General features: G+C 43.2%; 2 protein-coding genes and 1 long non-coding RNA gene across 4 annotated transcripts; 1 reads left to right on the plus strand and 2 right to left on the minus strand.

Annotated features, from left to right (window-relative positions):
• Positions 1 to 20,437: 20,437 nt before the first annotated feature.
• LOC119151138 (5-formyltetrahydrofolate cyclo-ligase-like) lies at positions 20,438 to 44,013 on the minus strand. 2 transcript variants are annotated; one of them, XM_037394659.1, is made up of 3 exons: positions 43,861 to 44,013; positions 40,256 to 40,520; positions 20,438 to 21,253 (listed from the first exon to the last, which is right to left on the minus strand). In XM_037394659.1, the coding sequence occupies exons 1-3, from the start codon at positions 43,996 to 43,998 to the stop codon at positions 21,030 to 21,032; spliced, it is 627 nt and encodes a 208-aa protein (XP_037250556.1). In that variant the 5' UTR covers positions 43,999 to 44,013; the 3' UTR covers positions 20,438 to 21,029. The 2 variants fall into 2 exon arrangements, with proteins under 2 accessions (XP_037250556.1, XP_037250557.1); XM_037394660.1 differs by lacking the exon at positions 43,861 to 44,013 and adding an exon at positions 41,303 to 41,489.
• Positions 26,529 to 42,720, plus strand: LOC119151139. Its single transcript, XR_005105318.1, has 2 exons — positions 26,529 to 39,432; positions 41,678 to 42,720. It is a non-coding gene; the product is annotated as an uncharacterized LOC119151139 (long non-coding RNA).
• Positions 44,014 to 46,413: 2,400 nt separating the features above from the next.
• BCL2A1 (BCL2 related protein A1) lies at positions 46,414 to 49,272 on the minus strand. The gene is made up of 2 exons (XM_037395240.1): positions 48,724 to 49,272; positions 46,414 to 47,248 (listed from the first exon to the last, which is right to left on the minus strand). The coding sequence occupies exons 1-2, from the start codon at positions 49,141 to 49,143 to the stop codon at positions 47,144 to 47,146; spliced, it is 525 nt and encodes a 174-aa protein (XP_037251137.1). The 5' UTR covers positions 49,144 to 49,272; the 3' UTR covers positions 46,414 to 47,143.
• Between the last annotated feature and the right edge of the window lie 11,676 nt (positions 49,273 to 60,948).

The raw sequence follows: 60,948 nt of genomic DNA on the forward strand, positions 1-60,948 counted from the left end.
AAGCACTCCACCTTAAACTTATTTTTCATTTCAAGAAATCAATACTATGGATCCTTTGACACAAGGCATGCAGCATTCTGCCACAATATGTATTTCATGATGGAAGAAGCTGGGATTTTTTTTCTGCTCAACTTCTTTCATCATGAAAATAAACTGAAAATCTTGTTTACTTAAAAAAATACAAATCTGGGCAAAACTTCCTGCCCTTGATTCTCTGCACTAGATCACTTGTGTTGCTCTCTGCCGTGGAGATTTTTTCCGCCCAAAGCCTAGCTGCTGGTGGAAGGCAGAGTTATGAATGTGCGATGAGGTTCATCTAACAGCTCTGGTAAGTGGAAATTTTTTTTATTTTTCATCTGTCTGTTTTCCTCTTTTTTTTTTTCCTCAATTCTGCTTTCCTGGGCACAGGTGGAAAATCTTATTTTGCAATTTCATCAATAAAACGAAAAAAACAGGTTTTGCATGGGCAGAGGCTCAGGGTTGGAGCTCTAGTTAATGTTGCTGCTGCAAAGGCAGTTGCACTCTGGGTCAGTGTACACAACGGGTAGAACACATGTGGGGTGATGAAGTACTAGCAGGGATAGGTCTCTGTGAAGCTGCCTGGTGAGATGGGTGAGACCAGGTGTGGGTGAGGGGCCTGGGCCCACTGGGGACACCAGGTTGTTGACTGTGGGGACCAGTCCACACCACTTCCCTCTCCAAACCCACACTTTCAAGCCCACATCCAGCGGCCCTGGGCTGGCTTTTCAACACGCACCCAGCCATGCCCTACTGTGGGCATGGACAGGTTGCATCATGTGAGCTCAGGTGACTCAGCACCAAAAAATCTGTGGTTTTGGATAGTCAGCAGCAGCAGCAGGTGCTGCCCTGCATCACCAGCCTTGAGAGGCTCTGATGGTCACCTTCACTCTTCCCGTGTGATGAATGAGAGACAGGCATCCAGTTCCTAACCTTCACATCATGTCTCCATGCTATATTTTTTCCCATATTTTACTTTTTAAAACCTAATCTGTGCTTGAATAATGCCTGCTGCTTTCCTCTGTCAGGAAAGCTCGTGGGAACAGAAAGATCAAGGTCAAATCCCTTCTTAACCCAAAGGAGATGACCCTTCTGGGGTCCTTATAAACACCCTGTACTGTGGATCCAACCATCTTTCTGACTGATAAATAATTTAGTTCTGGGTGTTACGAATCCCTGGCTTTTTATGAGTATAGATATTTATTACAAGTACAGAAAGTCTCACCTTTATAAATTATTAAATTTGGTTACACACAATGGCATTAGTGAATGATCTGAAATTTCTGTGAAAAAATAGAGTATTGTCCCTCTTTTTCAGGAAAAAAAAAAAAAGAGGCAAGGGAGTGATAACAATGTAAGAGCATATAGGAGGGGTGAGTGGATTGTATCTTTTTTTTAAGTATCTCTCTAACCCAACAGATTTGTGACTACAGCTCTGTAATTTTGAGGTAAATGAATTCAATTCTGAGAGAAGCAGGAGAGGCGGAGGGAAGCCTGCTGTCAGCATTCGTATAGGCGCAACAGGTATAAAAAGACAATATTCAGCATCCATATCTTATTACATCCACCACTAAACCAGAATGCTATTAGCAGTCATGGCACAACAGAGAACGGGAGGGGAGATAAAGAAAGAAAAGAAATCAGGATTGATGTTCTCTTCCTGTATTTGTTATCTTACAGAAAACAGCAGCAGAATACAAATCAACCCACCACATGTACAAGAGGGTGTGATCCTTTGAGATTTTTGTTTTATGGATGAAATAAATTCAGTCATTGGGGGATGAAAGGCTCTATAAGTGTAAAGAAAACCTAACCTTTTGCACATTTTTTCCTCCAGTCAAGAGCTTTCAGAACAGAGAGTGGTGTGAAGGGAAATGCCAACAGTGGCTTGGCTAAGGATGGTCACAATTTTCCTCTTATCAGAAGAAATGTTCTGATAGAGTTCTTCCACTCCTTTCATGGCAAATCCTTCCTGGAGATGACAGAGAAATGCACATAAGGAATTGTTACTCATTGGGGAGGGGGAGAAAAAAAAAGAAAAAAAGCTTTTAAAAGGGAAATGAGCTAGCTAGGGAAAAGTATGTGGGCAAAAGTGGAAACAAATACGTTCTCATTCTTCAAGTTTCAGCAGAGACTGACAGTCTGCTTCTTTCCAGTTCACAGTTTTTGACCTGAAAACACAAGTTTATATGCACTACAGACTAAATCAGCATCTGTTACACTTGTGAAGGAGTCCGTATCTTCCCAAGAATGCAGAAACACAGCAAGCACCAGGCTAGTGAAGCGATCTCACCTCTGCCACCACCACCTCCTGTTCTGCACTGGTGACATTGCAAAGGTTTTTCCCACATTACAGTACACCTTGAAAAGCAAGAGAGATTTCACAGCTCTCTATATACTGGACACAGTAACAAGAGCTGAAATTGGACTGAAAAGCTACCTAAAATATTCCCTTTTTCATATCCCTTATAGATTAACATATTATGTGTATAACTTTTCAGGCTTGTACCCTTTGATAGAATATAGTGGTTTACAAGGTGGAGCCAAGAAATTGGTAGTTATGATATCACTCATAAGCATACAGCCCTTAAATTTCCAGCATAGCAAGTATCCCAGAGCATCTTGGATTCTCGGGTTTCCAAATACATTGTGCCCAGAAGGTGATTTCTCTGTGAAATCAAACTACATTCTAAACCAAAGGGCACTTTTCAGATTGGAGATGGAATTCTTAATTATGCAGCATCAACCACAGCAGTACTAGGGAGAAGCAAATTCACTTACAAATTATGCACATACATCAAAACCACCCTCTGTTTCAGAGATAAATGCCCAATCAATCCCATCTATTTTGCCATCTACAGCAGACGCTGCATCAGGCTATTTTATAACTATAAATTTTAATATGTCTTTCCTCGCTATAGTCCGTCAACTTGTGATTATCCAGACTTGGGGAGGGAGCTGAATAAAGTAAAGCACAGTCTAAAACCAGTGTAAATCAGATTGTGAGAATAAATGTTTTATTTTCTATATTAATCTTAGCAAAAACTGGAGTGATGATGTAGAGAAAGGTCAACAATGGGAATGAAAGTGTTTTATTTTTGGTATAACACGGTTAATCCGCAACTGGATAATCTGCCCATACATAATTAAAAGTTGACAGTGTCTGTATTGAGAGCTAGGTGAGAGATTCAGGGAAAAAGCAAAGTTGATTTTGTTTCAGTCTTTGCTAGGACTTTGCTGCTTTGTCCAGGTGATGGATTAAGATGGAGCTGGGATGCAATTTACAGCTCTGTCCCCTGGGCAGCCTTTCCGGAGAAAGGATAGCAGTGATGGAACAAGCGTAATCCTGATCGCTTGGCAAAATGTAACGTGCTTCCAAAACACAAGGGGCAGGGCCACAGACAAGGGTTTAAATAAAATCAGTTTGTGGAGAAAGATCTATTGCTAAGTGTAAGTTGAAGCTGCGGCCAGCGTCCAGCTGGGTAGAGAGGATGGACCAAAGGCAACGGTTTCATCAGGAGAAATGGATCGAAGCTCTTCTGGTGCTATGATGTGCACATATAGGAGAGGCAGATAATGCTTAGAAGAAATTCTCTACATTCAATAATCATCCTTTTCTGTACATTCAATAATTGTCCTTACAGACATTTGATTCCCTATTACATCTTTCTGAATCATATTAGAGGTAGCACACAGAATAAAGATTGGGCTCCCTCATTCTTTTATGCCTCTAAACCCAGCTGGAATGCTAGAAAACTAAAGCTCCTTTTCTCTCTCTTTTTTTCTTCTTTTTCCCCCTTCCCTTTACTTAAAGGAAAAGGTGTTAATAGTAGTTTTAAGATTAAGAAGGAAATGGGTATTTAAGAAAGAAACATATTCCTCTTGGGTCACTATGAAAAGCTGTTTCATTATTGCCTAGAACCAATGGAAATAAAGCCAGCATGTCATCAAACCCTTAATACAGCATTAGATTTAATTGAATCTTTTGCATCTATTTTTAATGAGCAGCTCATTTGTTTAATATGATGGCTACATAATTATGAGTTTGTTCTCTACTTGGGACATATTGGTTCTAATGCGATGATATTTAATTTCTATCTTTCAAGGAATTATAAGAAACAAGCTGCCAAGCTTGAAAATACAGTGAATGGTCCACAGGACTGAAGAGGCTGCAGCCCATTCACCTGTGTGGTGTCCCTGAGGGGACCGAGCCTTTCATCTGAGGTTCCTTCATCAGCATCTAGCGCTGGATCTCTGTACGGAAACCAGCCCGATGCTGACACATGCAGATGTATTACTGGGGGAGACTTCCCATAAAAAGAATTCAAAGCCTCATATTAAATGTGTAGTAGCTCAGTGCAGCAATAGTGAGCGATAGGAACAAGGACACAATCCAGCTGTTGAGACAGAAACAACAGCATGCATCGGGAATGCACATCTGTTTTCATAGAAGCAGCATCATCTGTTTTCCTTGCAGCCATATGACCCTATTTCTGTCTACTCCAGCACCCAGAAATGGCTTTAAGAAGCCACCAAGACGCCTGCTGGGAGCTGCCTGCCCGGTTTCTGTCCCCCAGGCCTGTGACTTAACGTGCTGTCCCTGCCACATGTCACCGCTCAGCACCCTCTCCTCTGCTCTGCTCTGGCAGCTGGGTATTGCCGAGAGAGCTGACAGGAGTGAAGGTGAGGGAATTATTGCCGGTAATAACGTCTGCAGCAAATCTAGCCTTCTTGCCACACTTTGTTTTAGCCAAACCTGCTCCGTACAAAGGGATCGATCACCTGTAAATTCTCCCCAGTGCTCAGGTTGAAGAGTGGCTCCCCAGACCTGCGTGCCTTTCTCACAGCTGCGCTTCAACCCCAGGTGCCTGTTCGCCAGTAAAATTAATAAAACCCCTTAAAGCTGCACGTAACAAACCTCTACCCTCAGTCCACCCCCACCTCATAAGGAACAGCCTATGGCCCTTGATTTGCCCTTTTTAACTACTATTGGTATTTATATTTTCAATAAAAATGGCTTTTCCAGTATTTTTGCAGAAGGGCTGTGTGCTGTGCCTTACCCTGCCAGCGAGCCCTGAGCACGAAGGGGTTACCCAGCCATAAGTGCTCCACACAGCGGGGCTGAATGCAGGTAATTTCTCAGCCAGCCAATTTGCCATTCTCTCTCTTTATGCCATTACTCTTCCCTTCGGTATAAGCCTCCCTCACACACGACCCCATCAATAACACTGAGCCAAACACAGAGCTTTGTTTAAAAAAAAAAAAAAAAAAAAAAAGGCTGTGGATCCTCACAGCTAATGCTTAGCCAGCTCTTGCTTAACCAGAACGACTGTTTGGGGGCTGGGGGCTGGAAGGGAACCCCTTCAAAAATGCATAGTTTTCTTTGATGACGTATCCTACCCACTCCATTCCTGGGCTACGGCAGTGGCACAAGTTAATTGCAGAGCCATTGGGGAATAACACCACTCCATTGACATGAATAACTGCAGAATTGCCATTATTTCCAGCAGAGCTACAGTGCAGTCCCCACAAATAACTATACAATTGACTTATATAAACCCTATTATTGTCCTTCAAATGTTTCCTAGATAACAGGAGCCGTCATTGCGATGGATTTCATAGGTATGCATTAACAAAATTAAAGATTTATAGTTTAGCCAAAGTCAGAAATCTCATTGACATTACTGAATCAGAGTTGCTGCTTTATTCATGCAAGATAAGCCCCATGTGACTTATGCAACTTTTTGCCTAAATAAGGCAAGAAGGATTTAGCCGGTGAAACACCACTGGACAGGCACAGCTTCAGCTTTCCTATGGACCGTGCATGAATAGTAACCTAAGGGACACCCAGAGCAGTAGCTTCACATCTTTGGACAGGAGAACCAGTAGATCACTCCAAGTTAGGAAAAATCTATACGGACTAAGGATTCAAATGTCTAGAGGGAAGTAGGACTGACAAAAGCCATTTTTATTGTTTTCATCTTCTCCAGCTTAGAACAACACCGCAAGGGTTGTTTTTTTGTTTGGGTGTTTTTTGTGTATTTTGGTCTTCCAAGTGCAAGAAAGGCAGACAACAGAAGGAGGAGAAAGGACAGCACAGACTGAAACGCTGGCTTGGGCAGGCAGTGAAATATCACACTCAAGTGCCTGAATAACCCACAGTGAAGAGAAGATTAGAGAAATGAACAATAAAACTGACTTTTCCATCTTGTCCTCAATGGACGGGAAAGTAATGGAAATCTCATGAAAGATAAATGGTAAAGTTAGTTTAAAATGGATTTAATGAAAGTAAAAGAGGATGAGTGCTCATTCCAGGCTGCTGATTTATATTTTCTATATTTTAGTCCTCATAACCAAGTTCTGTCTCGTTAGCAATTAGAAGTTTAATACAGAGTTACACATTCAGTCAAAACCCAAGCAGCTTTTAATACTTTGAAGGAGCACTATGCTGCATTCTGAAAGATTAGGAAGGGCGTCCTTGGCTGGATCTGTGCATATTAAAAAAGTGATCTTCAAACTCAAGTTTTTCTTGGGGGATGGGGAATAATTCAAACCATCACTTCCTTTTTTTCTTCCATTGAACTTGGTAGAATGTAAAATTATACCAAACTTATAACAAAAGGAATAAAAGTTTACAAAGAATCAGCTACAAAATGAGTGGCTCTTGTGAAGATGAAACATACTCTAAAATTAGCTGAGGGTTTGTTTTTTGGGTTTTGTTTTGGGTTTTTTTTTTTTTAATAAAAATCTACATTCTTTGTCTTTCAGCTGCTCACAGATTCTAGAAAGAATGAGCTAATTTTTCCCACTTCTTCCTCTCAATATTTTTCCACAGTATAAATAATACATAAAAATATTGGCTTTATTTGGAAAAAGTGGAATCTGTCTTGGTATCAGAGCCAAGCCGGCGGCAGCCCCAGTGAGAATGAGGGTTATGCACCGTGATGAAACCTTCATGTTACACAGTAAGGACCATGAACCAGCAAACCCATCCTTGGCTAGATGTGCTGGAGAAACATGCACAAAGGGATGTATAGGGATGCATGACCTTTTAGGTGGGCAAAAATAAGCAAAAGTCCTTTTTAAAGCAGGAGGCACAATACAAACACAGCCCCAGGCTGCCCACACCACCTTGCCAGTGACTCAGCACCGAAACTGAGCCTCCCCTAGACCCAACCAGATAGCGCAGTCTCCTGTGACTCATCCCCAAAACAACAGCGAGGCTGCCAAAATGCGAGCAGGGTGTTGTGACAAAGATACTACGCACCAGCATTCTGGGTGAGACCAACCCACCCACTTCTTATAGGAAAGGACAGCAATTTTAGGTTGCTACTACTGACCTGGGCTGAGCACAGACCTGGGAGTGAGCTGGTCTCCATCTCTGCAGGGCATAGGCAAGATGGGGCTGCTGCAACGGCCAGCCAGGAGCTAATTAGCTAATAGTAATAGGCTAATAAGTAATAGAAATTGGCTAATTAGCTAATAAGTAATTTAGAGCATTGGAGCCCTGGTCAGCTCCCTGGCTGCAGCTGGAGGATATGGATCCAGATCTCTGTAGATTGACAGCAATGTCCTTGATCTTTTTAGCTGTATAAATAAATAAACAAATAAATTACATTTACGCATTTTCCTTCAGAAATGAATGCGAATTTTCCACACACAGTCAAGGAGCAACCCTCTACTCAAGGTTTCCTCCCGTGCATGTCCCCAGGACACCTACGTAACACAGGATCCTGCTCCAGGCTCTGCTCGCATCTCTGAATCTCTTCTGCCTGGCTCTGCTGCCATAAAGCAGCTGCTAGTGCCAAGTGACTTTCTGCACCAGTGGTCTTCTCATGAGCAACACTGATTTTTCTTTCCTTAGCAACTGAAGATGCAGGGTCTGACTTCAGTCAATTGATTTTGATGGGGATTGCATCCACTTGCACAGGGAGGAATTGGATGCACCACAAGTGTCTCAGTCCCTGACTGAACAATTGTACTAACAGCAAGGACGCAAACGCAACAGATTTCAGGCTGTCGCAGGTAGCAGTAACAGTCAATCACCTGCATGAAATGACTGTGTTATAGGAAATCCTCCTGCGCCATGAAGTGAAACCATCCTGTTCCTGGCCTCTTCAGAGTCCAAGAAGCAACTCACTTCTTGATGAAAATCAGCTGGCCTTTAGTTTCCCATGGGAACACGTTGCACAGTAACTTCATGATCAAAATGAAGGAACGCAACCTTGGCAAAGCGAGTGCTTTTAGATGTAAATTCCCCCAGTGCCTGCTCGCTGGTCTGCACTCTTACTCTGATGCATTAGTATTTATAAACTACAAACTGCTTTTGCTGGGTGTATATTTCTGTAGTGGCCTGACCTCTCAGCCAAGACCTCAGTCGCACTGCAGAGCTGCGGCAGAGAAGCTCCCAGAAAACAGCCCCACCGTAGCATCCCATGCAGTGAAGGTGACCCCTGTCCTGTGATAGTCATGCCGTGCTGTGAAGGGGTTGCCTGGGCACAGCCACATCCCAGCTGATCAACTGATGTGGAGAACTTGGCCATGAGTATCCTACTGCCATGTGATAGATTTCTGGACACTTTTAACCCTAAAAACACAGTGGGTGCAACCAGGAGGCTCTCACAAGTCACAAGCAGGGCAGCTGGTTGGGCTCCCTCTTCTCCATGCCCTACCAGCACTGCGGATTTCCCTCCCTAGTGCAGGAGGAGCAAATAGATTAACCACCACGGCAAATGCCAGACAAATAAACACAGTCGCTTTTCAGGCCGTGATGAGTAGGGCACATCTCTCCCCAGAGAATAATCTCCCAGAAATCGACACATAACATTGAAAGACAAATGAGAATGAAAAGGCCTCTCAGATTTAATAGCCTCCATGAATTACACTGCCTTTCCCCTACATGAACTGTCACTCTTTCCATTAAAGAGTCACTGTCATCAGTAATCCATTTTAAGATTTATAGACATGGAGATTTATAGACTTGCTGTTCTTATCTGCTTTTTTCCCCCCATGCATCTCCATGGGCCCCCAAAAGGTGGGATTCTATCCAAAACCTCTGCCCTGCATCTGAAAATATAAACTTGTTATGGGATGGCAGGATTTTGAATTGGATGCCAACAAAAGTAATAATGCTGATAAGGATAGCAAGGATGATAACGTGGGGGGGGGTGGGGAGAGGGGGGAAATGATGACAAGGACGAGAAAGGATAAAAGATGAGCAGGAGAAAATAAGAGGAACAATCCAGGTTTTAATTTATTTTTCACAAATTCCCACTCTATACATTCCATTATTTTTTGAATGAAAGAAAATCATTAGGTTACTTTTCCTCTTTGGTCATCTTTAACTTAAGAGAAAAAAACACACACCTTACATCCTTGAAGTGAATAGATTCAGATTCAGCTTTTGCATCCAGGAAGGCCACTTTACAATGCTCACAATAAAGAATATACTCAGGTGGGAGTATACTGACATTATGAAGTCTCTCCAAACAGCTAGAGGAATTTTTGTATAAATGAGCCTCAAGCTACTTGCTTTGCATATTTTTATCTGATTCTAGTGCAATTGCACAGTTTGTTCTGATAGTAATCAAATACCCATATGTGGATTAATACCTCCAGCACAAAAGAATTTGAGTATGTTCATGCTGCTTTAAACTAGTCTGCATGTGCAACTTGATATTGAGTAAAATTGCAAATACTTACGTGACTTAGAAATCAAAGTACTATTCAAAAGCTTCTAACTCATTCTTAGTCTAGTTTTGGGATGTGTGTGTAAGAAACAGATCCACTTATCCTCACTCCATTATTCTACATATAACACCGACAGCAGGTAGCGTTCAAGGCAACTCTAAAAAAGTAGCATTGGACAAAATTCCTTAGATAACCTTTAAAATCTCTCTTCCTGCTAAGTACTGCTTGGCGTACTTGTACTTGCGTGTCTGTAAGAACTAGGACAAATCTTTTTCTCAGTTTTGTTGCTGTGTTAAAGAAAGCTGCTGTATTTGGTGAGCCACCAGAGAAATTGCTTTGGTACAAATGGCTACAGTGTAAACCAGTGGAAGTCTGCAGGCAACACTGTCGGTGTATATTAAAAATAAGGCTCTCTTCCCAAATGCAAATTTGCTTAAAGAACTGTGGGGACTGAATGTGTAATGCATTCTAATTACCTTCCTCTTAATCATAGCTGTTACCACAGGCTATCGTCATATTGGAAGCTGTCTGTGCTGATCCTTTGCAACATGCACATGTGACAGCTGTCAAAGTAATTATCAGCACAAATTTCACTTTCTATTTGTATTTTGTAGCTCCAGACAGAGACAAACTTTAGTGATGGATTAATTTTGCTGTGCTCTTGAGGAAAGGCAGAGCACTGCTAAGACTCATTTTGAATCGATCCTACTCAAGCTCTTCAGCAGATAGGGTTATGACCCAAGAATTCAAGAATGGCTTCCTGCACTCTTATGTGTTACACAGGAAGGAAACCATGAAGTCAAAGCTATTAGAGTCTCCACACTAAACAAACAGGTTCCTAAATAAATGCCCTGGGCTCATTGCCTTTAATAATCCCCTGGTTGAATGTCATTAATATGCGTATATTTTTCTCCTGACAGCGTTGTTCTCTTGCAAAACAGTTTCTACACTGGGTCTTCTTATGCCCGCCACCTTTCGTATGGCACAACGACTATTTGAGAAATAAAATTCAACAGGGCAGAACTGTAAATGATGGGAGTTCAGTGTGCTTACACTGCTCTTGTCCCATCTTTAAGGTGACACTGAACAGAGGTCATTTCATGGAGCGACAGCATGGCAGAGACCTTGCGAAGAAGCGGGATGCTCAGCTGCAGCCAAATTCTTCCCCTCTGGGAAATGCGTAACTGTATTTTGAGCACCAAGGGGATGTTTGTGTTGTTCTGTGGGCTAAGAGAATGGGAAAATGGCATAGAGCTTGCTTACCCTTCCAACACTCCCCTGGCATCAGAAGGGGGGCTGTCTGCAGTGGCCTCATCTTCCTCCTCTTTCTCCTCCTCTACCTGAAGACAGCTGTTTAAAAGTGCATGAACTGGCAGTTAGGGCATCTTCCCAAACCCATGGATCTTGCAGATCCAGAAGGAAAGGAGACATTGTACCTGAAAGCACAGAAGCTCTCTGCAGCTGCTCCAAAGGCTCTTTCCAGGTCAACTAGCTCCTGCACAGCCTGCTGCAACATGAGGAGCTCCTCGCAGGCCACCCTGTTGTGTCAGTACAGTGGTCAGACGCTGTTGGTGTTCACCGCTGAACAGTTCCCACTTGGATCTGCAGCAGCAGAAGAGGCTGGAGCAGCAGTTTGGCAAATGGCCTCTCTCCTTCCCCATCTTCCTTGCTCCAAAATGCCCCAAATCTCTTGGCATGGCCAGTTGTGCTGGAGACCTGGCAGAGAGGGAGGCACACAGGAGGCAGCAGCCCCCATGACCATGTGACAGCTTGCAGAAAAAGCACATGTGATCGGATATTAAATACATCTGCAAACAAAGCAGATGATTGAAAATGCCATTTCACAGCCTCCTGGCAGCCGTCGCCGTGCTGACGGGGAGCAACATGGCATCAGACAGTGGCAGAGCCCAAAGCTCGTTTTTTACACACACATCCCCCCTACTTTAGGTAGTGATTTAGAGATCAGAGGAAGAATTTGACAGGTTAATATTTAAACAATTTGTTCATGTTTAGACCATCATGTTAATGATCTGTGTGTCACAACAATAATCAAGTGGGGTGGAAACTCACTTGCAATTAGCCACTTCTCCTGTCACAGCCTACAGCGCATCAGGCCCATGGCTTCTAATTTTAGCCAGATGCTTGCTTTAAAATCTAATTTACATTCTGTTTTCCCCCAAAAGTCCACAAATACTTGTGTCCCCACGGGTCTGTATATAAAGTCTCCTGACTGACTGGAGATAAGTCTGTGACAGCCCCTGCTGCAGAGATGGTCCCTTCCCTCCCCCCAGCCATTCAACCTTTTGGCTCTTTGTTCCCTGCTGTGATCCTCAGATGACTGCAGTCCTCTCTCTGCTGTCCTAAGAGAAAAACATTTCATTTCTGGGTGCCACGCTGGGGAAGACACTTGCCGTACCCCTCATGGCTTCTGTCTGTGCACCATAAAGTATCCTACAAATGTTAAAGGAGGACACTTTTATTCCAAAAATGTGGGCACTTATCAGAAAAAACAGAGGAAAAGCCATAAAATTAGATATCCAGACTGTGTTCGAACTATTCAAGTGGTGAGAAACTAGACTGACTGGTCCTCCTGCTGCTCCACAACCCTTACGCAAAACCAGACTTAAGCCTTTTGCACTAAAATACCCTCCTCTTGCCTCCCTCCCTCTTTAATAATCTGCATTTGTGCTGGTACTAATCCCAGCCAGAGGCCTGTTGTGCTGGAGACTTACAAAACCAAGACCAGTGCCTTCAAGAGCTTTAAACCTCACTTTAATTTTGGTGCAAATTATGTAAAACAAAGTGTTTGCGGCACTGTTCAGCAAGCTGGGGAATTTCTTCAGGAATTTGTATTATGTTGGAAAGCGGCGTTGGACTCTTTTTCTTTCTTTAAATAAAAGCAAAACAATAACCTCACTGCCAGCAACAGCTTTTGCCATCAGTAACCTGCATCATTTTTACAACAGCAGAGAGTTTTTGACTGATTGTCCTGTGCATACCAAATCTCAGCTCTGCTGTGGTGGAGACCTGAGCAACAATATCCACAGCAATGTACTGCCTGCACCTCTTCAACATCTTTATTAATGATGTACAGCCGAGCCCCTGCTGCTTGCTGGCGCTTACCATCAGATTTATGGCTAACTTCCAGGGTCTTTCCCACTACTCTTAATTTATTATAACAGCAGTGTTCATACATGAGCGTTTCGTGTCAGGGAGACAGCAGCACACCCAGTAGCATTACAGCAGATGAATTCTATTAAAGTCCTACAAGTTTAGGCAGCCAAAGTCGTGGGGAAGCAAGTCCCTCCCAGCTAACAAGCTGCAAAGTTGCTTTTTTAGCCCTTGTAAAGTGGAAGTGGCTTTTTTAGCCTTTGCGAAGTGTTTATCATGGTTGTAAAGGAGTAGTTTGCATCTGGCCGCTGACTCTCAGAAGCTGTCCCCAGCGGGGGAAGCTGCAAAACTGCTGAAGTCTGAGCTAAGCCCTTTCATCTCCAACCAAGTCATTGCAATTCAGCTCGCAGAGGGTAATCTCTTTTTCCCTTTTTCCAGTGCGATTTGATTGTATCTAAACCTCCCCAAATTCCCACCTCAGCTCCTGCTTCCTGTTATATTTACCTCCTTTCTCTTGATATATTTTTTACACTTGCCCGAAACTGTATTAAAAAGCTGGTGAGCTCCAAGGGTGATGTTCCCAGGGGGCCACAGACCTTCCCCACACCAGAAATTATGTAAATGGTGATGTGAGGCTTGGAGGTCTTGGGCGTAATGATCACGGAACGATAGACTTTGGGATTCTTGGAGACGTAAGGAGGGTGTCAGCAGAACAGCTGCCCCGGAGCCCCTGAGGGCCGGCTTAGGGCCGTTGAGGAGCCGGGTGGGCAGAGCCCCGGGGGAGGCAGCCCTGGGGCCGGGGGCTCCGGGCAGGCTGGGCGCTCTTCGGGAAGGGAACGTGAAAGGCGCCGGAGCAGGCTGGCCCCACGTGCCGAAAGGTGGTGGGGAAGACCACCGGCCTGGCTGAGCAGAAAGCTTTGGCTGGAACTCGGGGGGAAAAGGAGAGTTTACATCCTTTGAGAGAATGGCAGCCTGACCTGGTGCCGGGGGAGGCCGTGGAGCAGGTCACCCCGAGCGCCATCACCCAGCACGTGCGGGACAGCCGGGGATCGGGCCCAGCCAGCGCGGGGTTATGGAAAGCAGGTCCTGCCTGATGGGCCTGACCTCCTCTGTGACGGGGTGACCCGCTGGGGGCTGAGGGAAAGGCTGTGGAGGAATTACAGAGGAATGATGGCAGGTTAATTAACATTGATAATATACAGCTGTGGGCTTACTTCAGGGGCAGTGGGTTGGCTGATGTGGATAGCGCACAGCTGTGGCTGTTTCCTGCTAAGTAGTTAAATAGCTCTAAGGGGTATGGAAGAGAGCAACTGTATGAAGAGGAGCTCTGGCTGAAGAGAGATCTGGAAGAAGTAGAAGGAGGAGAGAGAGTGAGCCCTGGATATAGGAGATATGAGGAGAGGCTCTGCGAGAAGCTGAGGGAAGTAGGAGGCCTGGATGAGGAGAGGCTGACTGGAAGGGGAGCCCAGAGGGAAAAAAAGACAGCAGAGGTAAGAAGCAGCTGGACTGGCCTGAAGAGAATGGAGAAACAGCATGGACAGTAGATGAACTTTTGAAACCTTGTGGGGGATCAGTGGCTGTGCTGGGGCAAGGTGTGGGAACTACTTATTGAAGTTAACCTGGTATGGGATGGTAAAAGCCTTGTTGCAGCCGGCTAGTTTGGATAGTGCTGTCACTGGGGATGTCTGCCTGGGCCTCGGCAAAGCCTCCGGCAGCGTCTCCCACAGCCTCTCCCGGAGAGCCCGGCTGCTCCTGGCTGGGCCGGGGGCTCTGCCCGGGGTAAAATGCCGCCGGGCCCAGGGAGCGGCGGGATGGGGTCACATCCCGCTGGTGCCAGGCACAGGCCATGTCCCCCACATATCGCAGCTGGGCTGGCTCTGTTCAGTATCTCCGCTGGCAACCTGGCCGAGGGAATGGAGCGCACCCCCAGCACGCTGCAGATGCTCCCGAGCTGGGGCAGTGCTGCCCTGCTGGGGGGCAGGGGGCTCTGCAGAGAGGCCGGGCAGCCGGGCCCAGGGGCCGGTTGTGTGAGGTTCAGCTGGGCCCAGGGGCCATGGGTCACACCAGCCCCACACAGCGCTGCAGCCTGGTGGGCAAGGGCCTGGGGGGTGGTGTTGGCTGATCATACTACAGGCTTTAAAGAGATAAAATGGAGTAGTTTCCTTTTTTCCTGCCATCTGTGCCTGATGTGCCACCTTGGACAGAGCTGAGTGAGTTTCAGGGGCCATCCAGAGAAGGGATTCCCACTGCTCCCTGTGAGGGCTGGAGGCCGCGAGCTGCCCTCCAGGGCCAGCCCTGGGTAAGCTGAGCCCTGGCAGCTGGTAGGGGCTGGCAGCAACCTTCGCTGTCTGCACACATGGCGTGCAGGTTTGCAACTAGCTAGTGTGACTTGAAGGTAATTTCCTCGGTCAGATGCAACTTCTGCACAGATTACCTCTACCAGCATGGTCAGAGATTGTGCCTGCCTCCCCTACCCCTGTTACACCCCATGTTATCTTACTCCAGCCAAAGTATATACATGAGACCACCTCAACCCTGCCTTGTCTCGCCTGCATCAGCCTCAGGCAGTCCCTAGCTCCACTCTGACTTGCCCCAGGCATGCAGGACGGCAGTGACAGAAAGCCAGCTAGGGGAGCTCACACATGGGCAAAGCAACAACAGTCAAGGCCCTGCACAGTTTATCTGTAATCACATTTTCCAGCTGTATCCAGAATGAAAAAGCCTATGGTCTAATAACAATCAGCCTAAGAATCTTAGCTATTTAATAGTAAATGATCCTTTCCAGTAATTTTTTTTGCCATTCTAATAGAATTGCTTTATTAGTAATTTTTTATTAAATTTGACAAGGTGATAACAAAAGGCTATAGAAAAGTATTCAGCTTTATTATAGCCTATAGTACTCTTCCATGAAGGTTAATATGAACTCGCCACTCCTAGTAATTAAATGGCAACACTTCTGCTGAGAATATTCAAGCCTTATAGTTCTAACATTTCAAGAACAATCCTTCATTTTACATTCATTTTCTATTCCACTCTTCTTCTGTGGTTTTCCCCATCAATAAGCTACATTTGCAGAAATTTAGGGATATCGTCTTTTTCTTCCCCAAGTACTTCCAGACATGCTATAGTAAAATACAAAATAAAATCTACTGATCAAGACAATTCTAAAGTTGTCAACATATTTTATTCCCTAACTATATATCCAAATCACCTCAGAAGTATTGTAGTCTTCTCTTGGAGTTGATAAGCCATTTAATGCATTATTCTGGTGACAGACAAGCTGGCATTTGCTACAAGCATTTTTATGATTCAGTAGTTTTCAGAGAGACTAGAAAGCTGAGCAGCAGATTTACACTATAACAAAATAAAAGCAGAGATCTCATCTGCCTGATGAATGACTAAAGCAGCTTTCATCTGTGGATTTTCAGCTAGTTTGCCTGAAGGTAGAGAACTTATTGTTTAGGACGTGGTAACCCATACCCTCAGGCTATAATCAAAAGGCATGTGTTGAAGACTGTACACATGCAGGGGGTAGAGAGACTGTTAACTCTGGGACAGTCTCCATCTAAACAAAACATGTAAGTCCAATAAATTTGAAAAAAAGACACAAAGAATAGAGAAATGCTATATTCCTGTATACGGGCTAAGAAGTGTGCATACACCAGCAGCCATGCCTGGCTGGCTCCTCTGCTCAGCCAGTTGGCTCCTTGGTAAGGGTGCCACAGCAGATGTGGGTTTTTTCAGAAAGAAATGAATGCAAGGACAACCGTCACTGAAAGGCCATTTCATGCATAAAATTTGGCATCAACAGGCAGGCAGATATAGTATTACTGGCTGCCTTATTCCTTAGCAAACATATTAGATAATGCCTCCCTCTTGGCCAAGCAATGAGTCAGTGGTCAAAATGAAGGGAAAGCTCTGACCTCTTGACTTCTGTTCTCCATATCTGACCAGAGATCATTCTAGTTGTCTTCCAGCAAAGGCCAGCAACACCAGGGACCACCTTTGGTAGCAAATGTTTCACGTGGGAGGGCAAGCAAGGCAGGTTCCACCCATGCATTTCAAAAGATGAGAGCCACTTATAGTATGGTGACTGTCTCACAGAACCAAGGGCTACATTCAGCCCATCTTCCACTGAGGGTTAACCAGGCTGTTTTGAGCTACAAATGCCACAGGTGGTGTGAGAGCAATGGAAAATTCATACCATCCCAGCATTCTCTTATTCTGCCTCTCCATGACCTCTAACTTTTCATCTCCCCTTGCTAGGACTTCATCCGTACCCTATCAGTTCCTTCCCCTACAAAGCAAATGGCCATGAGGACATGAGGCACTGTCAGATCTGGACTACATACAAAGTCTTCTGAGGCCAGTGGGAATATTGGACAAAAGCAGTGATTGCATTTTCTATGCATGGACATTTTGGTGCTTTCCATATGATTTTTAAAGCATGAGTAATGCCAGGTTCCAAAGATTTGTCCTATATTTGAACCTTGCTCAGTCTTCCACTTGCTTAGCCATGAAAATTATTTTAACAAAGCCATTTCAACCTCTTAGTTAATTTGTTTCTGAGGCCTTTCTCTTTCAGAGTGTGTAATTAAACTAAAAGAGCCTGGAAAAGCCCCTTACAGTAAATAATTTACAAGTTCCTCCCTGGGGACATTTTTTAATTATAACTCCACTGGTCAGATCTTACCAAATACTCCGAGATAGCATTCCCTGCTGAGATCCTGAAATATAATTAACTTATTCCTTTGGTATTTTTCCTTAGTCTATCCATTTCTTATGCAGGGCAGGCAGATTTGTTTATAAACAAAGTAGAGATTGATAGACGCTTTGTCATGAGAATAGCAATAATGGCATTCACTGCCACAGATAGGGGCATGTCCATTTGAGAAAAGATGATACTGTTTTGAAGCAATTTTTATAAATCCTACCCTGACAATCCAGCATGGAGAGATAGATACAAGAGAGCAACCAGACAGCCCCGATTCCTCTCTTTCTTGGCAGCCTGCCTTGCTCCCCAGTGCCATTTTATGCATAGCAAACGTAAATAATTCTGACGCACCTACCAACTTCCTAACCTTTGTGCTTCGGAAACACTGCTATATGCTATCAAACTGACAGTGATTTCATGTTATGTGGCAAAAAGAAAAACCCTGAGCGACAGCAGCAAGGTTGGGGATGTCAAATGAAAGCTGTCGCATTTATTTAGCTCCGTGATTCTCAAGACAATATACATAAATTTTGTTTTACTATCCCCACCAGCCAAATGTTAAGAGCTATCTGCATCAGCCAGGGTCCTGCAGCTCCCCCAGTCTGGCCAGTGAGCCTATGATGATCTCCTCCTGACTCGGGAGAGGCTAGAAAGAAACAAAGTGCCATCTCCTCTTGTTCCAAATGATACAGTACATTAAATAGTTTCCTCATCCCTTCCCGCTGCAGCTATAGCCAAAAGGGCAGTTTGGAGTGAAGGCAGGAGAGAATGGCTCCATGATGTATTGAAATGTGATCTGCAAGATAAGAAGTCTGGGGACACTCATTGCCTCAAGTCCTGAAAGCCTTCAAAGATCACTTGCTTTTCCTATTTCAATTAGTTCCAGCAACTCCAGCGAGCCCACAGAGGACAAAGCTTGGTGCCTACCTGTGGTTGTGCTGGATGGGAGCCTGTATTTTGCATTCAAACTCCTACTTTATACTTCCCCCCCCCCCCCCCCCCCCCCATTTTGAACTCCTACACAACAAAACATATGACTAAGTCAAGCTCTTTGTACAAGTGTTAGTGCTGGCTCTGAAGTGTCTTCCTCATATGCTGGCCTTTCTGTTCACAGTTGTTCACCTGGTATCACCTGCAGTGAAATACACACGAGTCAAGCTAGCCCTTATTCTAGTGAATAAATCAAAGCTCAGACAGCAAGATCAAAAACTAATTCAAAGGGCTGTAAAGTGTTGTGACTAAACTCATATCTAATGGAGCAAATAATAATAACAATAAACCCCCCCTCATATAAAGAATGCCTCAGAAAAGCAAAGCCACAAGGTGCAGAGGTTTTGGATAAAAACTGATTTCACGGCAGCCATTTGATTTATATGGAAAAGGCATCCTAATGAAACACAGTTAAAAAAAAATAGGATTCAGCTTTAAAACCAAACATCATGGCTTCTCCTCAGCTTGAGTGCAGCAGTGAGAGGTCGTTAGCCTCTGATTGTGTCCTGTTGTGCTGACATGGCCTCTTTGTTTTGTGCCTAAGTAAACTGGAGCAGCGTTCATGCAGTTAACACCTAGTGTCGCACTAAACAAAACCATGTAAACGTGTCTCAGGATCCCAGATAAACTTCCATGGTTAAACCTTGAGGCAGGACACCCCTAAAACCACCCACTGGTTTTGCTGGGGTGGAAGCAGGTAGCTTGCTGAATGGGACTGTACTTAATATATGTATTTAAAATATCTATCAGATTTGGGATCGAGGTTTTGGCTGTAAAAAATACTGGCTTCAGTGCAGCTTTGTTGATGTCCATGGCAGGCTGTGCCATATGGCACAGTGCTGAGCCTAATGTGATAGGTGAGCTCAAACAGCCTTGCAGTCAAACCTAGGTCTGCCACACGCAAAGCCTGTCCCATCTTTTTTGTTGTTGGTGATGCTTTCCATATGCTAACAGAAGTTCAGAAATGAAGAAGGGATTAAAATACCACCAGGATAGATATTGTGGGGAAAAAAAGAAAAAAAAGGGTCCAATTTTCTCAAATTTATTCCCCAAAGGTCTTGAATCGTAAGATTCTGCCTCCCTCCTGCAAGGCAGTACAGCTGGCAGCACTGCAGAGCTGAGAGGAGCTAGAGGACGCTCGGCCACATGCACCTGCACCGATACTGCCATCCTAACTTCTGCTTGCACAACCTTTTGTGAATACATGGACACATCTTGCTCTGCATCTTTCATTTGGTAGAGTAAAATAGCTTGATGAAGAGCTGAGGCCAAGTCCGATCACCATCATTTTACTAAACAGCCCATACTGCAAACTGCTACCAGCTGTCTTGTTCAGGTTGCAGCTTTTCTGTACACCCTGGTGGGAAGCCCAGAAGTCCAATACTGAAGGTATTTTCACTCTAGCCAGATGGACCTTTGTTAATGCGGGATGGAGAAGCACCAGGGAGCACAGGCCAGAGAGACCTAACTTGCTAAGCTTATGTTCACCCCAAAGCAAGAGGGTTTAATTAGTTCCTATATTTGAGAAATGGAAATAAAACTGAATACAAGCATTCTGAGATGAAAAGGTTCATATGTACTGTAGGCATGGCTTTGTTAAAAAAACCAGTAGTTGTTGAGGAAGTCTTAATGTCATTCCGCTCCACAGATGGTCCTTGAGAAAAGAGAACTTAATCCATAAAATCCGTTCTCTGCAATTCTTAGCACCTTTTTATCCTTTAACATAGCACCCATACTTCACACAATATTTTGGGACATTATGAATGGCCCATGTACAAAATTACAGAACTTGAAGTAATTTTGAATTGTACTTTACAAAAAGCTGGTTTTCTTCAGATGGAGAACTCACTGACCACGTTTTAGACTATATTATAATCCTGCATTCATATAAAGGAAAGAACCATATACCAAAGGTATGGACAGGAATCTGTTTCTATTAAGAGATACTCCCTTTATTTTAAAACAATTTTACGAGCCAAGTAAACAGTCAAAACTATTGTATACACTAAAATCAATTAAGGCTTTTTTCCAATCACCATTTTTTGCCCAGCTTACTATAGGACTTAACTGGCAGTTTCTTGTTTTGCTCATGGATGCAAATAATATTTAAGTACTAAGAACTTTTACCACAACAAGTGTCTAATTCCAGAATGCCATTAGTTGACAGTTTACTTTTAAACTGGAGTAATAAAACTGTTAAGTATCAAGTAGCTTGTTCCTCAAACACATGATGACAAGAAATGGTCCTTACTGTAATAAACAGTCACACATTCTTGTTTCTATTGATTCTAGAATAAGAATTCACACCAGATATTTGCTAATTAGAAGCAAATCAATGCAATCATCACTACTATTACCACATTTACACTGTTGTGGGGTTTTTTTGGTTCAAATACAAATAGTGTATCTTATTGCTCCCAAAGTCACATATGACTCTTAAATCATGTTTGATGTATATGACATCTTTGGTTGGTCAGTCTGAAGGTGGGTTGGTATCAAGATGCTTTCAGCAGTCTTCATAAAGGATTTCATCTACTTGGACATCATTTTCTGCAACAGGCACCGATTCACAAATCTGTTCCCTAAAAGCCAACGCAATCATGTAAGGCTTTCCACTGGGATGTTTCATACATCTTTCAAGATAGGTATCATAATATCCTTTCCCTCTTCCCAATCTGTTGCCTTTTTTGTCAAACCCAAGGCCTGGCATGAAGATAAGGTCAAGACCTCCTGTAGAAAAATGAAATAAACATTAGTGGATGCACTGTGGATTTCCTGATGGCTTGACAACATCTACATAACTTCAGACATTTGCAAAAACACAAGCTTTGTGTTTTGCAAATGCTTCCCTCTCTTTGATCAGATGAAAAACAATTTGAATACTGAACCTGTACATTTACATTTTCATCTTATCAGTTTCATACTAGATCAGCCTCAAAATAATTAGACCTTGAAAAGCTAGAAGGAAAGAAACCTACATTATAACAAATTTATTTTATCATTTTAACCTCACACTTCCAAATACTAATGTTTATGACTAAAACCAGGCAGAGACTGAACTTGGGGAAATTAAATGCAAGAGGGATCAGAAGATCAAATTAATTTCAACCTCAGACACAAAAATAGAAAAGGAAAAAAGAATGAAAAGAAGATGCATAAGAGAGAGGGCATCTTCCTGATGCAACTGTAAGATTTCACGAATCTTTACTCACCCTCCCAAAACCAAAGAGCCTTGAATACAATATATTCTGAAAGTGGGTATTTGCCCTCTTGTGTCAAGATCTGAATACTTTTCTCTTCGTGATGTCAGGTTCCTCTTCTCCCAAAAGGACTTTCTTGCTAAACCTCCAGCAATTTTCACAGTTGCTCCAGCAGCACACACAGGCATTCTGCTTGCCTGCCCTAAATATCCCTCCTTCTGGAGGGACGTATGGGCTCCCCAACTCTTCTAAGATTGCACTTGATTGGAACTCAAAATCAGTTAAAAACCAAACATGCTGCATAAGCTGCTAATCATCTGGACAAACAGACTTAACCAGTTGGTTAAACCCTGACAAAAGATCCCACCAACCAGCTCCAGATAAAAAGGCAAGATCAGCTAAGCTCTTTTTTCCTCGCTTTGTTCATACTCTGTGAACGGATGCGCATCAGCATCATGCCAGGTAGCCAGCTATAATTTACACCCGGCTGCCCACTTGTTTCAGGAGTTGATTCTCATCACTGCCAGGCAGGCAAAAGAAACTGGCTGCCACTCTGAGCGACCACCAGGCACGGAGGCAGCCAGTGTGCGGATTCCCATTACTTATGCAAGGCTTGTTCGTTTAGTGTGACAAGTCCTGCAAGGACATCCTCTAAACAAATGAGCTTGTCTGGCCTGGTGCTGACCGCTGAACCCAGGAACATCCCGCTTACTAGTTTCACAACACAAAGAAAGTCTTTCATTACTTGCTGCTGTAGCAGACACTTAAGGAGAGAAGGGCAGGAACAGTAATGGAAAGCCAGCGCAGACTAAAACACAGCTGACACAAGTCTGGAAAGAAAGCAAATATTGCATCTCAGTCCACTGCTGCTTCCTTCTTACAGGAACCATACTTAGCCTTGCACAGCTTTTCTGTAACTAGCTTCTGCTCCTTCACCAGGGCTAGGATGCGTCAGATATTTTTTCACTTTCCCCATGTCCAAACCCACCTTCTCATCCCATTTTGGATTGAGCTGCTCTCACTACATTTAGCTGAGGAATGATGTCCAGCATTCAAGGAGATGTGTGGGAGCATGTACTGGAAGAGCCAGAGCCAAGCAGTTTCCCAGTTTCCAGGGAATCCCATCAGAGATCACACATAAACTCTGAACTCAGCTGGAAAAGTATGCCAAAAGTTCACAGAAAACCATCTCATTTGCACACAACTTCCCAAGCTCCTGGAGACTTCCTTCCACTGTTCATCATTCAGAGAAAAGTCAATGATGTGAATACTCATCCATCATGACCTGATGACTTAATCAGAACATTGATACAAAATATGCAAGGCAACACAGTGTGAAATGCTTAGAGGAGATCAATCTTGCCAATCTGGCATCATACAGTTAAGAAGCAAGGCTTTTTTAAAGAGGTCAGGGGTGTAAGAATGAGCCAAAGGGCAGACCACAGAATATGACTGGTTGAAATAAAAGGAGTCTGCGTGTTCTACCATGCCACAGTCAACTTTTGACTCATAGGACAGACAAATGGCAAACAAAGAGGAAAAGAGGCACAAGGGCAGAAGTATGGCCTCACCTGAAAGAGATGCCATTTCTATGGCATCACCATGTATGTCAAGTTGGATGTAGCATGTTACATCTCCGTTTGCAACTAAAAATACATATTGGCCAACTGTCAGTACTATGGACTAGGACCTACAAACCAGCTGAGCATCTCTCTGTTAGCATGGTTAGTAATAGATTCTGCAGGTCAACACCCCCCCCCCCCCCACTCCCCCCTGAATTACTCCTGGGCTCACTAGTTATCCTCTCCATAATTTGTCTCACATTGGTTTTGTGTAGGTATTCAGGTGGCTCAGAAGCCAGTATGTACCAAACACGAACAATGCACAGAAAGAAACACACTCTGCCCTACGCTTTGTTTAGCTGTTTTCACTCCCTGTGACTCTCACGGCAAAAAGCAGGAAATAAGTGCAGTTACTACTGCTGGGCAGGTAGGAATACACACAAAAGGCAAACCTGCAGAGTAAAAAGGTGCCATTTCTCCTTACATTTGTATTACAGACAGGAAGAAGACAAGTCAGGGGAAGCACTAAGGAAACAGGGAATTGGCAGGAACTGTGAAGTGAAGAAAGAGCACCGGGCACACTTGAGTAGATTTAAATGTATTAAAGCACTGTGTTTTCTTCTGGGTCCTCTGGAGAAAGAGAGACTGTTTTAATGACTCAGCTCTTCTATAATCATGGATTTTTCATGCCGAATAACTCAAACAAGCTTGTTCAAATCTCAATATGAAAAATTACGCTGTAAATACTGTAATAGTTACATTTTTCTTCTACTGGAGCACTGTGATACCGACTTTGCTCTGACTAATAACACGTCTGATATCCATGCAACTCACACCGCACAAGATTTAAGTAAAATGCCAAATGACTTTCAGTAGCTACCCTGCAAGGAGCTCAAAGGCAGTTCAAGCAGCATTAGTCCCAAATCCTACCCCAGGATCTAGAATGAATGGCAGAGATCTGCATGGATAAAATGCTTCCCTGCCACGTAACTTGGGGAGCAACAAAATCTCTTGTGGTGCCTGCGGCAGCACGGGGAAAGAGCCATCTCAGGATGAGAGGTGACACACAGATGAGACCAAGATTGCAGACACATAAGATTACTATCAGCAATGAGAGTACATCAACAGGATGATAGCTCAGGGTAAGAACAACCTCTTGGCACAGGGTCTTCATGCTCCCAGGCCCTTCCAGCCCTACAGGACCACTGGTTGCCACTCAAGATGCCCTGCAGGCTCATTCTGTTCTCACATCCCACTCCCCTTGCTCCCACAGACCACTGTGTGAAATGGCATCCTTCTCCCTGAGAAGACAAAGTAGGTGTTTGGGCATCAAACACTACATCAGCTTTTAGTGCCTTGTAGAATATGCTAAGGGAGGTCTCACATTCACCACCTACTTCTGTCCCTCTCTTTGTAAAGTTTGCTGTCCCCTGTGTGTCCGTAGTTGTTAACTGGTGGTTCTTGGATCCCGGAGGGTCCTGTGAGTACATGCCAGGAGCCCAGGAAGGCACACTCACAGTGAAGAGGCTAACAGGTGCTGTAGGTAATGCTACAGATAATCTGTGCTTCTCCTGGAATACTTGCTTGTGGTCTGCAGATTGCTAAAGGCTGAAAATATTGTCTCAAGCAACAATATATTGCTCCAGCTTCTACATAGGAAATATCAATACTCCTCACACACTTTAATTAAGCTACTGGCTATCCCAGTAAGGTTAGCAATTATGATGACGGTCACCTAATCCTTGCTGTATCTATGTCATGAGCTCTTGTGGCCAACGCTCCTTCAACTGTGTAGCACCATGCGTGAAATAAAATACCCTGACTTCTCTGTCAACGTGGGCATACAGCCATGCTGACACGGCCACACAGGTTTCATTTCTAGCGCTAAATACAGCAGAGCCAGAAAACAAATTGATTTACAGGATCACAGGTGGTCAATACTGTTTAATTATCAGCACACTGTCTGGCATTGCCAGTCCAAGTGACACCCACGCCTGCTCCAGGGGACAAGATTCTCATGGGCAGTAAAGACAGAAGAGTACAGGTCTGGCTCCTTCCACCCTGGGCAGTCCTCCTACACCAAGAAAACTGGTTTTGCTCCTCCAGACACAGGTTTTACTGTCACATGCCAGAATATGCAACACAAATCCTCAGACTGATACTATGAAAATATTGCTGTGATAGTCTCCCATAAGGCCTCATATTTTTAAAGATACTATGAAATGGTGAAAAGACAAAAAAAACCCCACCCAGTATTGCCTTAGGGCCACAGAGGCATCACAGAGAGACCAAAAAAGAAGAGACAGGCCAAGTTCTGTGCAGTGTAGACAGGACTAGCCTGTGCCACTTAGCCCTGTGTTATTCAGCAGTGTAGATACAGCCATAGCTCCAGAACCTGCCATGTGGGTGTACAGGCACACTCTGCACCGACTTGTACACATCTATTTAGACATTCCTTATGCCACAGAGAAGTGAAATGACTTGCCCAAGGACCCAGGAAATTTGTGGCAAAACTACACACAAGAGGCAGGTGTGCAAGCTGTGCGTGCCCTGACTTTACCAGCAGACCGAAACATTAGCATCCCGTCTCCGGTGTTTTAAATAGGAATACATGGTTTCGCTTCCTCTAGGCAGCTGCTGTGAACCTCCTCAGTTCGGCAGTGCATTTCTCATTACCTTTCATGATGATATCAGGTTTGATTTGTTCCCGAGGGAAGGATTTTCTCCTTGCACCTCATTACCTCTCTTCTCCTTAATCTGATGTTCCTGTTTCAAATGCCAGCCGGCATTTTCAGAAGTGTTCTTGACAATGGTTAATTATAGAAGAGTCCATCAAACTACACAGATGCAGGTCATGTAAAGACTGCTGGGGACTTTTCCTGCCCTCAGAAGGAGCAGCCACCATGGCTGCTCTCCTCCCAGGTTTGTGGAGGCTCGAGCAGCCCACCGCCACCTCCTGTGTGGGGTCATTCATCTCCCCCTGCACAGCTAGATGGTCCTAATGGAAGATGAAACTGAAATACTCTGTCATCCCACCTTCTCATCCCTTGCTGCCACTTACTTTGTGGACACCTCAAAGTGGGAACTAGGAATCTTTTGATCCTAGCCCCCAAAGCTCTTACAAGAGGATAAGGCAGAGGCCAAGCTGCAGCAAGTCCTGTGTCCCTGTAAAGAACGGCAACGTGCTTATAAAAATCATGCTTGCACAGACGCCTTCTGAGGTCAAGCCTACAAGAGGTTTACTCCATCACAAGGATGGTTTGATTCTCCCAGCCTGTTACCTTGGGCAAGAATGAGTTTTCCAGCAGTTGGGTTCCCTCCACGCACATCTCGCTCTGCGGTGGTGGCTGGGGACTCCCCCTGCTTTGTTCAATGTAAATGATCACATAAGGTGCAGGACCAGAAGAACCAGGACGAGAACAACTCTCTGTTTAAAGGAAAGGAGTGTTCATGGTGTTACGCACACCAAAAACAATGTCAGATCGGTCTATGCACAAACTCTGTGGAGCTAACAAATATCTGAAAGTTGTTCATATACAAGGAATGAAGGCTTACTCTAGTCCTTTTCTGATCTAGCAAGGACCACAATGGAGAAAAAACCAAACCCTTTTGCAGGAAATCCTTACTACCTGCTGCTTCTGTATCTGCTACCCTGGCACAGAGGAAAAAAATAATTCAATAACTTGATCGTATGTATCAGTCTTGGTGACATGCAGGGTATGAGTCAATGTGTTGGAATAACGCAGAAAATTCTAATGACAGAGTTGCTACTGTAACTTTAATTACTGTCAGCATCAGCCTCTTGTTAGTTAGGCCTCTTGGGTAGGTGTTAGCTTCTCAACATATACTCTATAGGGCACAGATCATCATCTTGTTCTGTATTTACATAGCGCCTAACACTGTGGTCTGGGTTAATCACCAGACCTTGGGGAAAACAACTCCACAGAAGTAAATATTTCAATTATGCTGCAGCAACACAAATCCCCTTTACGGCTAGTGCAAAGCCTTCTCCACAGAATGCCCAGGTGCCCCTCGCACCACTACCAAGGTTGCTAACAGTTTGGTATTTCCTTCCAGATAAAAGTTTTCTGCCCTTTGGAAAAAAACTGCCCTTGGTTTCAGTCGCAGCCTCTCTACCATTATAAACTTGCCTTGGTATAAGGTCAAAAAGGGAAATGCCAGATCTGTTCACTACAGGCCTGATCCAGACCCTACCGAGGTGCATGGTTCCTGGAAGGGCTGGGATTGCTTCCAGAGGAAACCAGCTCCTTATCCCGACTAAGCCCTGGAGAAGCCAGATACTGTTACATTCCCGATCAAATGAGCAAGGAGACAAAAATGTTACCCTTTGCTGCTATAGATAAGCTTTTGAAAAAAAGTAGTTCATCCAAAACCAATGCTGCTGACTTCTTTCGGTAACACAGGGGATCGCAGGCATGAACAGTTAACATTGCTTAACTTTACCCCAGCCACTCTGCTAAAATGCAAATAAAATCCCTTAAACGGAAAGGAAACTCTTGATTTCTATATGCTCATATGATACAGTCTTGAAAATCAGTATCAGAAGCTCAGCATGAATTCTCACCTCCTTGGAAACCTAAGTTACAGCACTTAGTATCAGATCCTCAGTTACTGTAAATCAGCATTGCCCCACTGACTACCCTCTGCACCAGCCTTGGGAACTACATGATAAACAACCTGAGTTGCTGACAGGAGTTGAGAAATATCAGTTCTTTTCTCTTGTAGATATTTGTTGTTAGTTGTTCATAAACAAACATTTTCTAGTGCTCACTCTGTAGTGTCCTTATGATCCAGTCAGTCACCTAACAGAACTAAAAGTTGTGTCCTATTAGACTGAAAAAACAGCTCATTTTAAACCACAGTCAGTAGCTTTTCCTCCAGGTGTTTCCCGTGTGAACACCTTTAATTGAGCAGTACCAAGCCACTTCAGCAGGACTTTGTGTTTTCTAACTACTCATACACATCTGTTGCTTTAGGAGGAGAGCCAGAGAGATGCTCACTTTTTACTCAGCACATACTAGCCGGGCAGAGCAATCACAAATCAAAGTACCAGTTCCAAATCTCACAGGCTCCATTCATGGTCTCCTGCTACGACGCACACTGTAAGTGTGCCTCAAGGCTAATGCTCACCTCATCCAGGCAGAAATGCTTTTAACACCAGGGCCAATCACTTCATTTTCATTCCTATTTGTGTATGGGAATTGCAGGCACCAGGAAGGTTTTGTGTCTTTTTGTCTTCTAAAAAACTTCTTACACACATCCATGCACACCCATAACTCACAGATCTACCTTTTACGTACACATAGATGCCAAGCAGACCATCTCCTCTGCAATCCATGCACCCCAGGTAATTGGTCCACTAGCATGACCGAGACAGCTTCTGTTATTACTTCAATAAAATATTTTGTGGAAAATAGAACCATCAGCAGAATCTACAAACAAGCACTGAGCAACTCAGCGTTTATCTGTCTACTCATCCATGTCAATGCTTTGTGTCAGCATGAAACATTGGTCTCCACAGTTCACATTTGCCCTTCTGAACTACAGCATAATAAAATATTTATACTTCTCCCTGAGAAGCTACATGATAGCCATCAGTCATACAGGTTTAAAACAACCGAGTGGCAGCCACCGTTCCATTATTAAACCTCCAAAACACGCTAATGAAGCTGTTTGATCAGCTCCTGTGCTACCTAGCTGCAATCAAGCAAACACCCTCTTACTCTGAATTCATTTAAAACAAAATCTTATACATTTGGTGCCAATGCATTTGGAAGGCTAAGTGGACTGCACAGTGTCAGCTGTAGTACATCAGCCCTGCACAAATGAAGCTATCCTGCTCCACAAATACATATCCTTTCATGTGTCATCAGGGAAGCTAATGTGTAAGGCTGAGACTTGGGTTCAAATCTAGCTGCTTTCACAATGTGGGAAGACTGTGCGAGACTGCAACCATCATACTCACTTCCCCTGAGGTTTAACTTACAGTCAGCTGAGGTCTAGTGTCTCATTTTCAGAATATGCCAAATGTCTACCTAAAAGAAAATTTGAACAAGTGCTTTTCTATTTCACTATTATTCATCAAGTCTGCATAAGACCCATAAATAAACCATAATCACTTCATGCCACCTACAAAAATGTCTGGTTTTGAAAATACAGAGTAGAGGAAATAATTGTTTAGAAATGCTTTAGTTATCAGTCTGTGAAAAATTACTTATCTGCTCCTGATATTCAGATATGTGAACAGAGAACAGTCTGATGGGGAAAACATGGGCAATGAAAAGTGTTTGGTTCAAAGGCTTGTACCTGGGTTCTCCTGTGATTTTAAACCACCAAAATACTCTGAAACAAGATGTACCATGAGCAATCCCAAAGAGAGGACAAACGGCATTAGAGCCACTTTACAGCACATCAACACGTCTTGTTAAATCAGCAAATGAGGACTGCAAATCTGCCTCTTTAGAGAAACAAGTCATTGGTGCTTGAATTGTTTGTCAGGATTGTCATAACATACTTTAGCCTAAAATACAAGGATCTTTGTGTATCTTTATGTGTTTTTACATTAAATTCTTTAAGATCTTATCAGCTACACTTCCCATAGTGTTTATTTGAGCATTTATTTAAATACTTCCACTCAAAACACGTGCAAGTGTGCTACTTCATTTCTTTACTCTTGGTCCTCTTTTGCATGCTGCTGTCTGGATATTTTTAAATCAAAATATGACAGAAGTGAATCATTTGGGGATTTTTTCAATATGTCATGCATCACTAGCAATATTTCCAATGCCCTTTGACTCACTCAGCAGATAACCTACTGTAAAATATGCAGAATTGCTTGTGAAATATAAACGGTTAAGACATCTTCTTTGTCAGTGTATAAACCTGACTCCTGCAAGCAGTGACACCACCTGATGAGAACATTAGGCATGTTTACAGGCAGGGTTTATTGAACATGTAGAGTCAGCTGGTTTGGAGGCGATGGCACCTTCACTGTTAGTGTCAAACATGTTAACATGAAAACAGTTGAGAAATCCTGCTTCTTCCATCACAAGATTTTTTTTTTATCCTTTTAAGCTTGCACAGCTTAAAAAACCTGACTCTCCTTGGTAATCCTTCACCACCCTCACTCCAACTCCTGCTTTTCTGGAGACATCGGGCTGGACCACTTGTTCGTCTCCCTGTGTGTGTACAATGCTTGGGTAAGATTTTAATTCTAGGGAAACAGCCTAATGACACCAGTTCTCCCTGGTAACAGTATGGAATACTGACACCTGCCGGCAAAGCGCTTCACGTCACTCCCGGGCAGGAATTCGCCCTCCATCAACACCCCAGAGGCTGATTCCCATCTCCATACACAGCAGCCAGAAAAAGCAGGAACTGAGTCCAGTTATGATGCCAAACGTGAAGACCAAGGGCTATCCTTACACTGTAAAACAGCAGCAGGAGTATCCTGCTCCCTGAAAGCCAGTGGCTCTCAGCCAAGTCCAAGGAATTTCCCACCTTTCAGGAAAGATGACAGTGTATTTTGAATCAGCAAAGACAGTGGGGATTAACTGTGCCAGGAAGAAAAATCTTTTGTAGCTGGAAAAGTGCTGACCTGATTTAATAGCCCACTAAGCTGGCAGAAAACCAATCCTAGGAAAAAGAAAGAAAAATAAAGTAGCCATTTTCTGCCAGATTCATGAGCTGAATTTTCTGCCACATTCATGAGCTGAATCTGCTTAGCAGTGAATACCAGAGATGGCACCCGGGTTGGGTGGACAAGAGGAGCACAGAGAAAGCATACAAGAAAAAGGCAGCAGGATTGCCCCTTCTGGCACCAGCAGCCAGCTGCTAGCAGGGCTCAGCTGCCTCACCAAACTGCATCTTCAGTGTGCGTTACCCTGCACAGGTGGGCAGCAGCAAAAAGCTTCCACTCCTCCAGACTGTCCAGATTATGTGCACAAAGGCACTGAGATGATCTTGGTACTGGCTTTTCCTTTCCAAAAAGGAAAAAAAAAAAAAAGGAGACAAAAATGTCTGGATTAATTACCACAGTCAGATACTTGCATGTTTGCATTTCCCCTGTATTCCTCATGCCACACTCCAGCAAAGAACCTAACCTCTTACTTGCTTTTGAGAGACTCTTGTCTCTAGGAAACAATACAAAGAAAATGACAATGCTACTGTTCGCATTCACTGTAGCAAAATTATCCCTCTTTGAAACAAAACACTTCAGAGGCACTTGCAGTGAATTCAGACCCCTTGCCTATATATGTTACTTTCACTTCTCTTTAAACTTTAATTGATTACAGCAGAAGTAATCTTTTTAGTTGTTTTGCTGAGTGCAAGGAGAATATTTTCTACAAGAAGGCAAACATGGATGTGACACTTAAGATGATTAAGGAAAAGCACTCTTTTAAAGCCTTAATGAACTTTATGAAAGTAAAAAGCTGTAGAGTTCCAGAGTTCTCAGCCCTCCAGGTTCACTGCAGGACACACTGGCACAGGCAGTATTAAAATTAAACCACACAGTGTTCACGGTTTAGTCTGCACAAAGGAAATGCAGGACATAAGGATACCAAGGGACATTACAAAGTGAGGCCACACAAACACATCAACTTTTGCATTTCAGAGCACTTTTGAAAAAGTGTTTTGAAGAAAGAGATTCTTTGTAATCCTGCTGTACCTGTTTCTGAACAGAAGCACCAGGAGAAGCTCAGATAAAAGTGTCTTGCATTCGCCTAGTAAATCGCATGCAGATTGTTATTAAGCTGTTTCAGAGAGTTATGGAAGCTGATGCAGACCTCAAGGGGAAGGGCAGACACCGGCTTGCAGGGGAAAGCAATCCCAGTGCTGGCGACAGTCCCGCATCTTTCAGCTGAAGGCTGGGATGCAGAAAAACCCTGCCAGAAACAGTTGCTATCACATCTGGGTCCAACACCTGAAATATTTTACTTCCAAGCAAGCATTTTCCTAGCTCTACCTGTTACGGAACCTGTTGGACAGAATAAAGTAAAATTATGTTATGGATCTCTAATACTGGAACAGGCATTTTTGTAATGATGTGTCGTTGTGGAATACCTGTGTGGAAACCAGTAAAAAAGATCTGCCCAGTGAGCTGATTTGAAAAGCAGTGTTATGGTATAAACAGAAAGAATTAATGTCTACAGTGCTACTACATATGTTTCACAGCATTTCGTTACCTGGGCATACAATTTTCTCTCAGGCATCTTTTCTTCAAAATAACATCAGAGAGACTGCAGAAGTTGAAAGAGCAATGACTGGAACTCTTAGAGATCTAGACAAGCTTCTATACGAGAATAAGATAATAGGTAAAGTTTGATTAAAAGAAATACTATAGATATAATACAGGTTTAACTAAACAATGAATAATAAAAAGAAAGTAGGTAATACATCCTTATTTACTTCTCATCTCATAGAAGAATGAGGTATCACTTAAACTGAAAGCAGCAAATTTAAAATGAATACAAGCAACATAATATTTCACACATTGTAGGAACATAATATAATATTAACATAATAAGGAACATAATATTTCACATTATAACTAACTAACCAGTACAACCCACAGCTGTCAGAAGGCAGCGGAGCCAAGAGCTTAATACAAATAAAATTAGATGCTTAGAGGAACGCTCTGAATGCCCACAGGTAAGAGAAAACAGAACCTGTTTGTAAGGGGATAAGCCAGGGATGCAGCTGCTGAGGTAGGAAGAAATTTTCAGTTACCGCTACATAGCTAAAAATTGTGAGATTTTCTGGCTCTTGTAAAATACATGATGCTGGACTGTATGTCCAGTGCTCTGATCCAGCACTGTGTGAGGGGAAGCGTCCTCTCTCCACAAGAAGACTCATCACCAGAATGTTAATGCTGACTTGCACTGAATTTTTTCTCCTTATGCATATCAAAATACTATGGCTCATTGTCTCCAAGCAGAAGTTCATTCCAAACTTTAAATCATTTCATTAAAAAATAAATTACATTAAGAGCTAAGCCTCAATTTTCAATTTTGTTTCGTGCCATGCTCTCAGGTTTTCTTTTTTATGACCACTGTAAAAAGATTTTAAATTATAATCTATCCCTTGACATATTTCATACTGTAAGTTTTAATCAGGTCTCCCAGAGGAAAAGAAAATCTAATAGTATCTTCAATCACTTTACAATCTTGTTTAGGGTATTTTTTTGTTTTTTCCTAAATAGTAATATTTAACATCTCTGCTTTTCACATACCCATATTTCATTTATTCCAGATACATTCCAATCTGCATATATCTCATTTAAGTAGTCACAGTTACCCCTGAGCCTTATTTACTACACATCTTTTTTCAGAATGATTAGCATCGTTTTGGATGGCCCCGTGATGCCTTCATGTACAGCTATACAACATCTAATGCAGCTGAAGTAGCATATGAGACCTTCCCTGTGCTTCAAGACATAGCATTTTCTCCTCACACTTCTTTTATTTCTGAACTCTGATATATCAAAACCCTCCTATTTCTGGTGCATCTTTTTTTTTGGGGGGGTGGGTGTGTGTGCAACCCATTATGATTTTTTTACATCCCATTTTATTTTCCATCTGTAAATTAAACCTAGTCCTCTTAAGACTGTATTGCCACCACTTCAGTCACACTTCTAAAGAACTGTGCTAAGATTTGGAATAACTAAGAATACTGATGGCATCACAAGGCCATCAGTCCTGGCAGGAAATGCAGCCTCTTTGAATGTATGATTAAATAGCAGGAGTTTAAGGACAGGTGAAAAAGAGCTGCTGTGGACTAAAATGTTTCTGCAGGGCAAATCCCAATGGCCAAGTTTAAAATAGGGCTAATGTGCACTCAGGAACAACCTCAAACTACTTGAGGTTGCTTGGAACTGTAGCCTAGGGGTAGCCGGCATTTTCCTTGCAAGAGGTTCACACTTCTCCGCATTAACAGTCCTTATGAAGCAAACAGAATCCACGCAGGTAAGCTGTCCCTGCCTGTTTCTGCTGCCAGCATGTTGTAATTTATGCTACAGCAAGTCTCAAAGTGGTCTAAAACCAGTAAGGACAGAAAGATATAATGACCCTAACCTTACAAGCCAACACTCAATAGGTTATGTGAAAATGAAGCTGCAAAAGTTGCTGCTAGACATATGTTAGTGCTTCCTCACTTCATTTGAAATCTGGATCTTCCATTATTATTAATTATAAATAGACTGTTACTTAAAGCACAGAATATCTAGTTAATTTTTCACTAATTATCCTGAAGATACAACACAAATATAGTGATCGGTAGACCACCAAATTTTCCAGTACTGAAAATGATGGAAGCCTCCAAGCTAAACTACAAAATACAAGTCCAATTCTTAATACATTCATTTATGGGAGCAAAAATACATTATGCTTTAGCAGAGTAGTAGCAGATTATTCAGCAATCCCCATTACACATAAGACGCTTTATTTTCAAGTGCTGACATTTTTCAGCTTGGGTAATTATCCCAACCTATCCCAAACTGAGGGAGGAGGGGTTACGTTTTTCAGACAAAATGGTTCACTGGTTTCTAAGAAAAAGCTTGCAAAAAATGATGGAGAAAGCTCTGTTGCTCCATGCTTTGTGGCAAGAACTTGTAATCCTGCTCGTAGTACCCTCTGTGTCAACAGTGCGGCTTCAGCCCCATTCAAATTCATTTGAGTTGGGTTTATGCAATGCTGCAAATGTTTGAAAATCTGCCATTTGCACAGGCTTAAGAAAGATGTGTCTGGGAGAGTACTGGGCCTCGCTGAAGATGCCAACCTCTCCATCCCACTGCTGGAGTCACAGTGGCATGGGTGGCCCCGTGACTATCAGCCACTGCCAGTTTCCAGGGGATGTTCCCTCCATCCTGGCTACTCATTCCTACCCCAAACACACGGCACTGCTACAGCCGCACGGTAAACTGGATCCAATAATCTGGGTTAAAAAAACCAAAACAGCCAAAACAGGGTGGAGGAGAGGAGGAAAATACCCTTCATCCAGAGTTGCAAGGTGATCCAGTTTACCACGGAGAGGCAGGAATATGCTGAAAACATGAGGAGGGAAAACTCCTTACACCAGTATTGCTGCAAAGGCAGAGCACATGGAGCTTCAGGCTCAGCTCCTCCTGCCACCCCCACTCCCAACTGCGAGGACTCCAAAGGACTTTCATTTCAGTGCCTGCTCCTAATCCCGCTGACTGGGGCAAGACTGGGAACCGAAACATGGAAGGAAATGAGGGCTGAAGTTTCACTAAGATTTTTTTTGGCATGCCACCCGTTTACGCAACCTCTCATCAGCTTCCTACCAGCCCTTCAGCTGCATCAGCCCAAGTCTGGGTGGTGGCCCAGTTTGAGAGAAGAAGAGCCTTTTATTGGTACTGGGTTACTTCTAACCAAGACTGGTTTCCCAGTATAGCTCCCAATGTGGCTGCAGGAACATCTGTGCGGGCACAGGAGGGGTGGGGACCAAGAGGAGGAGAGAGGGCAGCGGCTTATTTAATCAGGCACTGCCCAAAAGAAACAATTACAAAACTATGTATTTTATACTGTTTAGTACAAAAAGTAGTCTTTAACAGAGAAGAGTTTTTCTAAGCCAATGAAAAAGGGAAAGAAGCCAGCACAGTGGGGAAGGCAATGAGTAAATCGGGGTGGGGAGTCTTGTATGTCTGGAAGCAGACAAGTGAAAGAAGACACAGCACATGATCTCCTCCTTTTTGGCAGGGGCAAGCTATTTCTGTTGGCCCAGCTGCCCCTGAAATGACATGCTAGGTCTGAGGGCAGGAGGAAATGGGGAATATGGTGAGAAGGGCCAGAGAAGGACACGTGGAGATTCAGATAGGCTGGGCAAAGAGCAGAAGGATGGAAAGGGGCATTATGGTGGCAGAGAAATTAAAGCTTGCAAAACAGGGTCTAGCCCAAGGACAAGACAACTCTGGGAAATGATCAGTTTGGACGGAACAGAGAAGAAGCCATAATGTTTGGAAAAACAAGCAGAAGAGTCTGTGTTCACTGGGGGCAGCTCCTCTGCACAACTCAGGCTGGAACCAGGATCATGAGCCTCTGCTGCTTCTCCATCAGCAAATACCAGTTAACACCATTAAGTCACTGAACAATGTAGTGATGCAGAGGCCATACAGACCTCCATCTCCATACAAAGGTTTGAATAGCGCACAGTAAAAAAGGCCTGCGGCTCCAACTTGAACAGAAGGAAAGCAAGCACTGAGCACACGCTTGTTAGCAGCACTCATTAATAGCAAGCAGAGTTCACCTTCTCCATCCTTGAAAGAGCCCAGATCGTTGCATCTGGGTTCATCTTTGAATGAGCCTAGATCTGATGGGCAAGGACTATGTAATAATGTACTTAAAGACCACAGCAGAATTTACACAGATAAAAAGGCTGAATAAAGCTTGTACACACAACACTTCCTGGCATTTCTTAGGAGAGCCCCTCATAATCCATTAGAGTAAGCAGATTTAGAGCCACAATTTCTAATAACTCTTCATTTTTTCAGCCAAAGAAAAACATCTAGGGCAACCCACCACCACCACTCCCCCCCAGGTGAATGTTTTAAAACTCCTCCAGAAGTTATTGTAAATCTTCAAGTACTAGTTAGTAGTTCAGTTCAGTTATGAACATTTAAGCATAGTATTTGCTCAGGTTAGAGACTTCCAGATCCCTTAGTTCAAAACTGGTCACCTGCTTCCCTTCAAAGAAGCCACCTCCAAGATTTTTACCATATGGAGATGCTCAACCCAGGGTTTTTTGTTAGGGTTTCTTTTGTTTGGTTTTGGTTGTTTTTTGGGTGTTGGTTTTGGGTTTTTTTGAGTCCCAGTAAGAATAATTATTTTTTCAGAGGAATAACTTAGCTTTTCACCCATAGTTCTCAGACCAGGTTTAAGTAATAATAAATAACACTACAAGTGAAGAAACCCCATGTCCAGCCAGCTGAATCACACCACCTCCCTAAACCACATTAAAATTAGAGCTGCTGGGAAATGTCCTTTAAATTTATGTAGGAGTCGTGCTAAAAAGCAAACAGGGAGCACAGTTTTATCTGATTTACTCCTTCCAAAGTTGTGCAAAGTATCTATGCTCCTGTAAACAATTACTGCAACCTGCCTGAACTTTCATCAGAAGTATTACCTTGGGCAAAACCTGATACCAGTGCACATTTATACTTCCAATGTACAAGCATACAAATGGGAATTGGTACTTATTAAGAAAACGTACCACCGCCTTGCTCCAGAAGTTGCCTAAATCTTTCAGAAGATACAGCTGGAAATGAGCCAAACCATGCACCTATGTGCACCCCTACTCCAAACAAAATATCTGGACTTCTTCCACCTTTGTTCTTCCTGCTACTGTGTCCATTTAGCCTAAAGAAAGCAACCTTTCATATGTCAACCACTGTTACCCATGCACAGTAGAGAAGATGACAGACTTTCTACTACTGAAAATGCAGTGATCTTTGTTTGCACCAACAAGGTGCAATGAGGTGTACTGCCAAGATGAAAATGCATACCCCTGACCCTACACAAAAAGGACCATCTCCAAAAGGCAGGGTTCCAAAAGGCAGGGTTCATGTCTACTCAGTGCTGCCTATGGGTGCCACCAGGACCAGGAAACTCCATGCAACAATTACACCTACCCTTACATTTGAGCTATTCTTCAAAGGAACCATGCCTGAAGTTTTAAGGACAGTGTGAATTTAAGCTTTTTGTCATGCAAAATGAATACACTCTGAAATGACATGACTTATTCATGTACCTGCAGGGTATTTCTTGGAAATTACATAGCAACTTATGCCAGCAATGGGAACATTACTAGTGGAACACCATGTTATCTCCTTGTAACAATGTAAATGCCTCAGATCACCACAGTATTTGATAACATCACAGAGATAAATGTTTCATCCAAGTATAAATCTAGCAATGGAGGACTGATATAGTAGCAAGGGAATCTGCATTCCTGCAAATGTACCAAAGTTCAAAAAATACAACAACTGACTCAAAAAATACAGCAAAAGGAATTTAAAGACACATTGAGATGCAGTGTGTGTTTCTGTGGGGACAAACTGGGGTGGGGTAGTGAGGGTGAGTCTGATTACGGTAAATGGTAAATAAAAACTATTTAAATTATTCTCTCTAACCTACCAAAACTGTCCAAGGATAAAGGACCAAGGTCTGACTTCCAAGTCAAACCGAATTATTTCTAAGTTACTAAAATCAAACTTCAGGCAGATCAAGTCTGACACAGACATACACCAGTTACAACTGCTGTCCTGGCATCTCTCTGTAGACTGCGGCAGGTCTTTTGGTATTGCTCTCTGCCCCTAACCACACCCTGGTGCACAGATAGACACACAGCTCTGGAACTAGCCAGGTACCAAAGCTTGCTCCTGCCTCCCCCCAGCTTCACTGCCTGGCACCTGGGCCATCCCCAACAGGTACATCCCCGTGCACTCTACACCAGGTAGTCCTTGCTCCCATCATACCCAAACCAGTCGCATGTTTACTTTGTGATTGTTCAATTAACAGCAGCTCATCAGTAGTACAAAAGCATGTCCCAAGTGCCTGAACTAAGCTTGGTCAACAAAACCCTGGACATTTTAACGGTTACCTTCAAAAGCCCCTAACCCCCACCAATATACACAAATCTTTGACAAAAATTAGGAAAACAAGTTAACAGTGCTAAATATTAAATGTAAAGAAGATGGTTGTATGAAGCAGTGAAATCCCTTGCTAGCTAAAATGTGGACACGGAAAGGGTTCTGAATTAGGACAGAGGTAGAGGTAGAGATCAAATATAAAAGGGAAACAAACACAGTGAAGTGTTCTGGGAAATTACATTGGCATCCCAAAGCAAATACAAACCCAAGTTCAACCAAACAGAGTCATACACGTGTTATGTTCCTTTATCAACCATTACAAAACGGGTAAGTAAGTCCATGAGGTATGGAAGCTGTCTGCATGGTGAACTTCCACCTAAAGAAAACTCTGCCAAACCGAGGTTTCAAGCATGAGTTCAACATCAGTTTTCCATTAACAACATTAAACATTTCTGCAGATATTTCAGAAGATATTGTGTTTACAAGAAGATTGCAAATAATGAATGCAGACACCAAAAAAAAGTAAGTTTGTTTACATGTTTGTAGAAGTCGGGGAATTTTAGGTTAAGAAAAAGAGAGGTTATTTTGGGACCAAAACACACACGGCACCTGCTAGATCTAAATGAACTTTTAACTGTTCAGCCCTATGAAGAATCCAGTGTCTGAGATGGTATTATAAGATCAAAATAAAAGTGTGAGAGAACAATGATGGAAAAGACTTTGCAATATCCAACCAGGCCTACAAGGAAGTCCTTTTATTTTCATTCTCAAGTCTCAGTCCAGAGAGCTGTTCCGCATGGGCAGGCTCCATATCACCCCTGCGATTCACCCATGCCACAGCATTTGCAGGATCAAAGATTTCAGAAAATTCTCACGTCAGCTTACAGGCTTGACCTGAGGAGTTCCCTACCTTTCACGCAGCACAAACTGAAGTTCTCAGGTTGCATGCTGAAACTGGGAATCCCCACGACTTCCAACAGCAGCCTGAGCTACTCCCGGCAAGCCCCTGTCTCCTTCACGAGCCTCTATGTTACGCTTGCTGAGACTGCACTGAGGATGTCCATGAATCAGACCAAGCAGCTGATTTATCTGGAGGGTTGAGTTTCCTTCAGCTGGATCAGCTGTGCAGCCCTGTTCCTGCCCCGCTGGTGTATCGGAGGGGTGGCACAGGGTAGAGGAAAACGGGCAAGACGCAGAGGCATCTGCTTACGTTGACTTAAGCACCTCTAGAACACATAAAACTGAAGTGGAACATTTAATTCCACTCTTGCTGTCAGATTATTTCCTGCTGGCCTCCAGGCTACTCCTGCACAACAACCCCACAATGTGGGAAGAAAATACTCACCACTAGCAAGAGCTTCCTCTCTTGCACTGTCATCGTCACTAGGCTGAAGAATATTCCAGGATGTCAAAGTAAGTGAAGAAATGTCTTCAGGTGATGATAACTTCAGCATGTCCATGTGATTGCTGTGAGGCTTGTAACGTGGGATGAAACACTCTTTGCCTTGCTTAAAAATGTCCTTAATGATTTCTTCTGTCTGGATTTCATCTGGCATGCTCAGGAAGATTGCAATTCTTTTGGATTCTTGGTACTTGGGATGGCCAATCACCTACGCGGGAAATTGATGCAATCAGTTTATGAAAAGTTTACGAAAAGATTGACTTACATTATTTTAATTGAACACACAACTGGAGCAAAATAGCCATTTTAAAGGGTAGAGATACAAACTATCATGCATCATAAAGAGAATAAACTGACTTTGTTTCCTACTCCAGTATTTCTACCCTCAACAAAAATAAAATAGGTGAATTTTTTTCACCTAGTGAACAAAACATTGTAACATGGGTTTGGGCCAGCAAAAAACAATTTTGGAGACAGTTTCCTGATCCTTTAAATATTTGCGCCACATAGTGCAGACATCCTCAAATGCCCAGCATCACTGTAGAGAGATATAGCAGGTCAGAACTGCCAGCTTATGCAACACATGAGGATTTTGCTTTCCTTTTCTACCACCCTTTTTACATGCTGCATCTCTCATCTGGGCCTAGGTAGAATGAAAAGCACATAAATTATAATAACTCAAAAGAAAATTAGCATCAGAGCAGACAACTGCAGAGCACAAAGTCTTCCAAGACCAGGTCCTTCTTCCTTTTTTTAACCTGAAATGCCTTCCTTACAGCGTTTAAATATATGACTTCAAACATCACCTGCTTCTAATTGGTGATCTTATTACTGTACATTTTTCAGAGCTTGAAGGAAAGATGGCCTTGCCATTTTTTTGATTTTCATGAGGTTCTCTGTGCTGGGCTTATAAAAGACTGACTATAGGAAGGAAAATTAAAAAAAAAAAAGCTTATATGGTGAAAAAGTGTTAGCAGTTTCATATCTCACCATGTCTCTGTCCCATTCCAAATTGAATTCCACTTGTAAGATTTGAGAGGGGGTTTTTAAAAGCTTGTCTTCTCGTTGTCTAGCACGTTACCTATTTTGTTACTTACACCTGGACAAAACAAAGACAAATGTGTCCCTTCCCACTTAAAAGTGATTTATTCTTATTCTACGCACTTGCAGAAATCTGTCAAAAGTACCAGGCAATTGAGAAACTGAGCTTATCTACGGAACAGAGAGCACCAAATCCTCTGATCTGTGTTTGCATAACTTGCTCTTCTGAGCTTTAGCCTTTGCCCTGGCCCTGTTTGGACAGATAAATGTCCCTATCTAAGTTGAGATATGGTTTCCACTCTTTTTTTTTTTCTTTTTTTCCAGTACAGCAGCTAAAAGCCCAGGTGAAATATTCAGAAGATGGATATATTTTTGTAAGAAGAAGAAAAAAAAGAAACACACTGGACCAAATTATGGTAATGTGTAATGTGTTGCCTGGCCACAGAGACCGTATTCACAATTCAAAACCACATCTTACTTCCTTTTGTAATTTGCCCAACCTTACACATGGATTTTTTCCCCATTAAGTGATTCAGCTTTTAAACAACAGATTTTCCATGGAAGCTTTTGTTTGAAAGAATGGACAATTTGGCCAAATTGCAGACTTCAGACAACGCCTGTGATTCATGTTATTGAGGGCCTCCAGAGCCAAATCATCTCATCGGTTTGGAGAAGAGAGAGACCAAGACACAGAACTCTCCTCTTTCAAAGTGGTGCTGCGTGCTGTGGGCACCACACAAGTCCGATCTGCTCCAATAGGTCCAATAAAACATTGATTATGCTGTACAGAAAAACATGAGGCTGAAAGATGTAAAACCACACGCAAGCAGGAAGACAGAATTTCAGATGTTTTCAGAACTGTGAAGATGAAGCACTTTCTGAGAAGAGCGAAAAAATTTCCACACCTAACAAGTATTATCTGCCCTCTTCACCTGCTGATCGCTATTTTTGCAGAATCAGAGCATGCAAACAGCATGACTTTAATCATGAACATAAACATTAAAAAAGAATAATCATCCAGAAGCTAATTAAATGCTAGTGGCTAGGTCAGCCTGTGAAGCTATTTCACTTTGAATTTAAAGACCATTTTGAGATGAGATTTTATGACTAAAAATATTGTTCAGGTGTTATAAAATAACCTACTCTTTTATTAGCTGCAAGCACTGATGTATGTTATAAAGCTACGTTCTTGGCTTTATATTGTTCCAAAAATTTTCTCAGCATTTTCAAAAATTTCTTCATGTCTGCTGTATTACCCTCCTGTAAGGAAGCTGACTCTACTTTCTGCCACTTGCGCAATGCCTCTGTCTCAAACAAGCTCAGGATTTTCAGTTTGTGTCAGATTATTAAAAAGGCAAGATAACATCAATTTATATGTCATATTGCCTGATGCCTTCTTTTAAGCAAAACAAAAGCTGTATCTTTTAGTGTGCTCTCACTAGCAGAAAGGAGCGCTCTGTTGCCACGTTGGTCAGCAGCAGTCAGACAAAGGCTGAGGGCTCCTAAAAATTCGGTACTGTGCAGGTTGGGTGCTTATAAAGTTGGCAGAGGTCTCTGCATTTTTGAAGAGGATGCATGCCAGTATTTTCTAAAAACTGAGATATTTAAGTCTGGGATGTGTGATTACTATAATGCATTACCATGACAGTAGGACGTGACATGTATTACTATTTTTTAAAAGCATTCCCAGTGAGAAAAAGGTTATGTGAGGTCCAGTTAAACTCCTTGTGACCTGAAGTTTCTGTGCCACCAGGTCCCACTGGTGAAGTGGCTACACATTAGCATTAAGTGAGGTCTGGAAAATGATTTGAGATCCTCTGGCAGGAAGCTACCAATATAAATGTAGATCATCCAGGAGTACCTGCTGGTGCTGCAAAAAAACCGAGGACTGTGCTCTATTACACGCAGTGACTGCAAAATAAAATTTTATTGTGTTTATTAAAATGATGAAATACATCTATATAGAAACTTTGTAATCCAAACGCAAACAGGACATTTCAGAAGTGCACGCCGTTATCATGCTGTGTGAGCGTAGCAGTTAGCTAAACCCTGCCCGATTTCTTTTTAGAGTACAAAAATTACATTAGAAATGGGATTGCATGGAAGAAACAGCACGGAAAGACGCGGAAGGGAAGCGACAGGCAGTTAGACAAGAGGCTCAGTCGACAGAGTCGCGATACTGCCACAGGCGTTCCCGGGAGCCGGCCATAGGCGAGCCCGGCTGGCAGCGCCGAGCCGCGCCCGGGGCCCTGCGCCCCCCACCCGGGGCTCCCGCGCCGCCACCCCCCCGCGGCCTCGGTGAGGGGCGCTGAGGGCGGCGGCGGGGCTCACCCCCGCGGGGCCCGTGGCTGCGGCCCAGGAGCCGGCGGGTCCCCTGAGTCACCGCCTCGACCCCCCCGCGGCCTGGGAAGTCCCCGGCGGGCTTCCCCGCGCCGGGCCGCTCCGCCGCCCCCGGGCCGCGCTTCCTGGAAGCGGCCGTGCGGCGGCCGGGCCCGCTCCGCACCCACCTTGCGACTGAGCAGGCGGGACTGCCGCCGCTTCTCCGCCGCGCCCAGCGCCTGCAGCCGCTGCCGCAGCTCCCCGCGCAGCGCCCGCTTGGCCGCCCGCAGCGCCGCCATCTCGCCGCCCTCCCCCGGCCGCTCCATGCGCCCAGCCAGCCGGGCCGCGCCGCCGGTCTCGCCCGGGCGGGCCCCGGGGGCGGCGGCGGCGCTGGCGAGCAGGGCTCCCGGGGCGGCCCGGCGCCAGGCCGCGCTCGCCGGGGGACGGCCGGCCGGCCGCGTGGTCGCTGCCGCCGGGCCCGGGTGGCCGCCGGGCCCGGGTGGCGGCCGGAGGTGCCGGAGGGGCAGCCCGGTCCCAGCCGCCCCCACGGCAAGGCCCAGCCGTGGCGGTATTTTTGTCCGGCGTGGATGACAAGGAATTTCCCCTTTCCTAATTTTGCTGTAGAAAGGGAAATTACATTTCGGCGGGATATTTCACCACCGTCTACTGAAGGGTTTCACATCCCTGCGGCCTCAGCCGTGGGCCTGGGCCGTGAGGGAGCTGCTGTGAGCGCAAGGCCTGTGGCAGGGCATAGCCACGTTCGAAGGGAGACACTGAGGCTCCTTTTCGACACATTTAATGATCCAACCCACCTTTAAGTGCAGAAAGGGACGTTTCTGTAGAAGAGTTTCATAAATCTCTTCTACATGGCATTTGATGACATCTCAATTTAGCTACTGTGTGCACTGATGAAGCCGTCAGCTGTCCCCTCCGCAGCTCTTTGACCTCATATTTTGCTCTAGAAGCAGATGATGCTGTCCTGTGTATCACCTTACAGCTGTAAGGACCCCTTAAACAGCTGTGTCCTGCGACCTGGGATGCCACTCAGTGTCATGTACAGATAACTCCGTGACAGGCAACAAAGCATATCTATACTACTTTATGAGACTTAGCTAATAGTCCTGTTGTTTTCGGGTATTTTATTATGTTTAGAACTGGGGTGATACATCTCATCACTGCTTTTCTTGCTCATAGATGCAGAGCAAATGGAGGTTTTGTCCTGGGGAAGATAAACTGGAGCCCACTGGACATTTACTAATCAAGGCTTCTTTTGTTTAAACCCAGGCTTTACCATGAAAGCAAGTTCCAAAGTTATTGCGTCACCTAGAATTTCAAAAGGCTAGGTTAGCCTTTTATATTTAATTTAAAAATTGTTCTCCCCAGTGTAAAATAGGTTACTAGCTTAGTGTAAAAGGAAGTTAATGTGGTATTAATAGACTGGTGTTAGCCACTACAATATGTGCAGACAGTAGTGCACAAAAAGGAACCGAGAATTACCGTTCTTATAGTGAAGACTTTGCAAATAAATAAATATATGTCAAAATATGTTTTGCAATGTATTTCTGACACTTCCATAGATGTTCTGGAGGTGGGCATTTTCCTTTAGCTGCTCCTTGCCCTCAGGATGCTGCCATGTCTTCCTCAACAGCAACAAAGTTTATCTCAAAAGTCCTGCTATACATGCTAAATAATCTTTCTTGTTTTTGTTGCGGGCGGGGGGGGGGGGGGGGCTGTGCAGAGAGGGGGAGAAGGTGCACTGCAGGTTCTAGCAAATGTTAACATCTGTGTTCTGTAGTTAAACCCACCAAATTAGACCATAGAATCACAGAACAGACCTGATTGGAAGGGATCTCGAAAGATCATCTGGTGCAGCCTTTCATGGGAAAGGGAGCCTAGAAACTCTCCAGCATTCTGTTTAATCACATCTTGAAAACCTCCAGTGACAGGGGCTCTACTGCAGTCCCTGTGGAGGTTGTTCCAGTAAATGATTGTTCTTACTGTAAAAAATCTCTTATGTCAAAATGAAAGACTGAGAACCCATTACTAGAAGGATGAAAGATGGAGAACCCATTACCAGAAGGAGGCAGCTTCATTCTGCTGTATCATAAAGCCTTGATTGTCTGGAGGATTTGTCTCGGAGAATAATGCTGTTGTGTGCCACAGGCAATGGCTGCCTCAGTTTGGTTCACCTCCCAGCACGTCTACAAAAGAAGAATGGTTAGACCCAGCCTTAGTTCCTTAATGTAGGAGAGTCACTACAGCTAAAGAAAACCCTTCCAGAATGAATTCTCAAAGAAGTACTGTTTAACCTTTGAAAGCAAATGGAATTTGAGTCAAAACAGTAGTTTCCCAGTCTATGAAATCCTGGAAGTCTGCTAGGTCCTACTCGTGAATTTGCTGTTTTGCAGTGTATCCCAAAACGCTAATTACTGTCATCAGATCTGATCCAGTTAATTTATTTTGTTAGAAGCTGTCTGTTTCTTATACAAACTACCAGGTAATACTTAAGATGTACAACGGGAAATTAAAGTCTTGACATCCATGGACTTCAGGTCAAGCCTGTATACTGCTTGGATTCTGCAGTAGCACTGTGATAGCTTTTCTAAAAGTTGTCTTACTCCGGTAGACCTTTTCCCATCTTCCAATTTTTCTGAAAGAAATGAGACCAATCATAACACTTCAAAATACATATTTTAATGTATTTTTCAAAAATATTAGTGTATTTACACAAATTTCTCATTTAAAAATATTTTGTGCTTGCCTATTTTAAAACATCTAGTTTAAAAGAAGTTCAGCCAAATGACTACATGACACATCTGAAAGAACATTCACTGTAGATATGAGCAATTAAAAAAATACAACAAAGAAACACGTACCATTGCATTAACAGTAAGTGAGTGCACATTATTAAGTTGCTAGCTTCCACAAATTGTTCTTCCCATAAAAACTGATTAGTCTGTGTCAGTAACTTGTGCCCACTTTTATGTTGGAATTTGCTTTTCCTTTTTCTTTGCAGAAATCCCCACCCCCATCACCCCTTGCTTATACAAAGATTGCAATAACATGCATTACAGTAGTATTTCATTTACAAAACAAATGACATTAAAACTTGTTTCTTAACCCATTGGATTGTATTTCAGTAAAACAACATCCTTTCATGGAGGTGCAACAGAGATTCCAAGAGCTGTCTGGGTGTGGAGAAAGATCTCTCTCCTGAAGCAGTCCGTCCTGGAAAGGTTGACTTGAATTGCTGCATGATGCTGTGTTGATTCCTCTTTGGAGGGACCTTACCTTCAGGTTTGGCAGTTTGGATAGCATGTTAAACATGGTATTTAGTAAAAATAAATACAAATAAATTAAAAACAAATTATGGAGGAAAAATACTTTCTCAGCAATATTGCTTGGAGGAAAGCTTAGCAATGAAGCTTGTGGCAGTATCTAGATACTACATGAATGGCAGGTCCATTTATTTTAGTAGTACTCTCTGAACAAGCTAAAAACAGCTATGAACATGGCTGTAATTTTGGAGAAAGATAGTAGTGATCTTCTTTCAAACTTCGTTAGGAAGCCATTTTCCTATGGAAAAGAACATACAGTTAGGAACGGCTTAAAAAATAGCATGTTTAGGAAAAATGCACCACTCTGCTAGTATCAGACAAACAGTGCTGCATCACTGTGCATAGAGGGACAGGTTTTCAGAGCTCTACCTCCAAGAGATGAATAGGGCTTTAAAAACAGTAGCTGAGCATAGCTGCACCTTGCTGAATGTTTTATCTCCACGTCAAGACTGTGCCCTCCCTGTGTAAACAGAAAATGAACTGTATCATCTGAGCCCCCATCTTCAAGGAAGATACAAGTACTATGTTTCTGATGCATAACATAGAAATACCTTCCTTCAAGCCTCCTTATTCTACTATGATGAGCCAGGTATTATGACAGGATGTTGCCAGGAGTTGATACTTCTCTTAAATAAAATTGACTCTTTGAAAGAGATGAAGAGAGAAGCCTTTACAGTAAATCTGATGCATCGAGGGTCCATGACTTCACCATCACGTTTTTTTACTGCTACTAGACAGAGAAGGATCAACACAAGCAAAAAAAAAAAGGAAGAGCAAGACACTAGGAAACAAATGAGGGAAAAAAAGTAATAGCAAATAGGAAATATAAGAGAAGTGGGATGAGAGGGGGAGTGGAAAAAGAAAGTAACATTTACATATAGGTAAAGGAAAAAAGTACCAGGGAAATAACTGACACCAATGTCATTGATTCTCAGCTTCCCCTAACTACAAAATAAAAACATACTTGTGTGATGAAACTCCGCAAAGCAAAAGAGACCTCCCCTCCCACTGGCAGAAGGGGATTTTGACAGCTTGGGAAAATAATCCACATATTGACAAATGCTTTTCTGAGCATTGACCATTGATAGATCGAAGCTCTAGGACTGTCTCAGTCCAAACAAAAGATTTAACCTCAATTGCATTTACTTGTAAATTTGTTCAGGTAAAACTGGTTTGGGGGATTAAATAAAGGCTTTGCTGAAATCCACAGCAAAATTACTGACTTCAGCTGTGAGGATCACAGCTGTGTATTCTTCCCTTACCTTGAACTTCAGTATTTTTGGACCAGCTCCTCTATGGAAGCAAAACTGCTGCACTAACCTTAGGGCGTCACTTAGTTTTAGATTTAATAATGGGAAATGTCATGGCATGCACAGTTTAACGTACTTTGAGCAGGAGGCTGGACCAGATGATTTCCTGAGGTCTTTCTTAACCTGAATTATTTTATGATCTTATCATTCCAAACTAACTCTAGGGTTTTGTCTGTTACAGGTACAGAAAGTGCCTTTTTAAAAAGAAAGTTGTTTTTTAGCATTGTTCTATTTAAAGCAGAAGCACAGCTTTCACTGTAAGTCTCAAGGAGACATTCCAGATGTCAAATATTAATCCACCAAATAAAACCCCAAATAAAATGTTTTTGACAGTGTCTGTAACAATAGTTTCCTTTAAACAAAATCTCCTAATCTAGACTTTGGTGGAAAATGAGAAACTTACCCAGCCACCGTTCGCATCTATCCATTCAGCTTTGTTGTTTATTATGTACTCTGTGATGAAATAAGAAATCTGCTCCTTCTCCTCTCCAGTGAGCTGAACTCCATGCTCTTGAAGCTTCTTAGTGAGAAGACCTCCAAACGTAAATATGGTCATAATTCGTCCCCAGTTAGTATTTCCATCAGCAAATTTTTCTTCCATGACACCATTGAAAATTCTCTTGGCAACAGCTACAGAGGTAATATCAATCTTGTCTAAGAATGGTTTGAGAGCCTCCTCGGTTTGATCTTGCAGCGAAGATGCAATATTTCGCAAGACATGAGCAACCCTGGTTTGGGCTGGTCCAAGATGTGATTCTTGAAGCACATACTGCAGATAATCTTGAGCTAAGTAATAAACGTAATAGAACTCCGCAGTTCCCATTTAGAACAAAATGCGGAGAGCAGTCAGTGCACTGCTCTTAATCGGGGTCAGTAATGAGCAGCCACAGGACATGCACGCAGCTTTGTATCATCTGCTTTTGATGGAATTTTTTTGCTTTTACCACAGAAGTTCCTGTAAAAACCTAGTAACTTAATGATTGTGTGGGCTGTGGAATATGTCACAGCGGAAATGAAAGAAAAAGTGTCTGCTCAAGGGGAGGAAACATGACTTCTTGAGTGATTTATTATTTCTCTGAATAGTATGGTTCCACAAGTAAAATCTACCAGCTTTCACCACATTCTTTACCAGTATAAATTGGCATTTCCTAGGGACTTTTGCTATGTAACAGTAGCAAAGGTTTGGTATTTGGCTTGCAAAATGCTGCAGATGGTGTATGCTAGCAAAGGTTAGGCGTTTGGCTTAAAAAAAGTGCCCAAAAAGTGTATGCTATAGGAGCGTGCAGCCCCCCGCCCCCCGCCAGTCTCTTCATTGCCAGGGACTAATCTGTGTTGCAGGTTAATGGGTTATTTCTGGTACACAACTCTTTGAAGAAACTGGTAGACATCCAATGGGATGGAAGAATGGATAAACTTTCTTCAGCACGCAGGGAGCTTTGCACAACTGCAAAAAGTGGGAACACAGTGGTACAAATACGGATGGAAAAGGGGGAAACCCAGCTTTGTAGCATTATCCCTATTCCAGACTTTCCCACACTCTCTCGGTGAGTGCTCCTCAAGGCCCTTCTTTGAAGATTTGAATGGGTAGCTTCAAAGATTTCTTTCCCCCACAGGGACTTCTATGGTAAAAAGACATTATTAGTATAAAAGACAATGCTAATGCAGTCAGCATGTCAGAACATGGGATGGAAATACAGGGCCAAGCTAGTGATGTGTGATACCATCTGACTCTTTCATGACAGGTAACGAAGTATCATGATACCTACCACAACTGCTCTTAGATTCAAATTTTCAGTCAAGCATTTATTTTTTTTGCAGAAGGGGCAGGTGTGTCCAGCCCAGTCTTCCCTTATAAAGCTCTTCTCCTGAGGCAACCTAATCTTGCTAAAGGGTCAGGATGTGTCAGAGCAGCAAGTTATGTGATGTTTGGAGATCCCTTTCTTTCGCCATCCTGCTTTCTTCATCCCTGTGCTTCTTAGCCACCTCTGATTCAGACCTTTTCCTTCTCTGAAAGCAAAAGCCATCCCCAGCGCCACACACCAACAGCTCTTCTTTGCTCCAGGGATGGCAGCGAGCCTGTTTCCAGTCCCGGGTGCTGCCTGATGCTCAGATCTACGGAAGACGAGCAAAGCTTCATGCACAGGGCTTGAGTCTGAAATGTCAGGATAGCACTGACACCTAATTGTACTGGAGCAAAACATATGTAGAGTGTGATACAGCTCGGGTGTCAGCATATTGCTAATCCTAGCTACACACCCACCCCCTCCCCGCCCCCCCCCCCCCCCCCCCCCCCCCCCCATGTGTATGCTGCTGCTCTGACATCACAGTTTTGCAGAAACCCTTTGAGTAGCTCGGGGTAGTTTCCATTTCCTTCTCAGTTTTTTTCCTCTGTATGTGGTAAGTACTGGTCCGTGCACAGCAGAGTTTGAAACCTCAAGCTATCACCAGCGCAGCACAGACTTCAGTCATTTCAGTGATTCAGGGAACTATTTCCCTCACTTTCTCTTGGAAGCAAAGAAAGAGGTGGCTTGGTGCTGTGTTCACCTTCGGGAGAGAATGGGTTTAGGAGGGCAGTGCTGAGCTGGGAAAAGCTCTCATGTTAGAGGTTACCTCCAGGGAGGGATGCGGTGCTAGAACTGGAAATGGGCTGAGGGTGGGACGCTAGCTCTCCCCTCCTCCACACACATAAACATTCTCACCAAAGCTCATTTTGAAAGTTCAGAGGTGTCCTCTATCCAATACCTGCAGCTGCTGCTCTGGCAGAGCTGTTAGGCTGGCTTTGCCTTTGTTATGTTCAGTGATTTCAGCAAACTGCCAACATTTTATGAGGAATGCAAACAAACAAACAAACAAAAAGCATGTGACAGTCCTTAACTCTTCCCAACTCAGCTAAATCTGGGCAGAAATTTCTGGGGCAGAGGGAAGGCATTGCTCTATCCAGACCGCTTCCCTCCTGTCAGATGCTTGCTACAAACAGGGCTAAGAGAGGTACTCGAGGAAAATCACAAGAATCCTTTTACCATATAGCACAGTCTGCGAAGTTACAGATCACTCCTGACTCCCTTAATCACTGATAAATGACGAGCTTGTTGTGGTCTTTGTGAATGTAAGTAATAGTTGAATGTGAGAGCAGTGAACAATACCTAAGGAGACAAGTTTTGTTTTCTTCACCATCTACAGTGGCAGAGCACAGGCAGAAGCAGGTATTTCTTCATTAGTGGAGCGTTTAGGTTTCTGAGGAGAGTGATGAAATAAGGCTGTGAATATGTCACCGTTATTGAAAGCAATCAATGTTAATGCCATGGCAATTTTGGTGCAAATGCTGCCACTTACAGTCTCTTGATCTCTTAGAGGGCTGCAAGGTGAAGCACAGTGCTCGGCTCCCAGAAGAGCGTGGCAGCTCTGAGTAGACATCTCAGCAAGGCGTGACACGGGTGACCACAGCTCAGGATATAGCTCTTGGAGCTGCCCCAGCTCTATCTACTTCAATGTTAGACACATTTGCTTTTCAATGGCATGCGTCGGGGGGTGCGGTTCCAAGTGTTGGATGTCTAGTAGCAACGACAGTTTGTTGGTCTATAGAGACACGTAAAGGGTCAGCCCAGAGTGCACAGCCCGGTCTTCCCAAGCTTGAATGGTCAACTCTGAGCGCTGTAAGAAATCAGCTTTGGGATCTCTTGCCTGTGTCGTGCCACTCTAACACTCTGATTCTCATTCCCTAATTAGGCAGCACCTTCCTTTCTCCTACCAGACTTTATTCACATTTTGTTGTTGTAAATGAATACTTACAACTTAATGAATCTCTGCTTTTCTTCCTACTTGCTCTATCTCCTCAGTGCTGCATAGACTGCATTCTCATACACTGCACTGCTTCTTCCTTATTTTCCTCTTTGCTGTATATACTTTGTCTTTGATAAATTGTAAGTGTTAATAAAAGGCTTGAAACAGAAACAGGCTACCTGGCAATAGCAAGGGGCTTCAAATACTTTAATTTAAATCTTTACTCTGTGGATTTGACTCCACATCCTACCCTAACATGAAAAGGCTTATTTTCCAGAGCAGATGGGAACTGAGTTGACAGATCCTCATAAAATTGACTTGTGAGAGACGATGTTATCTCACCGTGTTTGAGACAAAACTAAGCCAAAATGACAAAAGCTTTGTTGAGCTATTCATGCTGCATCTGCCTTGCCAGAGCTGTTCCAGTTCCAGGTGAATGTGGGAACGGTGAGCTTTGTCTGGAGGAACAGTCTGAGGCCTTGAGAAAATTATTGCATGTTTTTTTTCTGGTTTTCTTCCTGTTTTGATGTCCAAACCAGGGTTATTTTTGCGTGGTATTGGTCTTCATTGCAAAAGAATGGCTCGGTACACTTGTAACTTTCCATCTGTCCTGCACAGCCCTGATATAAGACTTCAGGAGGTTTTGGTGACTTTTATTTACCCTCTGCTTTCCTATAAATTGGAATATGCAAGCTGGCTTTCCGGAGCCGAGGCGGTGGGCTGGCCGCGCGGCAGAGGCTCGGTTTGCCCAGTGGAGTGCTGCCACCTAGTCGCAGCCGGCCGCGCTGCAGCACGGAGGGCGCGCTAAAATACAACAGGGTTTAGGACCCAGCCCCGGCAATGAGCTAAATCAGTCATGATATTGTGTTTCCCGAAGAATTCCACCAGCACCAAGTCTCCTGTCCAAAGCCTGGAAAGGCCATCTCCATAAGAAGTTTTGGGAGCAGTTCGTTCTGAAACGCTTCAGCCCAGCTCCTGATGTTTCTAGGATGGAGACAAAACAGCAGGATCCTGGGTCTGAAAATCTGCGGCGATTGAAAGAGAGGCTTAGAGCCATATTCTCTATATTCAGACGTATATTCTGGGTATCTCAGAGACACATAAGACAATCTCCAGGAAGGACAGGAAGGTGTCGCTCTTTTTGCATCTTCTGTGCCAGCTGAGGTATTCTGGGCCGGTTGGAGAGCTAAAGTGATCCCCAGCATAAACTAAAGCGAGTAGCTACTCCAGCTTACTGTTGAGCAGTGCTGCAGTCCAGAATGACCAGGGGCTGAGCAATATGGCATAAGCTCTCTCCTGCTCCCAAAATACCACACAGCAAAGGCTGGGAGGATGGATCATATGAAGATGCACACCGTGGCTGTCCATGGCCCAAGCATGAGAAGAATTCTCTGAAAGGCCATTCTGCTCACCTTGTGACTGCTTTATAGCACTCCAGTGACATAAGGGGACTATAGGAAGGGCCAGGTTACTGTGTTACTCAGGGTTCAGCTGCTGCCCTGTCATTTCCTCTGGTAACTCATCTCAACGTGGCTTCTTATGGATCCCAGCTCCTCTCATCATCATGAGCCAAGAGGGCAGCCAAACACACTGCTCCACTATGCATGTGCCATGTGTCATCATATACATGTGTGTAGACACATGTTCTACATTCTCATAAGCCTTTCCAAGTGTTTATCTAGGATTAGGAGAATTTGAACAAGTAGTCATAGTTGTCAGCAGCGAGCCATAGACACGTGTGGCTCCCTAAGCTTCCCTGACAATGCAGCATGAACAAGTAGTCTTGGTAGAAGCTTTGCAAGATTTTGCAGATGCCAGCAGAAACGCTGTCTGCTGGAGCCAGCTTCGTTGCTGAAAATACTTGCTCGAGAAGGTTAAAAAAAAAAAAGTCTTTGTGAGTGTTCATGAAATAAGAAGTCAGGAGCTCCTGCCTCAATATGATAACCTAAACTGTGTGTCCCTCATACCCACTGGTCAAGGGTGGTCTTGACTGTGGGTTCATTCTGCTGTGGCAGGTGCAACGTGAACATGTGCAAAGCCCATCTGTATACTGATGTACAGCTTTGGTTCAGATCTGTGTCTTCAGAAGACATAATGCCATCAGGAGAGACAGGCATTCAACATCAGCTGCACCATTTCTTTAAAGCTACTTTAAGTGGTGGTGATACTCAAAATCTGCAAAACAGCATTTCATATTTAGCATACAGAGTCCCACTGGGTGAGAGTTTCAAAATATGAACAGGATTTAGGTGAAGATTTCCCACTGAGCATGAATAGGATATAGGTGCCTAGTTCCTTTAGGTACCTTCAAAAAAAAATTGCAGCTATTCAATAGGGCAGTTTAAAGTCAGGCATGCTTTTATATTCTTCACTATTTGATTTTCCAAGGGAAGCTTACGTATCTCATGTTTTTAAAATAAATTGCTTCAAGATGCAAGCTCACTTCACCAGGTGTGATTTACCTGGATGCCTTAGAGGTTTGCAGTCCTCAGCACCAGCCCTCCCAGCAGCATGCTTCCTTCTGTGCTTCTCCCTCATTTAATCCGGCCCTGCATCTGCTACTGTTACTACTGGAAACCCTTGCGCTGGGTCAAGTGGTAGTGATTCATAGATTAAATAACTTTCTCATAGAATATAATGTATTCTTTTAATAAATCATTTTACCCCCCCCCCCTTTTACAATATCCCCTCTGTTGATGACCCTATAAAAGAAGGTTGTAGCAACACTAGTATTTCTAATATAAATCACTCTTCATAACTCATATGAAGGTTCATAACTCATCTTTATTTTGTTTTATATGCAGGGTTCCAGTCTGGGGGCACATTTGTTTTTATTCCCCTTTCAAATTGCTTTGAATTATTTTAAGTTATAAAAATGAACAAAAATGCATATGTATAGTGTAGAGATGGTTTCCTCTGTTATAATCAATCCAGATCTTTGAATAGAAAATATGTTTAAGGAAATTAATTTGTAATGTGATCTCAGTAATTTTCATATGCTGGAAATAAATATTTATATTAAAGCACATTTCTGAACCCTAATTCAGTAAAATTACAATTTTATTACCTTCTCAAATGTGTATTTGCATGAAATACACAGTGCTAGTGTCTACTATTTATAGCTTTTTTTTAAAAAAAAAAAATAAAAAACCCTTTATCTAATATATGAGGAAGACACAGACTACATTGCTGTTTGGTAGGACTTTTCTGAAGTCAAAAAGCAGTTGGTATGAAACTCGTTCATTCTGCCTATAGCCTAAGAAACTGAACTGCATGTGGTGGAATAAAATCTCCTGCATAAGCCAACTGCAAGGAAGGACTTGGGAGCCTAATATCCCAAACCACCCTTCTGGAGGGTTTTATAAACCAAACTGCATTTCTTATTCTGATTTGCACCATTTCAGCAGACACTCTGCTGTTGGCACTGTGCAGAATTTTCAAACCCACAATGATTATGTGCAAATTGCTGCAAATTATAGCAAGAAATTAGCTGTAGCTCCCATGGTATGTTTTTATCCTTGTGTTTATTATGATATTCTGATCTTCCAAAAAAGCATGCTGAGATGGCATTTCTGTGCTCCTAGGAGAAGGCTGTGAGCAGAAATAGCTAACTAATCTGTCTCCCCAGGTATTTATACCACGTTTGTCGCTGTGCTGTCTGAGCATGTCATACTATCCCCTCAATCTTTTTAAGTGAAATGATGTCCTATTAAGTAAGTGTGAAGGGAGCTGATGCTACCATACTAGTTATCCAAACCTACTGCCATTCTTTAACCTAAGCAGAAAGAAATTTGCTTTTGAGCTCCTTTTTTAATCATGTAATTTTACAGTGCTCTGTGCTTTGAATTACATTTGCCCATCACTTCATTGCAATGGCTGTGTATAGAGCCCCCGGTTCATCTAGGGAATTAAGCCTGTAAGCGTGTTAGTAATGATGCTAAGACGGGTGCGTGCTCAGGCACTAAAATGCTGTGCCTTTCAGAAAGCTGAATTCTTTTAGACCCTTTCAAATAATCTCAATGCAGAGAGCATTTAGTTATTTGTGCTGACTGGTATAGGTAATAAAACAACACCTAAATGCCCCAGTCAGGAGTCAGGAGTAGGGAGCGTGTTGTGCTGGGTGCTTCACCCATTAAAGCCAGGAGGTTTCCTGCCCCAGCTCATTGAGCGTGGGGAGAAGTGCTGAGCCGACACAAAGCCCAGTGGCTTCACAAAACAGCAGGACTGGGACAGTGATGGTCTTTCATTGGGCAACAGTGAGGATGATTGCATTTAATCTGTGAGGCATTTTAATGGCTATCAGTAGCAACAGCAAGCAAACTCCGTACCAGCAGTTGGGTGTATGTAATTCTGAGTTTTCACAATAAAACCCCAGAATACCCATTCATCCTTAGCAGACTTGCCTTTGTATCAATTTGGGACTAGATTCTTGGCATGCCAGGGAATTATGCATCATAATGACTTAATCAAGGGCTTTCAGAGTGTATTCTAGAGCTGAGAAACCTTTTTGAACCCAAATGCAGATGGAAGCTTGGACCCAGCAGCGAGTGCTTTGCTCATGAAGTCAGAGGAGCTCTGCACAGACTGACCCCCAGTGCCTCAGTGAAGCTCTATTGATTTTAGTAACTTCATCTGTGCAGGGATGTGAATCTATCTACAGGGAGCTAAATGAAGCCTAAAGTTATTGATTTTCAAGAGAAAAGAACTTTAGTTAAACATCTCATATGTTTTCTTCATTATTCCTGATTTTGAAACATGACATCACAGCAGACTAACAATATTAAGGAGTAACAGTAAATAAAACAGCTGGTTTCACATAATTTAATGCAGGAAGACCAGAGAGAATGGGATTCACTGAGTTAGACAAGGTTTATATTTGCTCTTTGTGCTGGCTAACTGTTAATCACTCAATGAGAAACACACTTCCAATGGCCAGTGCTCAAGCAACGTAAATAATAGCAACATCCTTGTTTCTCCTTTGCCCTTAATCTCCTTTTGGAGGCTTGACAATAAACAGCTATTCCCAATCTATTTTGCAACTCAGAACTCGGATCCCAAAAGCCCCCACCAAACATAATTAGTTTGCTTTACATCCCTCCCTTATACTCCCGAGCTAATAAATAGCCACTGCAGTTCCAGAGGGAGTTCATTTTTCTGGCTGCCTGCAGGGGATTGAGAGATGCTGTCTCACTTGAGTACAGCTGAGTCCTTTAGCTGGATGCATGGCAGGGACCAGTGCCCTCTACAAAAGGTGGCAAGCCACAACATCTAGAGCCATAGAGCTCAGCATCAAACGTGGTAGTCCTATGGCTTGGCAGACCCCTTCGAGTCTCTGAGTTTTGGTTTCCCCATCTGTTGGGTGGGTTTCCCCGAAAGATTTGCTGATTCAGCAAACACAACTTCATTTTCTACTTATACCACAGCTTTCCTATATGACCTTGAGAAAACTCCTGGTCTCTCTCTGACTCAGTTCCCCACTTGTAAAATAGAGGAAATTACATTCAGGTGTGTGTGTGTTTTGCCTGTATTTAGCCCTACGTTATAGGGAGTTTACATGTGTGCCTCAGCTGGCCCAGGTTGTACTGGGATGTCTTAGCCCAGGCTACTGATGATGACAAGTCTGTGGCCACAAGCCAAATGGAGCTGAAGCAGGTAAGAGCTGACTCAAAGGCGCATCGCTCCAGTCATTTGCCATCTGTGTGTGAGTCAGAGCCCTAATATTTGTTTTCTTCTATCCTTTGTTGGAAGTCCGTGGAGCTGTTTATTTGTGCAGCAGCTAGCATGCTGTGACCTTGATCTCAGCCAGGCCTGGGTGCCAGTTTTAACACATAGTCTAATGTAGCATGTTATAGAGTGAGATACTGGGTTTGGCATTTGATGTATCTCTCTGTGTGTATACCTCTTGAATTCCCTTTTTCTCCCACATGACACTGTACCTAACATAGATCTGCCTTAGAGGTGCCAAAGATGTAGAGCTCATAATTCTTTGGGCATATGTTTTGGTTAAGTCATCAAAGATTTAGTGTTTGTGAGGCAATCTGAAAGACAGTTTTATCAAGTTGATCTTATCAAATCACTTTTCTTTCCCAGTATGGCTTGCTAGCTCTAAAATTATTCTATTAAACTGTGTTACCACAGTCTGAGGCAATTTGTTTTCCTGTGCATTGATCTTTGATCCAAGGTACTTGCTCCTGAAAACATTTTTTCTGCTTAACCACTTAGATAGAAGCTAATTTTGTATAATTGAGAAACTGGTGTAGAACAACATTTCTTTTGTAGTCTGTTTTTTGTTATTTGCCAATCACTTTTTCCGGATAGTCAATTTGTGACTAGATCCCTATTCAGCCATGGTCAGATACTTTAGTGTTCAGTGTACTGAATTCATTTGTTGTGTAGCTATCCAAAATATTTTAAAATTATAGCTTTCATAAAAGGGTAAAAATCTCATGTTTAAAATAAGAAATAGTTTTGTCGGTATTTAATACTTTAGAAATGGAAAATTTGAAATAATTGTAATAATGACAAACTACATGTATAGTTAATTAACTTGTAATCTAATGGAAACTAATCTCCCTTAAAAGGTAAAAGCACAATAGGCATGATTTAGTCAGGTTTTCTGTTTGTGGTGTCCAACTGGATATCCAACAAAGAAAATAACTGGGGATTTATTGTAGTAATTTGTTGCCAGACAATGCTCTCTACATTAACCATGGCCTCTTGTGAAATCTGGAGGCATTTCAGGTGCATTGGGGGTCTCTGGTTATTGTATCTCTTTGAGACATTGTTTTCATCTTAAGGCATCCATGTGATCCAATCCTTTTTCTTCGTTTCTGCAGGTTTAAAGCCCTGTCCTTCAGCCTCACATGCACATGTGTAAGTTCCATCCTCCTGGGTGGACAGAGGTAGCATGCAGCTGCAGGATCCAACCTGTAAAGCTGCCATCTCAATTCTAAAGAGTTATGAACACTTCTGTCACCTTCTGAGGAAGCGGGGCTGGATAACAGAGTGTCGTCCAGAAGCTCATGCTCTGGAATAGGGTTCAGTCTTAGCAAACATAGTCCCTGATTCCTGGTGATATTAACAAGATAAGAGTGCCGAGACAAACATTTACAACCCCAATAATACACCAAAAGTGGTGTTCTGCTATGAAAAGTGACTCAGTAAAAATATCACTTCCAAGCCACAGGATTATTGGCTCTCACTGAGTCCAGACCAAGTGTGCTCAGTTTACAAGCAAAAATACAATATTTATTTCTCAGCCACCAGCCATAAAAAGGGGCTGTGCTCTAGGTCAGTTGCCCTGTAGCCCATGTAGTCATTTCTCCAGGTAGGTGCTGCAGCCATGACCTGGTAGTGTTTTACCTCTGCTTTATATTTACACTAGCCAGGTTGCAATGGGATGTGAATAAGGTCAAAACAGGTTCCTTCCCTCTGGTAAATGTATGGCTATTTGAATCGGATCATCTAGTCTGCCCTCTTTGATAACACAAACCACAGAATTTCAATTAGCCCTTTCTTGTGTGTAACTCGTAACTCTGAGCTAAGAGAGGCTCTCCTAGCCAGACAAATCCCCCACAGCTTTGTCCTTTCATTTCTTTTAATAGTTTTGCAGGGATCCAACAATCCCAAGTGAGTGCTTTGATTCACACGTGCTGGTGACTTACCTTGCAACATCTGTTGGGTTCCTTCTCCCAGAAGTCATTCCCTCCCCCTGTTCTGCTCCTCCTGCAAAGACGGCTCGACTATTCATCAAGCAGAATCTGATCCGCTGCATCCTGGTGCTCAGCAGATCAAGGTGGACAAACACCAGTTTCAGCGGTCCTTGATACCCTGGGTCTCAGTTTGGAGCGCTGCAGTAGCTGTGATGTAAGAGCCGAGCCACCCCTATAGCAGAGGCAAATCTCTCTTGCTGCCTTACTGTAAATCAGTCCCACTTGTCCATCAGAGCCTTCAGCAGATGATTCTTGCATATGAATCTGGAGCTATTGGAATGGTGCTGCACTAATGTTGTAAACTGTCTTTCTACCCTGAGGTACCTGTTTGACATTCAGTGAAAGTTTGTTCTGCATCACTGGTATGTCTTGCAGCAAGTTCAGTGGTTAAACAACCAAAATCATAGGTAAAAAGTTCACTGTTACAGCTAAACACCTCCACTGGTGGTGTATTTCTGACCATGAGTTAGGATATGGTGACAAGACATTCTGTCATCTTTAACACTACACAAACTAATGTTGATGTCTCTAGTCCCCATACCCCCTTCATTAAAGTCTGAGATTTTGGTACCTGCTGGCATATTGAAATTAAGAAGAATGCTGAGTCAGCCCAGGCTATCCCTTGTTATCGTGGGTAAATGATTGCATCAGTCAGTGTTGACTCCTAAAGAATCTGTAGAAATTTATTTCCAGACAGTAGTTGAGTTATCAGCCTGCAAAGGACTGATTGATAGCAATTGGTTTCAGCTATTACAGTGCTTTTAATTTGGCACATTGTCCTTTTGCCATGCAACATCACAGGGTTTCTTCTGTCTTGAGGAATCTGAAGAAAGGGAATATTGACTTTTGAGCGATTAAAGTCTGGGAAGCTTTACCTTCAGTTTGTCTATAGCATCTCCATATAGACAGAACAAACTATTTAAGTTAAAAAGATTATTAAGGCAATTCTGTGCAAGGAAATTTTATTGCAGAGATTTAGCCATGTATGTCTGGTTGTATTAATGGGAATCCTACTGCTAAATCCCTGTGCACCCTGCTAAATAACTTGCTGTATGATTTTGGTTAAGCACAGAAAACAAGCACCATCTGAAACTGTTTGACATACTATGCTTGATGCATGGGAGCCAGCAAGAAAA

This window comes from Falco rusticolus, chromosome 7, assembly GCF_015220075.1.
Source record: "Falco rusticolus isolate bFalRus1 chromosome 7, bFalRus1.pri, whole genome shotgun sequence".
In the NCBI taxonomy this organism is placed as follows: Eukaryota; Metazoa; Chordata; class Aves; order Falconiformes; family Falconidae; genus Falco; species Falco rusticolus.

Bases quoted from the DNA above. Each gene is read 5' to 3' on its own strand.
- LOC119151138 (XM_037394659.1), bottom strand. From the start codon at position 43,998: ATGGAGCGGCCGGGGGAGGGCGGCGAGATGGCGGCGCTGCGGGCGGCC. The intron at 40,521-43,860 runs GTGGGTGCGGAG...TTTCCCGCGTAG, and splicing joins CCCGCCTGCTCAGTCGCAAG to GTGATTGGCCATCCCAAGTA. The intron at 21,254-40,255 runs GTGAGTATTTTC...ATTTTTCTACAG, and splicing joins AGAGGAAGCTCTTGCTAGTG to GAGGTCTTGACCTTATCTTC.
- BCL2A1 (XM_037395240.1), bottom strand. From the start codon at position 49,143: ATGGGAACTGCGGAGTTCTATTACGTTTATTACTTAGCTCAAGATTAT. The intron at 47,249-48,723 runs GTAAGTTTCTCA...TCTTTTCCATAG, and splicing joins TAGATGCGAACGGTGGCTGG to GAAAATGGCTTCCTAACGAA.